General features: G+C 38.6%; 2 protein-coding genes and 2 pseudogenes across 3 annotated transcripts; 2 read left to right on the top strand and 2 right to left on the bottom strand.

The window, feature by feature from the left end:
* Positions 1–9,055, top strand: part of LOC148202300 (exosome complex component RRP41 homolog) — a 13,699-nt pseudogene extending 4,644 nt beyond the window's left edge.
* Positions 9,056–31,847: 22,792 nt separating this feature from the next.
* LOC148202299 (exosome complex component RRP41 homolog) lies at positions 31,848–45,738 on the top strand. Of its 2 annotated transcripts, XM_088110407.1 has the most exons (12): positions 31,848–32,087; positions 41,498–41,563; positions 42,397–42,443; positions 42,529–42,589; positions 42,758–42,793; positions 42,884–42,951; positions 43,710–43,788; positions 43,874–43,910; positions 44,030–44,146; positions 44,271–44,356; positions 45,325–45,414; positions 45,515–45,738. In XM_088110407.1, exons 2-12 carry the CDS (start codon positions 41,510–41,512, stop codon positions 45,560–45,562), a joined length of 723 nt encoding a protein of 240 aa, XP_087966533.1. In that variant the 5' UTR covers positions 31,848–32,087; positions 41,498–41,509; the 3' UTR covers positions 45,563–45,738. The 2 variants fall into 2 exon arrangements, 1 of the variants encoding a protein (XP_087966533.1); XR_015785137.1 differs by lacking the exons at positions 41,498–41,563; positions 42,758–42,793; positions 42,884–42,951; ... (4 more) ...; positions 45,325–45,414; positions 45,515–45,738 and having other exon boundaries at positions 42,529–42,591.
* A 1,299-nt stretch (positions 45,739–47,037) lies between these two features.
* Positions 47,038–50,623, bottom strand: LOC148202298 (putative glucose-6-phosphate 1-epimerase). The gene is made up of 8 exons (XM_088108373.1): positions 50,172–50,623; positions 49,913–49,987; positions 49,391–49,447; positions 49,145–49,308; positions 48,852–48,986; positions 48,132–48,231; positions 47,808–47,907; positions 47,038–47,692 (listed from the first exon to the last, which is right to left on the bottom strand). Exons 1-8 carry the CDS (start codon positions 50,280–50,282, stop codon positions 47,484–47,486), a joined length of 951 nt encoding a protein of 316 aa, XP_087964499.1. The 5' UTR covers positions 50,283–50,623; the 3' UTR covers positions 47,038–47,483.
* An 11,042-nt stretch (positions 50,624–61,665) lies between these two features.
* LOC148202297 (uncharacterized) lies at positions 61,666–68,349 on the bottom strand (annotated as a pseudogene).
* Positions 68,350–72,089: the final 3,740 nt, after the last annotated feature.

Here is a 72,089-nt window from a genome sequence, read left to right as displayed (position 1 = left end):
CTTAAAGACAAATGCGTCTTATTGTCATAATGTGGATGCTGCATTTAAAAAAATGGAGGTCTATGTTGAGAGAATAGTTGACGAGATGAAACATGATACTCTTGGAAAGGAATGTAAAACTGTTGTGACTAGAAGTGGTAGAGTGTTAGAGGAGAGAAAAAAAGAGAGAAAGGAGAAAGAAAATGAGAGTGAGAGTGAAAAAGAAACATGTGAGTGGAAGGAAAGAGTTGAGAGAGAGAAAAAGAAAAAAGAAGAAGAGGAGAGGAGAGAAAAAAATGAGAGAGAAGAGAGACAGAAAGAAAAAGAGTATGAAAAGCCACTTCCTTATCCAAAGGGTTATTCAAGGAAGGAGAAAGAAAAGCAGTTGGAAAGATTCATGGAACTGTTTAAGAAGTTGGAGATCACTATACCATTCTCTGAAGCATTGCAACAGATGCCAGCATATGCAAAATTCTTGAAGGAACTTCTCACAAAGAAACACAAGTACATTGAGAAGGAAACTATCAATATACAGGGCAATTGCAGTGCAATCATACAGAAACTACCTCCTAAACTTAAAGACCCAGGAAGCTTCACCATTCCATGCACCATAGGAGATGTGAAAGTTGGAAGAGCATTGATTGATTTGGGAGCTAGCATTAATCTAATGCCGCTATCCATGTGCAGAACAATTCAGGGGCTGGAAATTAAACCAACCAGAATGACTCTTCAATTGGCAGACAGGTCTCTTAAATATCCATATGGAGTGGTTGAAGATGTTCTAGTGAAGGTTGACAAATTTGTATTTCCAGTAGATTTCATTGTGATGGAGATGGAAGGAACTAGTGATGTTCCTATCATTCTTGGGAGACCTTTTATGAAGACTGCTAGAGTTTTGATTGATGTAGAGAATGGTCAGCTTAAACTGAGAGTTGATGATGAAGAAGTCACTTTTGATGTATCCAAGGCTATGACGTATCCAAATGATGACAAAGCATGCTTTCAATTTGATGAACTTGATGAAGTTTGTATGGTTCAAGAAAGAATGGTGCGTAACATTTCTCCATTGGAAAAAACGCTCATTGATGCATGTGAAGATTTGGATGAAGAAGAAGAGAAATTGATTGATGAATGTCTGATGGACTTGAAAACATTGAAAAAGGGTCCAGAGGAAGATCCAATATTCGAAACAATTGATAAGGAAGAAACAATCAAAGCACAGTCTCCAGAATTAAAAAGATTGCCATCACATTTGAAATATGTGTTTTTAGAAGGGGATGGAACAAAGCCAGTCATCATCAGTAACTCTTTATCTTTACAAGAAGAAGAGCAGTTGGTAGAAATTCTGAAAGCTAACAAAGAAGCAATTGGGTGGTCAATATCAGATCTCAAAGGTATTAGCCCAACTTATTGCATGCACAAGATTTTTATGGAAGAAGACTATAAACCAAGTGCTCAACCACAGAGAAGGTTAAATCCTGTTATGAAAGAGGTGGTCAGAAAAGAAGTGTTGAAACTACTAGAAGCTGGTATCATTTATCCAATCTCTGACAGTGAATGGGTGAGTCCAGTACAGGTGGTGCCAAAGAAAGGTGGGATGACAGTAATTTATAATGACAAGAATGAACTTATTCCTACTCGGACAGTTACTGGCTGGCGTATGTGCATTGATTACAGGAAGCTGAATAAAGCTACTAGGAAAGATCATTTTCCTCTTCCCTTCATGGATCAGATGCTAGAAAGATTGTCAGGGCAGGCTTTCTATTGTTTTCTAGATGGATATTCTGGATATAATCAAATTGTGGTAGATCCAAAAGACCAGGAGAAGACGACTTTTACTTGTCCTTTTGGTATCTTTGCATATAGAAAGATGCCTTTTGGATTATGTAATGCTCCAGCTACGTTTCAGAGGTGCATGCAGGCAATCTTTTCTGATCTTTTAGAAAAATGCATTGAAGTATTCATGGATGACTTCTCAGTTTTTGGAAATTCTTTCCAAAGATGTTTAGCTAATTTGAACACTGTCCTCAAAAGATGTGTTCAGACAAATCTGGTTTTGAATTGGGAGAAATGTCATTTCATGGTAACTGAAGGGATTGTACTGGGGCATAAAATCTCTGCTAAAGGAATTGAGGTGGATAAAGCCAAAGTAGAAGTCATTGAGAAACTGCCTCCACCAACAAATGTAAGGGGGATTAGGAGTTTTCTTGGTCATGCTGGGTTCTATAGAAGATTCATCAAAGATTTCTCAAAAATTGCTAAACCATTGAGTAATCTTTTGATGAAGGATGCTCCTTTTGTGATGAATGAAGACTGCCTGAAAGCTTTTGATATATTGAAGCAGAAGCTAGTGTCAGCTCCAGTAATTGTAGCACCAGATTGGAATCAAAATTTTGAATTAATGTGTGATGCAAGTGATTATGCAATAGGAGTTGTCCTTGGTCAGAGGAAAGAACAAAAGTTTCATCCAATTTATTATGCTAGCAAGGTGTTGAATGATGCTCAATTGAATTATGCTACCACAGAGAAAGAGTTTCTTGCCATTGTATATGCTCTAGAGAAATTTAGACCTTATCTTATTGGGTCTAAGGTGATTGTCTATACAGATCATGCAGCTATCAAATATTTGTTGACAAAACCAGATTCTAAGCCACGTCTGATTAGATGGGTATTATTGTTGCAAGAATTTGATGTAGAAATCCGTGATAAGAAAGGAAGTGAGAACTTAATTGCTGATCATTTGTCACGGTTAGTCAACAATGAGGTCACTAGCAAGGAGTCTGAAATCTGGGAATCTTTTTCAGATGAATCACTCATGTATATTCAGCAGAGGCCCTGGTTTGCTGATATGGCAAATTTCAAAGCTGCAAGAGTCATGCCAGAAGACTTAACTTGGCAACAGAGAAAGAAATTTCTGCATGATGCCAAGCAGTTTGTGTGGGATGATCCGTATTTGTTCAAAATTGGAGCAGATAATCTTCTGAGGAGATGTGTTACAAATGAAGAAGCAGAAGGAATTCTCTGGCATTGTCATGATTCACCTTATGGAGGACATTTTAATGGAGAAAGAACAGCAGCAAAAGTCCTTCAATCAGGATTCTATTGGCCAACTTTATTTAAAGATGCTCATAATCATGCTAGGAATTGTGACAAATGTCAAAGAGCAGGGATAATCACTAAACGTCATGAGATGCCTTTACAAGGTATTTTAGAGGTTGAGGTTTTTGATTGTTGGGGCATTGATTTTGTTGGACCCTTCCCTCCATCCTTCAACAATGAATATATTCTGGTAGCAGTGGATTATGTGAGTAAATGGGTGGAAGCATTGGCTTGTCCTAAAAATGATGCTAGCACGGTAATTAAATTCCTGAAGAGGCAGATATTCTCACGATTTGGCACTCCAAGAGTGTTGATTAGTGATGGAGGATCTCATTTTTGCAATTATCAGCTAGAGAAAGTACTTAAACACTATGGAGTGAAGCATAAGGTAGCTGCACCTTATCATCCACAAACCAATGGACAAGCTGAGGTATCTAACAGGGAGATAAAAAGAATCCTGGAAAAAACTGTGACTTCATCAAGGAAGGATTGGTCTCTCAAATTGGATGATGCTCTTTGGGCTTATAGAACAGCAATGAAGACGTCTATGGGATTATCACCATTTCAATTAGTCTATGGGAAAGCATGCCATTTGCCAGTTGAATTGGAGCATAGAGCATTATGGGCTTTGAAATTCTTGAATTTTGATCCTTATGACACTCAATGCACACGCAGACGGCAGATTTTAGAGCTTGAAGAAATGCGCTTACATGCATATGATTCATCCAAGGCTTACAAAGACAAAATGAAATTCTATCATGACAGGAAGTTGGTGAATAGAGTTTTCAATCCAGGACAACAGGTATTATTGTTCAATTCAAGATTGAAGATATTTCCTGGGAAGCTGAAGTCAAAATGGACAGGACCATTTGTGATAAAAGAAGTGCATCCACATGGAGCAATTGAAATATTTAATCCATCTGCTGATGATCCACAGAAAAGCTGGGTGGTAAATGGTCAACGTCTCAAGCCTTATCTAGGGGGAGAGGTGCAACAATTTTCCACAATGATGTTGTTGGTTGATCCTTGAAAGTTGGGTCAGGCTCGGGACGTTAAACAAGCGCTTACTGGGAGGCAACCCAGTATCTTGTAAGTATGTTTTTTTTTGTTTTTAGATTAGGGTTTGATGTACTCTATTGAACATCTGGTTTATTATGATGGTTTGCTATTAACTGTGATTGTTTGATGAGTAATGCTTGATGATGCTTATTGACTGATTGATGTTGAGATGATGTGCACATTAAATGCTTATACAGGTGATTCACAAGCTTTGTGAACAAATGCATAATATCATGATTGTGATTGTGAAATTAAGCAGGATGTGTACGTCAAATGTGAATGAGCTTATATGTGAGGTTTTGAGCTTCAGAGTTGTTATTGTTGAATGCTATTACTTTGAAAGCATGAATGATTTTGCCCAGGTTTTCTATGATTGAATCAATTGCTTGTTTTACATCATGTGATCAAGGCCGTGTTTTTAAAACCCTTTTTATTGGCCAAATTCATAAAGTTAGCCTACTAAAAGAGAACACTTTGTGTTCTATCCTTTCAACCCAAAGCCTTGAACATACACTGAACACCCTTGATTGAAAATCTTTACCTTGAGTTAAGTAGAAGATCTTATGTGGTATTGTTAAATGTTCAAGTTTGGGGTTGTTGGGGAAACATGAAAAAGGAAAAGCATTGAGCTAAGAGCTAAAAAGTAAGAATATGAAAAGAATAAGAAAAAGAAAAGAAAAGAAAAAGAAGTAAAGCTCAATGCAAATGCAAATGCAAAAGCAAAAAGGCAAGTTGGGAATGAATAAGATGATTGTGTTGTTATGATTCTCTTAACTCAAGGATTTTGTGATCCAGAAAAACCAATTTTCTTGTTAGCCCAGCCACGTTATAAGCCATTGAAAAGTCCTTGTGATGATGCATGCTTGTGAATGTTTTTGATTGTGGTAAAATGAAAGGCAAAGTTGATTCATGTGACATTGTGATAGTAGAGTGAATGAGTGAAACACTTTACCTCTTATACACTTGTGTGTTGAGTGAAACACTTTACCTAGTGAGGAAATATTCCATAAGTACATGAACATCCATGCTTAATTGATTGATCATTCATGAAAAATAGCATTTGTTGGAATCTAGATGACTTTGTGAAACACTAAAGCATGTGCACATCTTAATTGAACTCTTGGTCATAAGTTTGAGTGAAGTTGTTACTTATCTTGAAAAGAGAATTTTGAATGAGTGAACCATCATATGAATTGGTTGGAGATGGAGTTACATTTTGTTTGCTTGAGGACAAGCAAAGTTCTAAGTTTGGGGTTGTGATAACAGTTGAAAAACTGTTATTTTCATGCTTAAAATTGATACTAAAAGCAACCTTTAGACTTAGAAACTAGCTTGAAATCATGCCTTTTATCCATATTTTCAGAAATAAGAGAGCTGGACAGGTTTATGCTTGATTTAAGTGTTTTTGTGCAGGTTTTGAGGTGAATTTGGTGAAAGAAGTGAAGAAGGAGAGAGATGACATTAGAAAAGACAAGAAAGAGTGCAAAAGTAGAAGCCGAAGGCACCGCTCAGCGGCAATTTACCGCTGAGCGGCACTCAGGAGGTTGCGGGAGTCACGCTGAGGGGCAAACTGGCCGCTGAGGGGAAGAAACGTGAAGCGCAATCACCGCTGAGCGGTATTTACCGCTGAGCGGCACTTTTATGGACTTGGGCTTTTGTAATCTTTTGTAATTCTAAATTAGTATATAAGGACTTGCACGTCCTAGAATTAGTATCTTTGGCAGAAAGGAGGCAAACACTCTCTCTTCCACCCCTTTGAAGGAGGATCTTGGATGCTCAGGCTACCTCTTCACCTTTATTGGGTTTATTCTTTCATACTTTCATTGTAATTCATCTAGGTTCACCATGAATATGGTGAACTAAACCTTGTATGTTTGTTGGGGAATCAATGTAATCTCTTGAAGCTCTCATATATGGAATTTATGCTTGCATCTTTGAATTGAGATATATGCTTTCTTTCATCATTAGTTAGGGTTTTTCCTCTTTGCTTAATGCTTGCATTGTTTAACTCATTCTAATGCATGATTATTGGTTTTGTCGATACGGGCACGTACGGGGAAGTCTAGATCCGGGGAATTTCTCCCAATATTATATTGGTTGTCGTTAAGCTCCTGCGCTTATGAACTAATCATTAGGAATGCTAGGAATTGTATGAACTCGTGATTAGGGAGAAGCCATCTAGAATGGTACTTTAGAGAGTGGCATTAACAATGATGATTTGAATGTTGAATTCCTAAAATGTATGAGAGTGGATGAGATGAAATTGACCCCCAACAACATATTCATATATTCCATTGAAAGTGTTTATCTTTTGTCTTTGCCATTGATCAAACTTCATGCATACATGTTTATTTTTCGTCTTGCATATTAAAATCCAATTATTTTGTTTGTAAGTCTTAGCTAATCAACAAATCACATAACTAAACTAGGCCGTGAGTCCTTTGGGAAGAACGATACTTGGTCTTACCAAGTTTATTACTTGAACGATTCGGTCATACTTGCCGATTGTGAAACAAGTTTGTGACATCATATTTTGGTGCTTACAAATTTGGCCATCACTGCTCCATGCCTTTGATATAGCTGACTACAGGCTCAGCAATGGGTTATGTATCATAAAACAATGAAAAGCTTAACCCCATGCACCCTTTTACTGCCTTTTCTCATTTTTAATCTTTTTTGCAAGCTTTGACTTTTTTGAGTAATCTTTGGCCAAAACTCACTGAATAGTTTTGAATGGCTTAACCATCAATGTTTGCAGATATAAATGTTATCCTGTTTTGCTTTTCCTTCATAGTTTTAATATGGTTCTCATTGTAAGGTTCTCTTACAGAAGGATAATAGGATCACTTCTTATTTTTTACTACGTGATTTGAAGTTCTCATTCTACAGGAGATCAACTGAAATTTCCCTGGTTATTCGGCAAACCATGGAAGCATCTATATTGACACATCTATTGCCTCGATCTCAGGTTTTATTACACATTAAGAACTTATTTTGTCATGTGCTTTGCTTTCCCCTAGTCCTCCCTAATGTTTTACTTATTAAATTTGCAGATAGATATATATGTCCAAGTTCTCCAAGCAGATGGAGGTAACTAAGACTTGATAATGGGATCTTGTGATTCTCTTCTGTCATTGCCATTTTATTTTCTCTCTTTACTCATTTAATATGTACATTAATTTTGGGTGATGTTGACATGTCTTTTATAGGAACTAGATCTGCTTGTATAAATGCTGCAACTTTGGCCCTTGCCGATGCTGGGATCCCTATGCGTGATCTTGTAACATCCTGCAGTGCCGGATACCTTAACAGCACAAGTCTGCTTGGTATATATCTGTTTTTACTCTAAATTTGAACTGGCTAAATACAAGTGTGGTATGTCTGTTTTGTTTCTGTCTACTTCTGATGCACGGGCTGCCCTAATTATTAAAGGTTTCTGAATGTGTACGGATTTGAACTATGTAGAAGACAGTGCTGGAGGTCCTGATGTAACCCTAGGAATTCTGCCAAAGTTGGATAAAGTAACACTGCTTCAGGTTAATTCATGTCTTGTTATTTTCTCTGTATCTATTGTGTAGTCAACCAGGTAAATTAGTTCAACAGAAAGGAAAACTTTTTATTGCTCTCTCAGTCATTGGTACTCACGTAGTAAAGAGTCTGGTGGTGTTGAAGCTGTAATTCCTCTTCCTTCAAAAACTGTTCTTGTTATTAGAGATTTTGGAGAGAACAGTAGAGTTTTAACCCTTGATTACTCGAGGGAATAGGTGCATGTTCGGAAATCCCCAAAAGAAGCTTATCTAAGCTCGCCTCAGATTTAACAACTTAATAGTTTGCTGTACACATGAATCTTTTTTCAAATATCAGTTGTTTTTTAATCAACAGATACTTCTTACGAAGGTTCCTGATAGAGTGATTTGTTGTTGTACCCTTTGATGGAGTTATGTCATGACAAATCTTCTTTTTAGTCTGAGTTAATGTTTGATCAAGTGTAACTTAATTTTCACTAGTATCATACTTGGTAACTCTTTATTTGGAATTCCAGTTCAGCATCTTTTACTTTTTTAGTTGCAGATCTTTTGTTGATACTTTAAATTTTGACTGAAGAAATATAGTTGATATATTCTTTCCGCCACCTTATTATAGGATGAAATTCATGTATGGTCCACAAAACAGAGAGGGAGGGTAACTTCATTTGGTGGGGCTGGCATAGATATTTTCCAATGACAGTTTATCAGTCAGTTTATTGCTCCCATTCTTAGATTGATATTATGGAGTTAAATTTGTTTCGAACACGTGCCACTATGTAAAGGCTGGTTGAGATTGTGAACCTTCAAAGTTTTAATCAGAAATTTACTACTATCATTATTATGAAAAGCATGCAATGCTTTTCTTTTCTCATCCAGCTTATTTCATTCGTTCACTCCCTGCCATATTCCGTAGTTTAGAATGGAAAAGCTCCTAGTTTAATTTTATTTGCACTAATTTCTGTTGTTACTGTCTATAGATGGATTCTAAACTACCAATTGACATTTTGGAAAATGTTATGCAACTGGCAATCGAAGGCTGCAAAGCAATAGCAAACTACATTCGAGAAGTAAGAACCTGCTGACACTTTTGTGATTATACTAAGAGGAGTCCAAACAAGTTTTACATTAATTTCACTGCTTAAATCCTGTTTCTTTGTTGGCTGGCAGATTTTGCTGGAGAACACAAAGCAACTGGAGTATCGACGAGGTGTATAGTTTTTATAGCAGAAATGATGCTATGATTATTATTACCTGTGGTCACGGTTTTCCAGATTTGTAGGTCCGTTCTTTCAGCATTTGTGCTTTTTTTTGGTTATGGAGGAGAATTCTCTTGTATTTACGTGGAACAATTTTGTTTTTAGCATACGGTGCTGAATAAAACGGAAAATTGTTGTAGAATTCGTTTCTCATTTCTGTCACCTTATCACTATGAATAAAAGGTAGCAAAATTATGATTTATTTTGGGACCACTTTCTGAATTTCCACCAATCCCCCAAAATAAGACGTGTAGAATGGAACTAATGATCTGACACTTCAACGAATGAAGAATTAATGATTGAAGTTAGAATCAAAATAATCAGTGGGTTGGTGGAGTGTGTGTACATGGTGATTGCATCCTCAGAAAAAGCAATGACATCAGTATTGACAATTTAATTGCTAACTAATTTCAATGGTTAGTTTCCTAAATTTCCTTTTTGGGTACGATACAGTTTGATAAAGACAGCTTTGGTGTTAAATGTTTGTATTGCAGTTAAAGTCTTGATATAGCGAGTTAAACTGATTAATTATGTAAATATAAAAAGTAAATAATTTATAGTAATTTCTAAATCCTGGTAAATATAAAGTAGTTTAATTAAGTTAACATTTTTTTATTTCTTTTAAATACGTATGCTAGAGCGGAATACTGAAGTTTTTTTGTAGAGTTGAATACAGTAAGTTTGAAACATCACTAATACAGATTTAGAAGAAAAAAAAGTATTTGAAGTAATAATATTGTATGGAAAAATGTTAATTTTTCTGGGAAAAAAATTTCACAGAAAAAGTTAACCTGAAAGTTAATGATCAAGAGAATTTTAGGATTATTTCTATGGTAAAGGAAAGTGTAAGACCCATGAAAAATATTTACTTTAATAATAATAATTTTATTACTAGTAGTAATAAATTTCTTTGTGAATGGAAAATATATAAGTTTATAAAATGTGGAAAGATTAATAAGAAATTTTGGTAGCTTAATTTGTAAGACCTATGAAAAAATATTTATAATAGTAAATTTTAGCATTTTATTAGTAATAATAATTTTAATGGATAGAAAAATGAAAATTTTTGGATATAAAATTATAGTAATTCTAGAGGGAGAGTTTCAAATTTTTGATAACTTATTTAGGATTTTTTTTAAGAAAAGTGAATAGTGAATAGTAAATAGTAAATAGTAAATAGTGAATAGTGAATAGTTAAAAAAAAATATTAAAATAAATTGTGGAAGAGAACACTCCACGTAGAATTAATCATTCAGAGATAAGAATGGTGAATAAAAAATAATATTTGAATAGTAAAAATGAATAGTAAAAGTGAATAGTAAAAATGAATAGTAAAAATGAATAGTAAAAAAATTTTTTGGCTATAAATAGCCAAGGTGTGAAACCCTGATAAATTAATATATACAAATCCATTCTCTGATCACACTTTTAAATGCACTGTGCCACGTCAAATTCCACTCTTTTCCTCTCTGCATGCACTAATGCCATCTGTCACGTTGGAAGCTTCCAAAAGCTGTAGTGGAAATCAGGTGGCAGTATGTGAGTGCACCATTGTTTGACGAGGAAGAGAAAAACAATTTCTCTGAAAACACTTCTCTTCCTTCCATGCAATCTTCTTCTTCCTCAAGAAATTCTGGCCTTCCATCTTCTCTGCATTCTCCCTGAACTCTTTCATCTTCTCTCTAAGATAACTCACCTTCATCTCCTCCAATCTCATTTCAGACACCGTAGGAAACCTCTCTGCACCGTGAGCATTCTTCTGAACCGAACAGAACTGAGAACTGAACTGGTAAGTTCTCGTCTCTGCACCTTCATCTATTTAGTTCATGCGAACCAATTTCTGGTTGCATGCATGAGTTATAGGTCTGAACCTTATGTCATTTTGGTTTATTAGATTTAGTGAGAATCTTGGAGTGACTCGTTGGGTAGAAAGCCGTGAGAGCACTAGAGAAACCATAAGCATTTGGGAGTTCACTGCTAGACCAGGTAAGGGAAGCTTTAGTAATTTAATTTAATACTGGTTTGATTGTATGAAAGCAATGAAATGTACTGGAATGTCTGAACTGCATGAAACAATTGCTGTTTAAGTGTGCATGAATGAGTATGGTTACACTGGATGTATATTATAAATATCGTTGGAACCTTATGCAGAGAATGAGATGTATGAGTTGTAATGTGATTGATTTTTCTGTATGGTTTGGAATGAAAGTGATTTGAACTGTATGTTGATGATGATATGTTTGAACTGGAAAAATTCTGTATTGATGAGATTGTAATATGAATTTTGTAATGTATGAGATTTATGGTGAAGATGGAATTTTTAAAGTTCAAATCATATGAAATCTGTGAAATTATCGTGTTTGAAAAATCTGGAAATTTTATCTTCTCTGATTGATCATGTACGCTCGTTGTCGAACGGTCTTATACCGTTCGGTTTCCCTGGAAAATCACTTAGAATAAGTGTTCTTTCATTTGGAAAGGACTCTGATTAAGAACGAGCGTTATTGGTGTCAAGAGTTAAGTGTGAGCGTTCGGCTTGGCTTAGCTTGTACCACGATTGAAAATAAATTGAAGTATAGTTAGGACGTTCGGTTTTGTTTACCAGCGTTCGTCATAAGCAGCGCTTAGTATTAGACTGAGCGTTCGTCCAAAGGAACTCTCGGTCTTAGATTGAGCGTTCGTCCTAGTTAGCGTTCGGTCTGATACCGAAAGTCCGTTCAGATGAGCGTTCGTTCTATTTGGTGCTCGGTCATTGACCTAGCGTTCGTCCTAAGGAGGGTTCAGTTTCTACTAAACGCTCGTCCTTATCATTGCTCGTGAGCGAACTTCACAGCATTCGTTCAATTTATTAATTAACGTTCGGTCTTTGACTGGCAGTGGTCGTTTCCGAATTTACTAATGCTCTGATTATTTATTTGAAATCATTTAAACTGTGATGGTCCTTTTTCATTTAACCTCAAGTCTTTATACTTAGAATTTTCCTAAGTATTATTTGGATCTTTTAGACTCAATTTCAATTAAATTAGTCAATTGTCTCAACGTCCGTGGATGAGTAATGGTGCGTTTCTTTTGTTCAGAAACGTGATAGCAGTGTACTGTAATACAATCATCTGAATCTATTAAATGATAAACTTTGTTTAAATTAAGGGAGTGGAACACAGAATGGAAATCTGAATAAGAGGAATGGTTAATACGGTGTGAATGATAGTGTGAATGAATTTTATGGGATTGGATTGTGAATGAGCGTTCCAAGGAGGAACGTCACCATGATGTGAATATGAGAAGTAGTGTAGTATGACCATGGTAAAGCTGCTGATGGCTGTTCATCCTGATATTCCGTGAGTGCTCATCCTCATGTAGAGGGGAGTAGGTCATGCGTGGGAATGGCAGGAGGCCCTAGTCCTACTGAGTACTTTGGACTGATAGGGTTAACCTCGGGTGGCAGCTGTTGAGTGTATCCCAGTTACCACACCACCCGGGTGCAAGAACGCCTGTAGATACATGGCTTCATACAGTCCGGACAGTCGTCAATTATGAGATTTTGAATGAGTTATGACATGATTGAATATATGTATATTGCTGTATAAACTGTATGATTGATTGCGTATGTTAAAATATGTTGATTGTATGAATTAAATTACCTAAGCTTACCCTTGCGTTTTCCTTGTGTTGTCTCCTGTTTCTGTATGTCCGTCTTGTCAATGCAATGATCATCCGTTGTGGATGTGAGCAGATGGTGAGGCACCCCTGGAAACAATGCTGGAAGAAGAAAATTTGGAGGATGCCAACTTGGTAGAAGTTGAAGTTAAAGCTGAGCAGTAGAGTGCTTGTTCCGTAGTGGCTGTTAGGCTTTCTGTACTGAATTTTGGAAGTTCTGTATATAGTTTTGCAGAACTGTTTCATCCAGATTTGATTTTGTATTTTTGATAGATTCTGAACGCTGTAATTGTAGTACGTTCAGTTTTAATTTTTGAGCAGCTGTTGTAAATATTAAAGACTGCACTGTATTTTCTGTAAATGTGATTAGTTCTGATTAATGGTAATTACTATTTATTGGGATGTTACATTTATTGGTATCAGAGCAGTTTTGTTCTTTTAAGGACATGTAGGGTTATGAGTACACTATACTTTCGTTGTGTGCTTATTGTGTGTTGATGAGTTATTATTTTTAACTCTTGAACATAACTAACTTACGTTTTCTCTGATCCACAAAACGAATGGCGCCTAGACTTCCTCCCCCACCTCAGCCAAACGAGGCTGACAATTCTAACAATACCAGAATGTTGGAGACGGTCATTGACAGGCTTCAACAACAGAACACCACTTTGATAGAACAGAACGCTGCCTTAATGAGGCAGAACCAGGAAGCACTGAATAGTTTGGAGGCCTCACGTATCAGCTCTGAAGCAACTCAGAGGCAGTTGATGGACCTGCTGACCTCTACTAGAGGCACACCAGGAGCCTCTTCTTCTAATGCTGCACCTCATGCCGAATGGAGTTTGGAAAGCTTCTTGCAGCACCACCCTGCAAAGTTCAATGGAAAAGGACTTCCTGATGAAGCGGATCAGTGGCTTAGAGACATGGAGCGGATCTATGATGCCAAAAGATGTCCAAATGAAAACCGTTTGGCATTTACAGAATATTTGTTGACAGGAGAAGCTAGCCATTGGTGGTCAAGTGTGAAGATGTTGTTGACCGAAGCCCAAAGTCCAATTTCTTGGGAGGTTTTCAGGACTAAATTCTATGAAGAATATTTTCCAGACAGTGTGCGTTTTGCTAAGGAGGTGGAGTTCCTTCAATTGGTGCAAGGCAGTATGTCCGTCTCAGAATACACCAACAAATTCAAACATCTTGTCCGTTTCAATACCATGGCTACCAGTGAAGAATGGCAATGCAGGAAGTTTGAGAACGGGTTGAGGAGTGATATGAAAGTATTAATATCTTGCCTGTGTATCAGATCTTTCCCTGCTATGGTTGAGAGGGCAAAGGTGCTTGAGAAGAACATTGCTGAGGCCGAAAAACATAAGAAACAACAAGTGAGTAGGGGTCCGGTTTTGTCCAGAGGTGCATCAAATGTGAGAGGGTCCCCATATACTCGTCCCACTCAATCCTCTGGCGGATCACAAGCTTTGGTCACTGTTGGCCAATCTGGACAGCCGAGAAGCTTAACCTGTTATCAGTGTGGAGGACCACACTATCGGTGGGCTTGTCCACAGTTGCCAGGAGGAAAATATTGTACTCGTTGCAGACAGAATGGCCACTTGGAGAACGAGTGCAATATGGGAGGACGTGCGGCAATGAGGCCGCCGAACACTGGGAGAACCCAACAAGGGAGAGGTGGACGTGCACAAGCCACAGGAAGGGTGTACGCAATCACTGGTGCTGAAGCTGCTCGTTCAGGTACACTCATCACCAGCACTTGCATGTTGTATGGAAAGCCTTGCTGTGTACTGTATGACTCGGGGGCAACTCATTCCTTCATCTCGAAGGCGTGTGTTGAGAAACTAGGAATAGTGGAGAGTGAATTACAGTTTGACCTGGTGGTGTCAACCCCAGCGGCTGGTGGGATCAAGACGTCTACAGTTTGTGTAAGATGTCCTATAGAAGTTGAGGGGCGTAGATATAAGGTTAATCTCATTTGTTTACCCCTTCAAGACTTAGAAGTAATTTTGGGGATGGATTGGTTGGCTACCAATCGGATCCTCATTGACTGTGGGAAGAAGGAGTTAGTCTTTCCAGATGAAGAAGAGGAAGAACTGTCAATCACTCTTGGGCAGTTTAAGGAGGATATCATGGAGGGGGCAAGCTGTTTTCTTATCATGACGTATGAAAGCAGTGAGATGGAGCGTTCATCCAATGTTGATAACAGTGGAGAACGAACAGTAGTGGATGAATTTCCAGATGTTTTTCCGGATGAAGTACCTGGTCTACCTCCCATCCGTGAGGTAGAATTCACAATTGATTTGGTAACCACTGCTGCACCTATCTCGGTTCAACCTTACAGAATGGCACCAGCTGAGTTGGTGGAGCTTAAGAAGCAAATTGAAGAGTTAATGGATAAGAAGTTCATCAGGCCAAGTGCTTCACCATGGGGAGCGCCTGTATTGTTGGTCAAGAAGAAGGATGGCAGCTCACGGCTATGCATTGATTATAGACAACTTAATAAGCTGACCATCAAGAACAAGTATCCTCTTCCAAGAATTGATGACCTGCTGGACCAGTTGCATGGTGCGTGTGTATTTTCTAAAATTGATTTACGTTCGGGCTATCATCAAATTAGAGTGAAAGAAGAGGACATTCAGAAGACTGCATTTCGGTCTCGTTATGGCCATTATGAGTATGTGGTGATGCCCTTTGGAGTGACAAACGCACCTGCAATCTTCATGGACTATATGAACAGAATCTTCAGGCCGTACCTTGATAAGTTTGTTGTGGTGTTTATTGATGACATCCTCATATATTCCAAGAACTTTGAAGAACATGAAGACCACTTGAGGATTGTCTTGAGCGTATTGAGGGAGAAAGAGCTGTATGCCAAGCGTTCAAAGTGTGAATTCTGGATGAAGGAGATCCAATTTTTGGGGCACGTTGTTTCTGCTGGTGGTATTGCAGTGGATCCAGCCAAGGTGAAGGCAGTGCTAGATTGGGAGAGTCCACGTTCTGTCACGGAAGTTAGAAGCTTTGTGGGACTTGCGGGCTACTATAGGCGGTTCATTGAGGGATTTTCTAAGATAGTAGCCCCTCTGACTTACCTCACCAGGAAGGATCAGCCGTTTGCTTGGACAGATAGATGTGAGGAGAGCTTCCAGGAATTGAAGAGGAAATTAACAAGCGCTCCTGTGTTGGTCATTCCAGATACGGCCAAACCTTTTGAAGTGTATTGTGATGCATCATATCAAGGTTTGGGCTGTGTGCTGATGCAGGAAAGGAGGGCAGTGGCTTATGCTTCGAGACAGTTGAAAATTCATGAGAAGAATTATCCCACACATGACTTGGAGCTAGCAGCAGTCGTGTTTGCATTGAAAATATGGAGGCACTACCTGTATGGAGCAACGTTTCAGGTGTTTAGTGATCACAAGAGTCTCAAGTACCTCTTTGATCAAAAGGAATTAAATATGAGGCAAAGGAGGTGGCTTGAATTCTTGAAGGATTATGAATTCGAACTGTTGTATCATCCTGGAAAAGCTAATGTGGTGGCTGATGCTTTGAGTAGGAAGGCTGTAAGGATCTCTGCAATGATGGTGAAGGAGCTGAATTTGGTGGAAAGCTTTAGAGATCTAAGGTTGCAGTTCGACTTGGGAACGGACGTTATCAGATGCTGTAATCTTAAAATTTCCAGTGATGTGTTTGATAGAATTCGGATGAAGCAACGTGAGGATGAAGGACTGGTGAAGATCTTGAGCGTGCTTGGTTCGGATCAAGCCAAAGAATTCAATGTTGGAACGGATGGCCTATTGCGTTACATGGATAGGACGTGCATTCCAAATGACAGTGAGCTGAAGCGGATTATAATGGAGGAGGGACATCACAGCCGTCTTAGCATGCATCCTGGCATGACTAAGATGTATCAAGACCTTCGTTTATCCTTCTGGTGGCCTGGAATGAAGAGTGACATTGCACGTTTTGTGTCTTCTTGTTTAACTTGTCAACGTGCAAAGGCTGAACACCAAAGACCAGGAGGATTGCTGCAGCCATTGGAAATTCCAGAATGGAAGTGGGATAGCATCTCCATGGATTTCGTGACTCATCTGCCACGTACAGTCCGAAACCATGATTCAATTTGGGTGATTGTGGATAGATTAACTAAGAGCGCTCACTTCCTAGCTGTTAACTTGAAGATGTCCATGACAAACTTGGCCAAATTATACGTTAAGGAGATTGTTAGATTGCATGGAGTTCCTTCAAGCATTATATCAGATCGAGACACGAGATTCACATCTCGTTTTTGGCAGTCATTGCAAGGAGAATTGGGAAGCAAACTGCAAATGAGTTCTGCTTATCACCCTCAGACTGATGGTCAATCTGAACGAACCATCCAGACTCTTGAAGACTTGTTGAGGACCTGTGTTATAGACCATATGGGAGTATGGGATGAGGTTCTGCCGCTTGTTGAATTCACGTACAACAATAGCTTTCAAGCAAGCATAGGAATGGCACCGTTTGAAGCTCTTTATGGAAGAAAGTGTAGAACTCCTTTGTGTTGGTTCCAAGAAGGTGAAACTGCAGTAACTGGACCTGAATTAATCCAGCAAACAACTGAGAAGGTGAAACTGATACAGGAACGTTTGAAAACATCTCAAAGCCGGCAGAAATCGTATGCTGATAAGAGAAGAAGACCCTTAGAGTTTGCTGCTGGAGATCATGTGTTTCTGAGGTTGAATCCAATCACTGGAGTGGGAAGAGTCCTTCGTCCAAAGAAGCTATCACCTAAGTTCGTAGGGCCATATCAGATTCTGAAGAAGATTGGATCAGTGGCGTATGAGCTGGCTTTACCACCTCAACTGTCCAACCTACATCCAGTCTTTCATGTTTCTCAACTCCGGAAATATATATCTGATCCATCACACGTACTGGAGTTAGAAGACATCCAACTTCGCCCAGACAGGACACTGGAGATGCAACCTGTTTGTGTGGAAGACAGCCGCACCAGACTCTACAAAGGCAAAGATGTTCGTCTCGTAAAAGTGGTGTGGAATGCAAAGACTGGTGACTCAACATGGGAGGTTGAAGAGGCTGTGAGAGAATTATACCCGCACCTATTTCCTGGTAAGCCTTAGAATTTTCGAGGACGAAATTTTTTTTTTTAGTTAGGGGGAATGTGAAACCCTGATAAATTAATATATACAAATCCATTCTCTGATCACACTTTTAAATGCACTGTGCCACGTCAAATTCCACTCTTTTCCTCTCTGCATGCACTAATGCCATCTGTCACGTTGGAAGCTTCCAAAAGCTGTAGTGGAAATCAGGTGGCAGTATGTGAGTGCACCATTGTTTGACGAGGAAGAGAAAAACAATTTCTCTGAAAACACTTCTCTTCCTTCCATGCAATCTTCTTCTTCCTCAAGAAATTCTGGCCTTCCATCTTCTCTGCATTCTCCCTGAACTCTTTCATCTTCTCTCTAAGATAACTCACCTTCATCTCCTCCAATCTCATTTCAGACACCGTAGGAAACCTCTCTGCACCGTGAGCATTCTTCTGAACCGAACAGAACTGAGAACTGAACTGGTAAGTTCTCGTCTCTGCACCTTCATCTATTTAGTTCATGCGAACCAATTTCTGGTTGCATGCATGAGTTATAGGTCTGAACCTTATGTCATTTTGGTTTATTAGATTTAGTGAGAATCTTGGAGTGACTCGTTGGGTAGAAAGCCGTGAGAGCACTAGAGAAACCATAAGCATTTGGGAGTTCACTGCTAGACCAGGTAAGGGAAGCTTTAGTAATTTAATTTAATACTGGTTTGATTGTATGAAAGCAATGAAATGTACTGGAATGTCTGAACTGCATGAAACAATTGCTGTTTAAGTGTGCATGAATGAGTATGGTTACACTGGATGTATATTATAAATATCGTTGGAACCTTATGCAGAGAATGAGATGTATGAGTTGTAATGTGATTGATTTTTCTGTATGGTTTGGAATGAAAATGATTTGAACTGTATGTTGATGATGATATGTTTGAACTGGAAAAATTCTGTATTGATGAGATTGTAATATGAATTTTGTAATGTATGAGATTTATGGTGAAGATGGAATTTTTAAAGTTCAAATCATATGAAATCTGTGAAATTATCGTGTTTGAAAAATCTGGAAATTTTATCTTCTCTGATTGATCATGTACGCTCGTTGTCGAACGGTCTTATACCGTTCGGTTTCCCTGGAAAATCACTTAGAATAAGTGTTCTTTCATTTGGAAAGGACTCTGATTAAGAACGAGCGTTATTGGTGTCAAGAGTTAAGTGTGAGCGTTCGGCTTGGCTTAGCTTGTACCACGATTGAAAATAAATTGAAGTATAGTTAGGACGTTCGGTTTTGTTTACCAGCGTTCGTCATAAGCAGCGCTTAGTATTAGACTGAGCGTTCGTCCAAAGGAACTCTCGGTCTTAGATTGAGCGTTCGTCCTAGTTAGCGTTCGGTCTGATACCGAAAGTCCGTTCAGATGAGCGTTCGTTCTATTTGGTGCTCGGTCATTGACCTAGCGTTCGTCCTAAGGAGGGTTCAGTTTCTACTAAACGCTCGTCCTTATCATTGCTCGTGAGCGAACTTCACAGCATTCGTTCAATTTATTAATTAACGTTCGGTCTTTGACTGGCAGTGGTCGTTTCCGAATTTACTAATGCTCTGATTATTTATTTGAAATCATTTAAACTGTGATGGTCCTTTTTCATTTAACCTTAAGTCTTTATACTTAGAATTTTCCTAAGTATTATTTGGATCTTTTAGACTCAATTTCAATTAAATTAGTCAATTGTCTCAACGTCCGTGGATGAATAATGGTGCGTTTCTTTTGTTCAGAAACGTGATAGCAGTGTACTGTAATACAATCATCTGAATCTATTAAATGATAAACTTTGTTTAAATTAAGGGAGTGGAACACAGAATGGAAATCTGAATAAGAGGAATGGTTAATACGGTGTGAATGATAGTGTGAATGAATTTTATGGGATTGGATTGTGAATGAGCGTTCCAAGGAGGAACGTCACCATGATGTGAATATGAGAAGTAGTGTAGTATGACCATGGTAAAGCTGCTGATGGCTGTTCATCCTGATATTCCGTGAGTGCTCATCCTCATGTAGAGGGGAGTAGGTCATGCGTGGGAATGGCAGGAGGCCCTAGTCCTACTGAGTACTTTGGACTGATAGGGTTAACCTCGGGTGGCAGCTGTTGAGTGTATCCCAGTTACCACACCACCCGGGTGCAAGAACGCCTGTAGATACATGGCTTCATACAGTCCGGACAGTCGTCAATTATGAGATTTTGAATGAGTTATGACATGATTGAATATATGTATATTGCTGTATAAACTGTATGATTGATTGCGTATGTTAAAATATGTTGATTGTATGAATTAAATTACCTAAGCTTACCCTTGCGTTTTCCTTGTGTTGTCTCCTGTTTCTGTATGTCCGTCTTGTCAATGCAATGATCATCCGTTGTGGATGTGAGCAGATGGTGAGGCACCCCTGGAAACAATGCTGGAAGAAGAAAATTTGGAGGATGCCAACTTGGTAGAAGTTGAAGTTAAAGCTGAGCAGTAGAGTGCTTGTTCCGTAGTGGCTGTTAGGCTTTCTGTACTGAATTTTGGAAGTTCTGTATATAGTTTTGCAGAACTGTTTCATCCAGATTTGATTTTGTATTTTTGATAGATTCTGAACGCTGTAATTGTAGTACGTTCAGTTTTAATTTTTGAGCAGCTGTTGTAAATATTAAAGACTGCACTGTATTTTCTGTAAATGTGATTAGTTCTGATTAATGGTAATTACTATTTATTGGGATGTTACACAAGGGGGGGAGGATGAAGATTTGCACCAAAATTCTAGAGAAAATGTGAGAGAAGAGAGTTGGAGGAAATTCTAGTTGAAGAGGGGAAATTCTGGAAGTTTCCGGAGAACGGTTTGAGAAGAGGAAACTAAGTCTGGAATAGAGGTAAGGGGAGCTAACCTTGAGTATCTCCTTTTGTATTATCTTGAGTCTTGAATATGCTATATTTTGCTTTTGTCTGATCTTAAATCTTGAATATGGAGTATTTTGTTTCTGTATGATTTTGAATTTAAATGAGAGTATGCTTTTGTGTTGATATCCAAGTGTGATAGTTGTAAAACGTGATATTGATTATGTTATGCCATTTGTATGTTATTAGTTGTTTATTTTTGTATTTTGGAAGGATTAGAAATTGTCTAACCGGCTCTGCCAGATTCAATTTCTTGTTTCCCCAAACATTTTATTGCTTTCCTTGTTTATTTTTATCGTATTTTGGAAGGATTAGAAGTTGTCTAACCGGCTCTGCCAGATTCAACTTCTTGTTTCCCCAAACGTTTTATTTCTTTACTTATTTTATTGCATTTTGGAAGGATTAGAAGTTGTCTAACCGGCTCTGCCAGATTCAACTTCTTGTTTCCCCAAACTATTTATTGCTTTACTTATTTATTTTATTGCATTTTTGGAAGGATTAGAAGTTGTCTAACCGGCTCTGCCAGATTCAACTTCTTATTTCCCCATACATGTTATTGTTCTTGTTATTTAATTATATTGTATTTTTGGATGGATTAGAAGTTGTCTAACCGGCTCTGCCAGAGATTCAACTTCTTGTTTCCCCATGAATTTTTATATTAGGATTATTTTTATGATTGTCAAATATTGTATTCTTATATGACCATTTACAGTAATATTTTATTATTGTTAATTGTTTATAATTATCTTGTATGAATTTTGTAAGACCCGTAAATTTTGGATGGTGGGGGACATGGTGGGGGCATGGTGGTCACCCACCTCTTTGACTATTGGGAGTGCATTATTGGAGTGCAATGATAGGAATGGGAGAATGAGGGGGGAATGGTCTCAGTAGGTGTGAGAACCTGATAAATTAATACACACTAATTCATTCTCTGATCATCAATTAATGCACTGTGCCACGTCAAAACTCCACTCACCTTCACACTGCATGCGCCTGCCATGTGTCACGGTTAGAGCACTCTGAGAATGTTAGTGGAAGACAAGTGGTGTGTGGAGAATGGGAGTTAGTTTCTGTGAAGGAAGGAAGTGAATTTTCAGGAAAACTCTTCCCATTCTCTGCATGCAATCACCTTCTTCCTTACGAAACTCTAGCCTTTCTTCATCTCTGACTTCTCTCTAAACCGTTCCATCTTCTCTCTAAGATAACTCACTATCAATTCCTCCAATCCTATTTCAGACACCGTAGAAACCTCCTCAGCACTGTGAGCATCATTTTGATCCGAACAGAACTGAGAACTGATCTGGTAAGTTCTCGTCCCTGCACTTGGTCTGTTTTAGTTCATGCGAACCAAATCCTGGTTGCATGCATGGGTTATAGGTTTGAATCTGATGTCCTTTTTGGTATCTCTGATTTAGTGAAAGTCGTGGAGTGATTCATTGGGTAGAAAGCTGTTATTGATCGAGAGAAAACCTTAAGCATTTGGAAGTGCACTGCTAGACCAGGTAAGGGAAGCTTTAGTAATTTAATTTAATACTTGTTTGATTTGTATGAAAGCAATGAAATATATTGGATGTCTGAACTGCATGAAACAATTGATGTTTAAGTATGCGCGAATAAGCATGGTTGCACTGGATGTATATTATTAATGTTGTTTGAACTGTATGCAGAGAATGAAATGTGTGAGGTTGAATATGATTGAATTTCTGTATGGTTTGGAATGAAAGTGTTTTGAACTGTATTGAGGATATGTTTGAACTGGAAAATGGAAAATTCTGTATTGAAGAGATGATGATATGAATTCTGTAATGTATGAGAATTATGTTGGAGATAAATCCTAAGTTATGGTTCGTATGAAAACTGTGAAGTTAATATGAATGAAAAATCTGGAAATCTTATCTTCTCTGATTGATCATGTACGCTCGTTATCGAACGGTCTTATACCGTTCGGTTTCCCTGGAACATCACTTAGAATAAGGATTCTTTCATTTGGAAAGGACTCTGATTAAGAACGAGCGTTATTGGTGTCAAGAGTTAGGTGTGAGCGTTCGGCTTAGCCTAGTGTGTCCAACAATTGAAAATAAAGTGAAGTGTAGTTAGGACGCTCGGTTTTGTTTACCAGCGTTCGTCATAAGCAGCGCTTAGTATTATACTGAGCGTTCGTCCAAATGAACTCTCGATCTTAGATTGAGCGTTCGTCATCGTTAGCGTTCGGTCTGATACCGAACGATCGTTCAAATGCGCGTTCGTTCTATTTGGTGCCCGGTCATTGACCTAGCGTTCGTCCTAAGGAGAGTTCGGTTTATACTGAACGCTCGTCCTTATCATTGCTTCGTGAGCGAACGTCAATAGTGTTCGTTCAATTTATTAATTAACGTTCGGTCTTTGACTGGCAGTGCTCGTTTCCGAATTTATTAATACTCTGATTATTTATTTGGATTCACTTAAATCGTGATGGTCCTTTTCATTTAACCTCAAGTCCTTATACTTAGAATTTTCCTAAGTATTATTCTGATATTTTAAACTCAATCTCAGTTACATTACTCCTTTGTCTTAACGTCCGTGAATGGGTAATGGTTCGTTTCTTTTGTTCAGAAACGTGACATCAGTGTACTGTAATACATTCGTCTGGATCGATTAAACGATAAACATGGTTTAAATTAAGAGAGTGGAACATAGAATGGAAATCTGAATAAGAGGAATGTTTAACAATGTGCGAATGATAGTGTGAATGGAATTATTGGATTGGATTGTGAATGAGCGTTTCAAGGAGGAACGTCTCCATGATGTGAATATGAGAAGTAGTGTAGTATGACCATGGTAAAATCGCTGATGGCTGTTCATCCTGATATTCCGTGATTGCTCATCCTCCTGTAGAGGAGAGTAGTTCATGCGTGGGAATGGCAGGAGGCACTAGTCCTACATAGTACTTTGGGCTGATAAGGGTTAACCTCGGGTGGCAGCTGATGCGAATTCCAGTTACTACATCACCCGGGTGCACGAACGCCTGCGGTTACATGGATCATACAGTCCGGACAGTCTTTAATTATGAGAATTTGCATGAGTTACTGTATGCGTGGATATATGTATCTAATGATGTATGAATGGTATGATTGATTTACTATGTTAAAAATTATGATGATTGTATTGAATTAAATTACCTAAGCTTACCCTTGCAATTTTCCTTGTGTTGTCTACTGTATCTGGATGTCCGTCTTGTCAATGCAATGATCATCCGTTGTGGATGTGAGCAGATGGAGAGGTACTCCTGGAATCAATGCTAGAAGAAGAAAATTTGGAGGATGCCAACTTGGTAGAAGTTGAAGTCAAAGCTGAGCAGTAGAGGCTCGTTCCGTAGTAGATATTAGATTTTTGTGCTGTATTTTGGCAGTTCTGTATATAGTTTTGCAGAATAGATTATTCAGCACTGTCTTTGAATTGATCATGAATTCTGAACGCTGTAATTTGCTGTGCGTGCTGTTTTCTCTTGGAGCAGCTGTTATAAATATTAAGACTGCACTGTATTTACTGTAAATGTGATTAGTTCTGATTAATGGTAATTACTATTTATTGGGATGTTACATTTACATTTGATGGTATCAGAGCAGTTTTGTTCTATTAAAGGACACTGTAGGGTTATGAGTGCACTGTGTTTTTGCTGTGTGCTTATTGCATGTTTAATGAGTTATTATTGTTTTAACTCTTGGACATAACTAATGCTCGTTTGTTTTTCTCTGCATCCAGAGAACAAATGGCACCTAGACTTCCTCCTCCTCCTCAACCGAATGAGTCCGATACGTCCAGCAACACTAGGTTGTTGGAAACCGTGGTGGAAAGACTGCATCAACAGAATACCACGTTACTGGAGCAGAATGCTACCTTGATGCAGCAAAACCAAGCTGCTATGCAAGGTTTGGAGGCCTCGCGTGTTAATTCTGAAAACACGCAAAGGCAATTGATGGAGATACTGGCTGCAACTAGAGGTGCGCCTGGAGCATCTTCTTCTAACGCTGCCCCACCTGCAGCGGAATGGAGTTTGGAGAGTTTCCTCCAACATCATCCGGCTAAATTCAGTGGGAAATGCCTTCCTGATGAGGCAGACCAGTGGCTAAGGGATATGGAGAGGATCTATGATGCGAAGAGGTGTCCAAATGACAATCGGTTGGCATTCACAGAATACTTATTGACTGGTGAAGCTAGTCACTGGTGGACAAGCATGAAAGCTATCCTGGCAGACGCGCATAACCCCATTAATTGGGAGGTTTTTAGAGCAAAATTTTATGAAGAATACTTTCCGGACAGTGTGCGGTTTGCTAAGGAAGTGGAGTTCCTTCAATTGGTGCAAGGTAGTATGTCTGTCTCGGAATATACAAACAAATTCAAACATCTTGTCCGTTTCAATACCATGGCTACAAGTGAAGAATGGCAATGCAGGAAATTTGAAAATGGGCTGAGGAGTGATTTAAAAGTGTTAATATCCTGCTTGTGCATCAGATCTTTTCCTGCCATGGTTGAGAGAGCAAAAGTACTGGAGAAGAATGTTGCTGAGGCCGAGCAACAGAAGAAGCAGCAATTGAATAGGGGGCAGGTTGCATCCAGAAACAATACGAACGTAAGAAGGCCCCCATACGTTCGTCCAACTCAATCATCTGGTGGATCACAGGCCTTAGTCACTGTTGGCCAAACTGGACAGCCAAGGAATTTGACGTGCTATCAGTGTGGAGGACCACATTTGAGATGGGCTTGTCCTCAACTTGCTGGAGGGAAACATTGCAACAAATGTGGGAGGAATGGGCACTCGGATCGGGAGTGCAATATGGGAGGTCGTGCAGTAATGAGACCACCGAATGCTGGAAGAGCTTCACAAGGGAGAGGTGGACGTGCACAAGCCACAGGAAGGGTGTATGCTATTACTGGTGCTGAAGCTGCTCGTTCAGGTACACTCATCACCAGCACTTGCTTACTGTTTGGAAAGCCTTGTGATGTGTTGTATGATTCGGGGGCAACTCATTCCTTCATCTCGAAGGCGTGTGTTGAGAAGTTGGGGCTAGTGGAGAGCGAGTTACAGTTCGATCTGGTGGTGTCAACCCCAGCGGCTGGTGGGATTAAGACATCTACAGTTTGTGTAAGATGTCCTATAGAAGTTGAGGGACGTAGATATAAGGTCAATCTCATTTGCCTACCCCTTCAAGACTTAGAAGTAATTTTGGGGATGGATTGGTTGAATACCAATCGGATCCTCATTGATTGTGGGAAGAAGGAGCTAGTGTTTCCAGATGTAGAAGAAGAAGAACTGTCAATTACTCTTGGACAGTTTAAGGAGGATATCATGGAGGGAGCAAGCTGTTTTCTTATCATGACGTATGGAGACAATGAGATAGAACGTTCATCCAATATTGATAACAGTGGAGGACGAACAGTAGTGGATGAGTTTCCGGATGTCTTTCCGGATGAAGTACCTGGTCTACCTCCCATCCGTGAGGTAGAATTCACAATTGATTTGGTAACCACTGCTGCACCCATCTCGGTTCAGCCATATAGAATGGCACCAGCTGAGTTAGCCGAACTCAAGAAACAGATTGAAGAATTGATGGATAAGAGATTCATCCGTCCAAGTGCTTCACCATGGGGAGCACCTGTGTTGTTGGTTAAGAAGAAGGATGGCAGCTCACGGCTATGCATTGATTATAGGCAACTCAATAAGCTGACCATCAAGAACAAGTATCCACTGCCAAGGATAGACGATCTTCTAGATCAGTTGCATGGTGCGTGTGTGTTTTCTAAGATTGACTTACGTTCGGGCTATCATCAAATTAGAGTGAAAGAGGAGGATATTCAGAAGACTGCATTCCGGTCTAGATATGGTCATTATGAGTATGTGGTGATGCCCTTTGGAGTGACAAACGCACCTGCAATCTTCATGGATTACATGAACAGAATTTTCAGGCCGTACCTTGATAAATTTGTAGTAGTGTTTATTGATGACATCCTCATTTATTCCAAGAGCTTTGAAGAGCATGAAGACCATTTGAGAATTGTCTTGAGCGTGTTGAGGGAGAAAGAGCTGTATGCCAAGCGTTCAAAGTGCGAATTCTGGATGAAGGAGATCCAATTTTTGGGGCACGTTGTTTCTGCTGGTGGTATTGCAGTAGATCCAGCCAAGGTGAAGGCAGTGCTGGATTGGGAGAGTCCACGTTCTGTCACGGAGGTTAGGAGCTTTGTGGGACTCGCGGGCTACTACAGGCGGTTTATTGAAGGATTTTCTAAGATAGTAGCCCCTCTGACTTACCTCACCAGGAAGGACCAGCCGTTTGCTTGGACAGATAAATGTGAGGAGAGCTTTCAGGAATTGAAGAAGAAATTAACAAGCGCTCCTGTGTTGGTCATTCCAGATACAGCCAAACCTTTTGAAGTGTATTGTGATGCATCATATCAAGGTTTGGGCTGTGTACTGATGCAGGAAAGGAGGGCAGTGGCTTATGCTTCCAGGCAGCTGAAAATCCATGAGAAGAATTACCCCACACACGACTTGGAGCTAGCAGCAGTCGTGTTTGCATTAAAGATCTGGAGGCATTATCTGTATGGTGCAACGTTTCAAGTGTTTAGTGATCATAAGAGTCTCAAGTACCTCTTTGATCAAAAGGAATTGAATATGAGGCAAAGGAGGTGGCTTGAATTCTTGAAGGACTATGAATTTGAACTGTTGTATCATCCTGGAAAAGCAAATGTGGTGGCTGATGCCTTGAGTAGGAAGGCCGTAAGAATTTCTGCAATGATGGTGAAGGAGCTGAATTTGGTGGAGAGTTTTAGAGATCTAAGATTACAATTTGATTTAGGAACGAACGCAATAACGTGCTGTAATCTTAGAATTTCCAGTGATGTATTTGACAGAATTTGGATGAAGCAACGTGAGGATGAAGAATTGGTGAAAATCCTGAGCGTGCTTGGTACAGATCAGGCTAAGGGGTTCAATGCTGGAACGGATGGTCTACTAAGATATATGGGGAGAACGTGTGTTCCAAATGACAGTGAGCTGAAGAGAATTATAATGGAGGAGGGACATCACAACCGTCTTAGCATGCATCCTGGCATGACTAAGATGTATCAGGACCTTCGTTTGTCATTCTGGTGGCCTGGTATGAAGAGTGACATTGCACGTTTTGTGTCATCTTGTTTAACCTGTCAAAGAGCCAAGGCTGAACATCAAAGACCAGGAGGATTGCTGCAGCCATTGGAGATTCCAGAATGGAAGTGGGATAGCATCTCCATGGATTTCGTGACTCATCTGCCACGTACAGTCCGAAACCATGATTCAATTTGGGTAATTGTGGATAGATTGACTAAGAGCGCCCATTTCTTGGCTGTTAATTTAAAGATGTCCATGTCAAACTTGGCCAAATTGTACATTAGAGAGATTGTTAGACTGCATGGAGTTCCTTCGAGTATTATATCAGATCGGGACACGAGATTCACATCTCGTTTTTGGCAGTCACTGCAAGGAGAATTGGGAAGCAAACTGCAAATGAGTTCTGCTTATCACCCTCAGACGGATGGCCAATCTGAGCGAACCATTCAGACTCTTGAAGACTTGTTGAGGACTTGCGTTATAGATCATATGGGAGTATGGGATGAAGTTCTGCCGCTTGTTGAATTCACATACAATAACAGCTTTCAAGCAAGCATAGGAATGGCACCGTTTGAAGCTCTTTATGGAAGGAAGTGTAGAACTCCTTTGTGTTGGTTCCAAGAAGGCGAGAATGTGTTAACCGGACCTGATTTGATACAGCAAACAACCGAGAAAGTGAAACTGATCCAGGAACGTTTGAAAACGTCTCAAAGCAGACAGAAATCGTATGCTGATAAGAGAAGAAGACCCTTAGAGTTCTCTGCTGGTGATCACGTTTTTCTAAGGTTGAATCCAATCACTGGTGTGGGAAGAGTTCTTCGTCCAAAGAAGCTATCACCTAAGTACGTTGGACCTTATCAAATTTTAAAGAAGATTGGAGCAGTGGCGTATGAATTGGCTTTACCACCTCAACTGTCCAACCTTCATCCAGTCTTTCATGTTTCTCAACTCCGGAAGTATATAGCTGATCCATCACACGTACTGGAGTTAGAAGACATCCAAATTCGCCCAGACAGGACACTGGAGATGCAACCTGTTTGTGTGGAAGACAGCCGCACCAGACTCTACAAAGGAAAGGATGTTCGTCTCGTGAAAGTGGTGTGGAATGCAAAGACTGGCGATTCAACATGGGAGGTGGAAGAGGCTGTGAAGGAATTGTACCCTCACCTATTCCCTGGTAAGTTTTATAATTTTCGAGGACGAAAATTTTTGTAGTTAGGGGGAATGTGAGAACCTGATAAATTAATACACACTAATTCATTCTCTGATCATCAATTAATGCACTGTGCCACGTCAAAACTCCACTCACCTTCACACTGCATGCGCCTGCCATGTGTCACGGTTAGAGCACTCTGAGAATGTTAGTGGAAGACAAGTGGTGTGTGGAGAATGGGAGTTAGTTTCTGTGAAGGAAGGAAGTGAATTTTCAGGAAAACTCTTCCCATTCTCTGCATGCAATCACCTTCTTCCTTACGAAACTCTAGCCTTTCTTCATCTCTGACTTCTCTCTAAACCGTTCCATCTTCTCTCTAAGATAACTCACTATCAATTCCTCCAATCCTATTTCAGACACCGTAGAAACCTCCTCAGCACTGTGAGCATCATTTTGATCCGAACAGAACTGAGAACTGATCTGGTAAGTTCTCGTCCCTGCACTTGGTCTGTTTTAGTTCATGCGAACCAAATCCTGGTTGCATGCATGGGTTATAGGTTTGAATCTGATGTCCTTTTTGGTATCTCTGATTTAGTGAAAGTCGTGGAGTGATTCATTGGGTAGAAAGCTGTTATTGATCGAGAGAAAACCTTAAGCATTTGGAAGTGCACTGCTAGACCAGGTAAGGGAAGCTTTAGTAATTTAATTTAATACTTGTTTGATTTGTATGAAAGCAATGAAATATATTGGATGTCTGAACTGCATGAAACAATTGATGTTTAAGTATGCGCGAATAAGCATGGTTGCACTGGATGTATATTATTAATGTTGTTTGAACTGTATGCAGAGAATGAAATGTGTGAGGTTGAATATGATTGAATTTCTGTATGGTTTGGAATGAAAGTGTTTTGAACTGTATTGAGGATATGTTTGAACTGGAAAATGGAAAATTCTGTATTGAAGAGATGATGATATGAATTCTGTAATGTATGAGAATTATGTTGGAGATAAATCCTAAGTTATGGTTCGTATGAAAACTGTGAAGTTAATATGAATGAAAAATCTGGAAATCTTATCTTCTCTGATTGATCATGTACGCTCGTTATCGAACGGTCTTATACCGTTCGGTTTCCCTGGAACATCACTTAGAATAAGGATTCTTTCATTTGGAAAGGACTCTGATTAAGAACGAGCGTTATTGGTGTCAAGAGTTAGGTGTGAGCGTTCGGCTTAGCCTAGTGTGTCCAACAATTGAAAATAAAGTGAAGTGTAGTTAGGACGCTCGGTTTTGTTTACCAGCGTTCGTCATAAGCAGCGCTTAGTATTATACTGAGCGTTCGTCCAAATGAACTCTCGATCTTAGATTGAGCGTTCGTCATCGTTAGCGTTCGGTCTGATACCGAACGATCGTTCAAATGCGCGTTCGTTCTATTTGGTGCCCGGTCATTGACCTAGCGTTCGTCCTAAGGAGAGTTCGGTTTATACTGAACGCTCGTCCTTATCATTGCTTCGTGAGCGAACGTCAATAGTGTTCGTTCAATTTATTAATTAACGTTCGGTCTTTGACTGGCAGTGCTCGTTTCCGAATTTATTAATACTCTGATTATTTATTTGGATTCACTTAAATCGTGATGGTCCTTTTCATTTAACCTCAAGTCCTTATACTTAGAATTTTCCTAAGTATTATTCTGATATTTTAAACTCAATCTCAGTTACATTACTCCTTTGTCTTAACGTCCGTGAATGGGTAATGGTTCGTTTCTTTTGTTCAGAAACGTGACATCAGTGTACTGTAATACATTCGTCTGGATCGATTAAACGATAAACATGGTTTAAATTAAGAGAGTGGAACATAGAATGGAAATCTGAATAAGAGGAATGTTTAACAATGTGCGAATGATAGTGTGAATGGAATTATTGGATTGGATTGTGAATGAGCGTTTCAAGGAGGAACGTCTCCATGATGTGAATATGAGAAGTAGTGTAGTATGACCATGGTAAAATCGCTGATGGCTGTTCATCCTGATATTCCGTGATTGCTCATCCTCCTGTAGAGGAGAGTAGTTCATGCGTGGGAATGGCAGGAGGCACTAGTCCTACATAGTACTTTGGGCTGATAAGGGTTAACCTCGGGTGGCAGCTGATGCGAATTCCAGTTACTACATCACCCGGGTGCACGAACGCCTGCGGTTACATGGATCATACAGTCCGGACAGTCTTTAATTATGAGAATTTGCATGAGTTACTGTATGCGTGGATATATGTATCTAATGATGTATGAATGGTATGATTGATTTACTATGTTAAAAATTATGATGATTGTATTGAATTAAATTACCTAAGCTTACCCTTGCAATTTTCCTTGTGTTGTCTACTGTATCTGGATGTCCGTCTTGTCAATGCAATGATCATCCGTTGTGGATGTGAGCAGATGGAGAGGTACTCCTGGAATCAATGCTAGAAGAAGAAAATTTGGAGGATGCCAACTTGGTAGAAGTTGAAGTCAAAGCTGAGCAGTAGAGGCTCGTTCCGTAGTAGATATTAGATTTTTGTGCTGTATTTTGGCAGTTCTGTATATAGTTTTGCAGAATAGATTATTCAGCACTGTCTTTGAATTGATCATGAATTCTGAACGCTGTAATTTGCTGTACGTGCTGTTTTCTCTTGGAGCAGCTGTTATAAATATTAAGACTGCACTGTATTTACTGTAAATGTGATTAGTTCTGATTAATGGTAATTACTATTTATTGGGATGTTACAGTAGGGGCATCTACTCTCGGATGCCATGGCCATGTACTTCTTCTTCATTCACGGTTGCAGCTGCTGGTGTGTTGGACTTCTCTTCTTTGCTTCCAAACTATAATTTCTTGTAAAGGCCGTGAAGCTTTCTTCACGCTGCTGCTGGATGCTTTCGGAAGTCCTCTCCTTTATTCCAAAACTTAGTGCTTTGGTGTATGCTTGGCACAACGGGAGAACAACCCAGAGGAAGGAAATCCTTTCTTCCCTTTTTCAACCGTCCAAGAGCACCCAAGGGAAGCAGTACCAATTTTAGAAGAACTGAGAGGAGGATCTGGGTTGAGCATCTTGTGAGGGTGGAGTTCTTGCACCAAGATCTGGGAGAGGAAGTGGAGAGCTGTTGAAGTTGCTAGGAGATCTTGATCTGCACGTCTAGGAGGAGATTGATCCCAAAACTTACAAGGAAGTCTTCAAGAGGTAAGGGGAGCTTGATTTATTTCCTTGATTTTTGAGTTATTAGTGTTTGATGCAAAACTGGGTAAAATCTGGGAAGAAGGAATGAAAATGGAGGTTTTCTGGGCTTTCTGGACTCTGGTGCGATTCTGCAGAATTTCTGCAGAATGCGCGTTCGTCCAATTTTGGGGAGTCAAAATTGGACGTTCGTCCTAACAGTGCTCGACCAAATAGTGGTCAGCCAACTTCTGAACGTTCGTCCAATTCTGGTGAAATTGGACGTTCGTCCAAATTGTTGAGCGTTCGGTTCCGAACGAACGTCCGCGTTCGTTCGTCATAATATATGGGACGCTCGTCCAAGTGGTATTTAAACAGTGAATTATGAGCGTTCGTCCGTAACTTAGTATTTTGGTGGAGTAATCTTGAACGTTCGGCCTTAGTCTCAAGACGAACGTCCATAGGTTATAAAGAGCGTTCGTTCTTTGAAGATGTCTGATATTATGCGCTCGTCCAAAGTGTCCAATGGTTTAGCGTTCGGCCTAAGTGATGGATCTTAGCGTTGGGCTTTTGGGTTTAACGACCGTTCGGTTTTGGAGTATAAGTGAGCGTTCGGTTTTTGAGTGTAAGTGAGCGCTCGGTTTTTGAGTGTAAATGAGCGCTCGGTTTTTGGGTATAATGAGCGTTCGGTTTTTGGATATAAGTGAGCGTTCGGTTTTAAGTGTTCGGTGTGGATCTTAAACGTTCGTCCTTGAATTTGTAAACGTTCGTCCTTTAATTTGTGAACGTCCTTGGTCTGTGAGCGTTCGTCCTTGGAGCTCGGTTAGGTTTGGTGTTCATCGGCAGCGTTCGGCCTTTTATGAGGATTGATTTCAGAACGTTCGTTCAGATAGTATCGGAGTTGGAAATAACGTTCGGCAATGCATGAATCCGTGGGAGTATTTTGAAGCAATTATTGAGAATTGTGGGTTATTTCCTTGATCCAATATTGGATTAGTTATACATATTATTGAGAATATGTATGACTTCGTGATTGAGCACGTTTATTCTAGTTATACATATTATTGAGAATATGTATGACTTCGTGATTGAGCACGTTTATTCGGTTGGAGGTTGTGACATCCCAAAAATACAGTCATAAACCATATAATTAGAAAATCACAGTTAATAATAAAACAGTAAAGTTTTATTACTAAAAATAAAATCGAACGAACGAAAGCTCAAGGACAAACGTCCTTGAGTACAGTCTTACATCAATAACGAACGAACGCGCAAAGCCGCACGTCCTCACAAGAGTTACAAATTTCAGCCGAACGTATAATTAAAACTTGACCGAACGGTTTACACGGAAATTACCGAACGGTCGTACAAACCAAAAGCAAACAGCTAAGTGATCGAACAACCATTATAGCACACTGCTACACTACTAGCCGAACCTCTTACTGCTCGGTCTTCACTTCAATTAGGAGCACTTTTGGACGAACGCTCAATTCGGAGCACTTTTGGACGAACGCTCAGTTCAAAACCGAGCGCCATTTTGAGCGAGCGTTCGGTATCAGACCGAACACCAATTAGGACGAGCGCTCATCATAAAAACCGAGCACCCTAAAGGACGAACGCTCAATCAGAGTATTTTGACACGAGGACGCTCGTCCTCCACTAGATTACTATTTAAATGAGAGAATCAACATTTTACTGTTACTTACTGGAAAACCGAACGGTCAATGACCGTGCAGTAGGAACGTACATATTTATGGGAAATTCTCTTACAATCCATTCTCATTCCAGTTCATATCATCATTAACTTTCACAGTTAATACGACTCATATCATGTAAATTCATATATTTCATTTCACCAAATTAGCGAACGTTCATGCATCTCAAGCACATTAACATCATGCATTATACTCATCCAGCAAATAACGATCGTTCAAACATTTCATACGTATCATACATCATGCATTAATTTCATGCAGTAAATTAACGAACGCTCATACAAGGCACACCACATGAATTAAATCAAATAAGCTTCCCTTACTTGGAAAATGAACGAACGTCCACAGATGCGCAAATTACAATTCTCCACTACAATTTCTCCTACCGCCAACGCTTGTTATCCACACAGCTTCACTAACCGAACGTTCTTCTCTGGAAGTCCTTGACGCCGAGCGTCCTTCTACGGTGCTGGAATACAGAATTGGAGGGGATGAAACGGTGGTGTGTCTTAGAGAGAGGGTGCAGAGAGTTTAGAGAGAAGGAGGAGAGAAAGAATTTCTCAGAAATGAAGGAAAGAGGGGGCGTGCAGTGGGAGTGGGGAATAAATTCAGATCTCAGATTTGTTCCCACCCCCTTTCCAGCGCACGTCCAGTCTGGCAGCCAGCGCACGTTCCCACTTTGGCAGACACATTCCCATGCTGCCAGGGCACTCCACCACGCTCCTGTCGGCCATGCTGGACGGTCGTCCACTCTGAGGTTGCCACGTGTTTTCCACTACCATCGGACGCACGTTCACACCCTGGCATCCGACAGACGCTGCTGTCTCCACGTGTGTCGCTGAGGTGGCGCGCTCTCAGACTGCCACGTTTTTTTTTTTTTTCTGAGGCCTGACATTCCCCCCAACTACAAAAATTTTCGTCCTCGAAAATTAAGACGTGCTCTCAAAGAGATGGGGATAAAACCTGAGATCGAGGCAATAGATGTGTCAATATAGATGCTTCCATGGTTTGCCGAATAACCAGGGAAATTTCAGTTGATCTCCTGTAGAATGAGAACTTCAAATCACGTAGTAAAAAATAAGAAGTGATCCTATTATCCTTCTGTAAGAGAACCTTACAATGAGAACCATATTAAAACTATGAAGGAAAAGCAAAACAGGATAACATTTATATCTGCAAACATTGATGGTTAAGCCATTCAAAACTATTCAGTGAGTTTTGGCCAAAGATTACTCAAAAAGTCAAAGCTTGCAAAAAAGATTAAAAATGAGAAAAGGCAGTAAAAGGGTGCATGGGGTTAAGCTTTTCATTGTTTTATGATACATAACCCATTGTTGAGCCTGTAGTCAGCTATATCAAAGGCATGGAGCAGCCAGCCCCAAAAACACTACAATACGTTAGTGGATAGCAAGATAGTTGTTACATAGAAAATTATGAATGCAAGATTAAAAAAAAATTATACTGTATCACATGAACAAATGCAATATATATATATATATATATATATATATATATATATATATATATATATATATATATATATATATATTACTAATTAATAATCAAAATTTATACTCTAAAAGTCTAAACATGCATTACCACCATTGCTATTAAATTCTTACCTCAGTAAAAAGATCAAAAAGTCCAATTTACAAATTACAAGGCACTCTTAAGATAGATTCTACTAATGCAACATTCACTATCATCCCAGTAGTCTATGCTCCAATACCATTTTGATAAGTATAAAACTACGAATATATAAAAAATAAGTGAAAGGTCAAAAAGAATAGGAAGTTAAACAAAAGCAAGTAAATGAGCAAAACCTGTCACCCTTTGATTTCCTCATGCGATCTCCAGTGCTAAAATTAGCCATGCTGTACTCACACCGAACCTATAGACATACATTGCACATAAGCAACAATTAAGTTTTTGTTACAATTCATATAAATACAGACAACATAACTTAGAAAAAAAAAAAACTACCAGAGCATGGTTGGTTATTTGGCTTCTATTTTGCACCTGAAATGCAGAGAAGTTACTAAAGAAAAATAGCAAATCATCTAAAGCTCAACTACAACATCAAAGTTTTTTAAATGTCTAAACCAACTAACACTGAAAAAGGATAGTTAACAATCCTTAAATTACATAGACAAATTTTCATTAGCAAGGTAAATAATTAAACAGTACCTCTCTAGGGCCATAGACGGCAGTAATAACTTTTGTATTACCCATCTCAAACATGGCAGAACTGTTTTCAAAATAAAAAAACTTTATGGTCAAATGCTTCAAATGATATCACAACTTAATTTTCTAAAAAGCTAAAATTCATTTACCCATCTGCTTTGGATACAGCACCAATTTCTGCACCAATTTGTCGCATCTACAATATACCATAAAGAGAGGAGAAAAAGTTAAAGGCAAAAGATCAGTAGAGAAAGAAATATAAAATCATAGATTTAGATCCTCTGCAGTGAAGGAATAACACTTTAGAGGATAAACTGCAGTGATAGTCATTGAGATTTTAATAACTTCATAGTTTCTTATACATGTACATATATTTTATCACACTCTTAAATACTAAATTTTTAATAAATAGTAATAACTTCACCTTATCCTCTAAAGTGCATCTCCTCATTTTAAATAGTCGAATCCCAAAATCATGTCCAAATCACAGCTGTTAAATAGGACTGAATTCCATAGGCCAGACCTTAAAATGCTGCTTTCAATTAGCTCATTTTGTCATAGGACCAAGTTCATATATCTCACTAAAAAAGGTTGGTTAGACATCCTTAGGGTTAGAACCCTCCATTTTCTTACTTTTATCATTTGGCAAACTACAACATTTGTAGCTTTTAAGTGATATGATGGAATCGTACTTGACGTAGTCCTCTTTTTGTATTTTTTTACTTTTTATAGTTTAGCTCTTAAGGAGCATGGGTTACTATAAATACCCAGCTCCTCTATTGTATTGTCACTTTTGAACTGAATGAGAATTATATTTCTGAAATCAGAATAATTCTCTCTTAAAAGTCATAGGCTAGAGAGTCCAAAGACTTCCTCTCGCCACCTTCCAAGCACACTCTATTTTTCCATTTCTCCAAAATTCCACGGTGCTACTCATTCCTCCACGCCACCTCTCCTTCGCTGCCACCTCGCATGCGTCAGCGTTTTTCAATTCCTTCTTCAGCCACGCGTCCGCTCCCTCGTTCCACATCATTTGCTTTTCTTCTCACACATCATCAGACACGCACAGCCACATTCTCTCTTTCGTGAGAGCTTTTTCTCCATCTCGCAGAACCACATCTCGTTCTTCCACTCAAGAGTTTCCTCGTCGCCAGCCATTCTTCATCACAAATCCATCTCTTCTCCTCCGTAAGTATCAGATTCACAAGTTTCTTCATCTTTCTTTCACTGTCACCAAATCATCTGCACATTTGTCTAGGGTTTCTTCATCCTTCATCATTTTCTCTGATTTTAGCCGATTAAAATTACTTTTGATTCGTTCCAAACCTTTTCCACCGTTCAATCTTCATTTTGAACCGATTAATCGGTTCATATTGGGTTTCCTTCCATTTCTAGGGTTTCTATCGAGTTTAACCCTCTGTTTTTGTCATTTTCCGTTGTGTATTCTTCGTCGGAGAAGCTTCGAGGAGGTCCGGTTTGTATTCGCGCAGCTTCAATCAACCTCTCCTCGGGCGTTCGTCCATCATGGTAGGTTTTAATGTTTATCAGAACTAAGGTTATTGACTGCTTCTAATCTGTTTATATGCTTTTTCGCAGTTCAAAATGTGCCCTTACACATTTCCATTACCCATGGCATGGCTCATCTATGTATAACCCATATGCAGAATTATCTGCAGATCTTATATATACTAATTAACATAAAGCTTCAGTAATTCATGACTATGTAAGAATTCATGTAGAATATTATTATTTATTAATACTCCGCATTTCATACGCTTCATGAGTATTCTTGAAAGATCTAAAGGAGCCTTTTTTGGAATGAATATTAAGTGAAGAAAAAAGGAGGAAAAAAAAAGCCCAAGAAAAAAATAATAGCTGTACCTCCATGGGTCTGCGACCATCCAGTCGAAGTCCTTCTGGCCTGACGTATTCCATCCTCAAGTCAATCTATGGCAGAGACAAAAGGGAGACAAAGATGAGACATAAGCAGCTGGATTTTGTTTTTATTTGCTTTATATTCTTGGCTTCCAAAAAAAATGATATTTTCTACTAAAGTTATTAAAACAAAATGGTGAGATTTTGATGAATCTGAGCCATTTAAAAGTTTGTGTTGGCTCAAGTAGTTTGTGGGTCATGCAGTGAGATGAGTGAGAGAGCAGTTCGAATTAATAACACTGCTCAATTGAAAACATACCGAACAAACTCCAGTTGCTCTGTAAAGATTAGGATGAAAACAAGGTTACAAAAAATCAAGCAATCTGAACTTTGAATGAATATCATATAGACAACAACAAACATTTACCCAATAAGTGGGGCACTAGGTAAATAATATTGCAGAAATAAATATTAGAAATAAGCAAACAACAAAATAACAACGAATTTGAAGAAAATAAATCTAGTCGTGTCCCTACCCTTTTAAACATTTAAGTTTGCTCTTAATCTTACTGCAAGCAAAGAAAAAGAGGAAAGTACACCACGGACAGAAAGATATTGTAAAGGGGTGGTTCTCGAAGCAAATTCAATCTGCATACTGTTATTATTTTTATTTTATTCTAGCACTCCCCGAATTTCAACAAATTTCTAAAGGAGAATGAGCAGGCTTTTAGTTTAATAGTTACAGAAGAAAGATTTGGGTCAATTATATATGAGAAGGACAGTGTTCCCTTCCCACTTAATAAACTAACAACAAAGAGCAATGATTTTAGTGACTCGGTTATGCTATAGATCAATTTTATGGTTGAGTGGTATGCAAGTTCAAGATGTAGGATTTTTAAGAAGAGTTTTTGTGAGATCGATACAAAGGGCAAGGAAGGGTTATAAGTTTGATTGAGAGAACGATATAGTATAGGAGTAATTGGTTATCAAGATGTTCAATGTTTGAAGCTTATACAAAGCTGTCGTAAACTCCATTTTTCTTGGTTGTAAATGTTGAATTGATTAAATTAGAAAAGCATAGCAACTTTTACGAGTTTAACAGAAAATAGGGATTGGGTGGTGAGTGGTGACACTGCAAGGCACTACACATGACAACGCAAACATTGAAAGGGTTTGAACTTTGATGACCAGAGAGAGAGAAAAGGAAAAGTACCTGACTGACGGCGAGATTTGCCGGTGGCTGTTACGCTCTGTGTGGCGACGGCGAGAACGGAAGTTGGTCCGCGCACTGCAAACGAGCCTAGTCTAGGCAGGGTTCCGCTGTTCGGTGTTTAAATAGGTCACTAAATAGGTTTAATAGGTCCTATTTTTTTTCTTCGGGGAGTGCTATTGCTTGATTTTTTGTAACCTTGTTTACATCCTAATCTTTACAGAGCAACTGGAGTTTGTTCGGTAGATTGTAACGTCACAGGGACCGTCGACTGCCCCCACAGATCACCACTAGGCTTTCTAGTGTGCTTTGTCCTCACTCGCACACTTTCCGGGAAAACTTCCCAGAAGGTCACCCATCCTAGAATTACTCTAGGCTAAGCACGCTTAACCATGGAGTTCTTATGAGTCGGGCAACCGAAAAGCAAATGCATTTGGTGATATGAGTAGTCAAATCAATTCCTTTAAGCTATCCTTCAATGGTATAGTCCCATACCTATATAGTCTCCAGATCCCTCTCATTCCGGTGTATGTTCGATTCATCCATGTACCCCTTCCACCGGAAGCCTTGCCAGGAGCCGCTCCTTGTCTGTGCCCCCTGCACCATGCTACCTGCACCGGCGTCACTCCTCGCACTCTCATCAGTGCCCGGGTGTCACATGCTGACATCCCAAAATATATAACAATGTATATATGTAGAATGCAGCGATTATAATAATAGAAAGCAGTTAAGAGTACACAATAGATAGAATTAAGGAGTACAGTTATCCAAGTCTGGCTGGGAAACTTTAAAACTTAAGTACAAGTTCATAATTCTCCAAAACACAGATCATGCTAAAATGAAGGCTAGAAGTCTTTCAAAATAAAGAGTTGTTTAGCTAGTAGAAATCCTAAGCACTAGGGGCTGGGTTTTCCTCAACTTCCAAAGCTTGCTCCAAAGGTACATCATCACCTACTGCTCACATCCAAAGGATTGGATGATCATCGCAAGGGGAAAGGCAAACACATGCAACACATACAATTCATTTTCAATCAATCTAGCAGTTACCAGAATATCCATACACATATAAACACCTTAGTCATCATAAACATAAGCATTCATTTCATAAAACTCATCAAGACAAGCATCCTATCATGTTAAGACTCTAGACACGTCCCTTTGACCATTCTGCAGAATTCTGCAGAATTATGCAGAATTCTGCATAATGGTAATAGAACCTCCCTTTGACCATTTCTAACCACTTTTCTCAACTTCTTAGACTCTTAATTATCGTTTTAGACTTAATTAAACTTGTCCAACTGATTCTAAGCATTCCTACTACCATTTTTAAGTGATTAAAGTTCACTTTCAGCTCCAAAACACTAACTTCAACAACTTAGGGACCCAAATTTGATTCTACTACTTGGAACATGTTTCCGACCACTCTTATGTTTCTAACAAGTCACAATGGACTTGTCTAGGCTGCCCAAACAGTCCAGGAACACTGCAGCCTTCATTTACTCAAAATCCCTACCTCACTTCCTCTAAAATGGCCTAAAATTGACCCTAAAGACACTTTATTTCCTTTCTAACAGCACTACCACAGAATTTTCACGCTAAAACAGTTCCAACATACACAATTCCATCATTCTAAGTCATTCCAAACAGTTTATAGACATCAATCACCAAATACACATAACACACACTTCCATACATGCATTTCAAGTCTAGCTAGAACCAAGTTCATGCTTCCACCACAAACCACTACAAATTTTATCATGCATTCACTCCACACAGTAAAATCAAAAGTAGAACTAGCTCCCCTTACCTCTAGTGTAGACAACCAAGCTCAAGTAGGAACCCTAGACCACTTGCTTGCACTCTCAAAATGTTAGAATCACCTATAAATCATCAATTGATGATAGAAAACGAATCTTAGAACCCAATAGAAGCTAGATTACGGAAGAAAACGAAATGGGTTGCATGCAACAAGTTCAATCACATGCTTACAACCCTAGGGCACATGAGAAAGGGGGTTTTCTTACCGGTTCTGATTAGAGAAATTGATCGACTAAGAGCAAGACCCGCTACTTTGTGATCGTTGGGGCAGCACCTAATCGAGAATTTAATGGTTCAGTGTGAAGAAGGGAAAGGGAGAAGATATAGGGGGAGGAGAGAGCTTGCAGGAAGAGGAATGGTTTCTCAGACAAGAGGAATGAGTTAAAAATCAATGTTTCAAAACTAATGTAATTTTATTTTAAAGTACTCAACCTCTCATCTTTTCCACTTGTCATCCCCTTTTTGCTGACTCAAATCCAAGTCCTTACACAGATTCTGCAAAATCTCACCATTTTGTTTCAATAACTTTAGTAGAAAATATCATTCTTTTTTTGGAAGCCAAGAATATAAAGCAAAATAAAACAAAATCCAGCTGCTTATGTCTCATCTTTGTCTCCTTTTTGTCTCTGCCATAGATTGACCTGAGGATGGAATACGTCAGCCCAGAAGGACTTCGACTGGATGGTCGTAGACCCATGGAGGTACAGCTATTATTTTTTTCTTGGGCTTTTTTTTTCCTCCTTTTTTCTTCACTTAATATTCATTCCAAAAAAGGTTCCTTTAGATCTTTCAAGAATACTCATGAAGCGTATGAAATGCGGAGTATTAATAAATAATAATATCCTACATGAATTCTTACATAGTCATGAATTACTGAAGCTTTATGTTAATTAGTATATATAAGATCTGTAGATAGTTCTGCATATGGGTTATACATAGATGAGCCATGCCATGGGTAATGGAAATGTGTAAGGTCACATTTTGAACTGCAAAAAAACATATAAACAGATTAGAAGCAGTCAATAACCTTAGTTCTGATAAACATTAAAACCTATCACTTAAAAGCTACAAATGTTGTAGTTTGCCAAATGATAAAAGTAAGAAAATGGAGGGTTCTAACCCTAAGGATGTCTAACCAACCTTTTTTAGTGAGATATATGAACTTGGTCCTATGACAAAATGAGTTAATTAAAAGCAGCATTTTAAGGTCTGGCCTATGGAATTCAGTCCTATTTAACAGCTGTGATTTGGACATGATTTTGGGATTCGACTATTTAAAATGAGGAGATGCACTTTAGAGGATAAGGTGAAGTTATTACTATTTATTAAAAATTTAGTATTTAAGAGTGCGATAAAATATATGTACATGTATAAGAAACTATGAAGTTATTAAAATCTCAATGACTATTACTGCAGTTTATCCTCTAAAGTGTTATTCCTTCACTGCAGAGGATCTAAATCTATGATTTTATATTTCTTTCTCTACTGATCTTTTGCCTTTAACTTTTTCTCCTCTCTTTATGGTATATTGTAGATGCGACAAATTCGTGCAGAAATTGGTGCTGTATCCAAAGCAGATGGGTAAATGAATTTTAGCTTTTTAGAAAATTAAGTTGTGATATCATTTGAAGCATTTGACCATAAAGTTTTTTTATTTTGAAAACAGTTCTGCCATGTTTGAGATGGGTAATACAAAAGTTATTGCTGCCGTCTATGGCCCTAGAGAGGTACTGTTTAATTATTTACCTTGCTAATGAAAATTTGTCTATGTAATTTAAGGATTGTTAACTATCCTTTTTCAGTGTTAGTTGGTTTAGACATTTAAAAAACTTTGATGTTGTAGTTGAGCTTTAGATGATTTGCTGTTTTTCTTTAGTAACTTCTCTGCATTTCAGGTGCAAAATAGAAGCCAAATAACCAACCATGCTCTGGTAGTTTTTTTTTTCTAAGTTATGTTGTCTGTATTTATATGAATTGTAACAAAAACTTAATTGTTGCTTATGTGCAATGTATGTCTATAGGTTCGGTGTGAGTACAGCATGGCTAATTTTAGCACTGGAGATCGCATGAGGAAATCAAAGGGTGACAGGTTTTGCTCATTTACTTGCTTTTGTTTAACTTCCTATTCTTTTTTACCTTTCACTTATTTTTTATATATTCGTAGTTTTATACTTATCAAAATGGTATTGGAGCATAGACTACTAGGATGATAATGAATGTTGCATTAGTAGAATCTATCTTAAGAGTGCCTTATAATTTGTAAATTGGACTTTTTGATCTTTTTACTGAGGTAAGAATTTAATAGCAATGGTAGTAATGCATGTTTAGACTTTTAGAGTATAAATTTTGATTATTAATTAGTAATATATATATATATATATATATATATATATATATATATATATTGCATTTGTTCATGTGATACAGTATAATTTTTTTTTTAATCTTGCATTCATAATTTTCTATGTAACAACTATCTTGCTATCCACTAACGTATTGTAGTGTTTTTGGGGCTGGCTGCTCCATGCCTTTGATATAGCTGACTACAGGCTCAGCAATGGGTTATGTATCTTAAAACAATGAAAAGCTTAACCCCATGCACCCTTTTACTGCCTTTTCTCATTTTTAATCTTTTTTGCAAGCTTTGACTTTTTTGAGTAATCTTTGGCCAAAACTCACTGAATAGTTTTGAATGGCTTAACCATCAATGTTTGCAGATATAAATGTTATCCTGTTTTGCTTTTCCTTCATAGTTTTAATATGGTTCTCATTGTAAGGTTCTCTTACAGAAGGATAATAGGATCACTTCTTATTTTTACTACGTGATTTGAAGTTCTCATTCTACAGGAGATCAACTGAAATTTCCCTGGTTATTCGGCAAACCATGGAAGCATCTATATTGACACATCTATTGCCTCGATCTCAGGTTTTATTACACATTAAGAACTTATTTTGTCATATGCTTTGCTTTCCCCTAGTCCTCCCTAATGTTTTACTTATTAAATTTGCAGATAGATATATATGTCCAAGTTCTCCAAGCAGATGGAGGTAACTAAGACTTGATAATGGGATCTTGTGATTCTCTTCTGTCATTGCCATTTTATTTTCTCTCTTTACTCATTTAATATGTACATTAATTTTGGGTGATGTTGACATGTCTTTTATAGGAACTAGATCTGCTTGTATAAATGCTGCAACTTTGGCCCTTGCCGATGCTGGGATCCCTATGCGTGATCTTGTAACATCCTGCAGTGCCGGATACCTTAACAGCACAAGTCTGCTTGGTATATATCTGTTTTTACTCTAAATTTGAACTGGCTAAATACAAGTGTGGTATGTCTGTTTTGTTTCTGTCTACTTCTGATGCACGGGCTGCCCTAATTATTAAAGGTTTCTGAATGTGTACAGATTTGAACTATGTAGAAGACAGTGCTGGAGGTCCTGATGTAACCCTAGGAATTCTGCCAAAGTTGGATAAAGTAACACTGCTTCAGGTTAATTCATGTCTTGTTATTTTCTCTGTATATATTGTGTAGTCAACCAGGTAAATTAGTTCAACAGAAAGGAAAACTTTTTATTGCTCTCTCAGTCATTGGTACTCACGTAGTAAAGAGTCTGGTGGTGTTGAAGCTGTAATTCCTCTTCCTTCAAAAACTGTTCTTGTTATTAGAGATTTTGGAGAGAACAGTAGAGTTTTAACCCTTGATTACTCGAGGGAATAGGTGCATGTTCGGAAATCCCCAAAAGAAGCTTATCTAAGCTCGCCTCAGATTTAACAACTTAATAGTTTGCTGTACACATGAATCTTTTTTCAAATATCAGTTGTTTTTTAATCAACAGATACTTCTTACGAAGGTTCCTGATAGAGTGATTTGTTGTTGTACCCTTTGATGGAGTTATGTCATGACAAATCTTCTTTTTAGTCTGAGTTAATGTTTGATCAAGTGTAACTTAATTTTCACTAGTATCATACTTGGTAACTCTTTATTTGGAATTCCAGTTCAGCATCTTTTACTTTTTTAGTTGCAGATCTTTTGTTGATACTTTAAATTTTGACTGAAGAAATATAGTTGATATATTCTTTCCGCCACCTTATTATAGGATGAAATTCATGTATGGTCCACAAAACAGAGAGGGAGGGTAACTTCATTTGGTGGGGCTGGCATAGATTTTTTCCAATGACAGTTTATCAGTCAGTTTATTGCTCCCATTCTTAGATTGATATTATGGAGTTAAATTTGTTTCGAACACGTGCCACTATGTAAAGGCTGGTTGAGATTGTGAACCTTCAAAGTTTTAATCAGAAATTTACTACTATCATTATTATGAAAAGCATGCAATGCTTTTCTTTTCTCATCCAGCTTATTTCATTCGTTCACTCCCTGCCATATTCCGTAGTTTAGAATGGAAAAGCTCCTAGTTTAATTTTATTTGCACTAATTTCTGTTGTTACTGTCTATAGATGGATTCTAAACTACCAATTGACATTTTGGAAAATGTTATGCAACTGGCAATCGAAGGATGCAAAGCAATAGCAAACTACATTCGAGAAGTAAGAACCTGCTGACACTTTTGTGATTATACTAAGAGGAGTCCAAACAAGTTTTACATTAATTTCACTGCTTAAATCCTGTTTCTTTGTTGGCTGGCAGATTTTGCTGGAGAACACAAAGCAACTGGAGTATCGACGAGGTGTATAGTTTTTATAGCAGAAATGATGCTATGATTATTATTACCTGTGGTCACGGTTTTCCAGATTTGTAGGTCCGTTCTTTCAGCATTTGTGCTTTTTTTTGGTTATGGAGGAGAATTCTCTTGTATTTACGTGGAACAATTTTGTTTTTAGCATACGGTGCTGAATAAAACGGAAAATTGTTGTAGAATTCGTTTCTCATTTCTGTCACCTTATCACTATGAATAAAAGGTAGCAAAATTATGATTTATTTTGGGACCACTTTCTGAATTTCCACCAATCCCCCAAAATAAGACGTGTAGAATGGAACTAATGATCTGACACTTCAACGAATGAAGAATTAATGATTGAAGTTAGAATCAAAATAATCAGTGGGTTGGTTGAGTGTGTGTACATGGTGATTGCATCCTCAGAAAAAGCAATGACATCAGTATTGACAATTTAATTGCTAACTAATTTCAATGGTTAGTTTCCTAAATTTCCTTTTTGGGTACGATACAGTTTGATAAAGACAGCTTTGGTGTTAAATGTTTGTATTGCAGTTAAAGTCTTGATATAGCGAGTTAAACTGATTAATTATGTAAATATAAAAAGTAAATAATTTATAGTAATTTCTAAATCCTGGTAAATATAAAGTAGTTTAATTAAGTTAACATTTTTTTATTTCTTTTAAATACGTATGCTAGAGTGGAATACTGAAGTTTTTTGGTAGAGTTGAATACAGTAAGTTTGAAACATCACTAATACAGATTTAGAAGAAAAAAAAATATTTGAAGTAATAATATTGTATGGAAAAATGTTAATTTTTCTGGGAAAAAAATTTCACAGAAAAAGTTAACCTGAAAGTTAATGATCAAGAGAATTTTAGGATTATTTCTATGGTAAAGGAAAGTATTTTGGTGGTTGAGTTTGTTTTCAACTAATACCAGACTTCATTAAAAAATATATTATAATACTAACTATTTATAAAAATAAGTTTGAAGTTATGAGAATTATGACTGAAGAGTGATATAACGAGAATATAATTGAACAAAAAAATTTTACCTCTTAAAAGAAACCACTGGTAAATGATGAAAAAATTAAGATAATTATAAGTGCAGATGAACATATGAAGCTCAGTTGGAAAAAAGTAAATACCGATTCATAGTTTGAATAACCAACCGCAATGTCTCGAATCTCAGCAACTTCAACCTTTTAATGCACAGCCCATCGGTCCCATTTGTACAAAGCAGGAGAAGTGCTATTGCTTTTTGACGCACCACTTTTGACCCACTTTATTGAATACAGACATGAATTCAATTACATCACAGTCAACATCAGAATTCTTGACAATGTCATTCAATTATAAACATCATTTATAATAAAAATATTGACTTCTAGATTACTTTAAAAGCCATTTATAGCATAATTCAGCCAACTAACCATGAAATAAAAACAGTGATAGTATACAAAATTTATGTGAAGGTTATTGAATTATGGACGTATCACTGTAAAATGGAAAATGCCAAAAAAAGATGCATGATCACATTGTCCACTAATCACTCGTTTTATCTCTGTCATGAGAGGCAGATCATAGCCGTAACCATCCAATATAAGCAAATTGGAACACCAAAGCTAAATTATCCATGCCGTGGAACATATCATCAAATCCATGGAGAGAATAAACTCGGCACCAACTCAACAAATCTAATGCTTAAAGAAGGAGCATCCATAGCAGAACAGAAGGAACCAACTGACTAATGACCTGGTAACACTTGAAAGCCATTCTCACAAAAAACATAGGCCTCTATAAAGCACTATTTCTAGCCTAAGATCATAACAACATAAAACCTGACACTCCTACTGAACAGCACTATTTCTACAACTAGATGCTGCTACATTGCTGGATGTAGTAGCAGCATTAACTCAGACCCATTTTGTACAATTCCTCAAAGACCACTTCTGTCAAGACCAAGACGCTCACTGCAAAAACTTGATGGCACAACTGATAGCTGCAGCCGACCGGTCCATTCCTCTCCCGGCTTCAAGCTCACCGGTTTCTCTATCACCGCCCCGTCAACACAAAGCATCTGTTTGTACTCTTCATCACCAAAATCTACCATGGATTTTGATTTCTTTTCCCATGGATTCCACACAGCTAAACACACCATAAAAGTTAAGATGAAAAGGACTGATTTTATATTTTCTACAACTCGAAACCTTATCTACGTTTGTATTTTGTTTGTGGAAAAAATTTGCTACTTAGAGCTTACCAACATCAGGGAGACCTTCCTTCCTTATAACAAATGTTCGCTTCTTCTCATGATCTAGCACTGCAATTATGTTTGGAGAGCTAAGATAAACTCGATCCGCCTGCCATGAAGGAAGTATGGATATTAAAAACATCTTCATTAGCCTTCATTGTGTCAAAACCAAAAGACTTTAGTAGTGGATACTGTGTGTGATTGACAAAACTGCAGCATAGGCCAGGAATATAGTGCTCTATTTATCTCAACCTGAAGTATTAGCTTAAATTGCAGCATGGAACTATAAATGTCTACATTTTGTTAACATCAATATAACCTAGAAGGGTTTACCTCAGATTCAAATGTTATTGCATCTTGTTCAGTAAATCGTTCTTTTTTGAAAAGGTTGTCTAGGTAGTCCAGTGTCTCCAGACCTTCAATCCTTATCTCACTATAAAAATTGTTAATGTGACGTTAATAATGATTGTCAATCTTAAAATAAAATTTCCTGTTCTAAAACAATCAAAAGAGAGGTAGTTCAAGTAAAAATATGTAAACAAGAATCTATATAGGTGGTAACAAGCATTGCAAACAGTAGTTTGCTTCAAATGCTTACAAATTCTATAGGCTGTGTAAGAACTTTGTACTTTCATTACGACTGATCACTTGTTTACATATTTCCCGATAACTGACATGAATAAAACTCATAATTCCAGTATTCGGAGAAGAATCCACCTAATATATAGAGTATCCATGCTAGTTTCAAATGATTAGAGTGTAAGTTGTTATTAGTTTCTAAAGAAGAGAAACAGTCCTCTAAGATCTGCTTGAATGTTAAAATCCCACAATTTAAAGCATTCAGCAAATGCAGAAACTACACGTTTCAGAACAAAAACCAAATATATTTGTCTACTATAAATATTGAACAAGGAAGTACCATTAGTGCTAATAAAACTCCCATCAAGTGTTCAGCAATCAATTTACTATGGAAAAGAAAAATGATGGTTGGACATCATCCCACACACTCAGAAAAGGGAATGCAGACCAAGTACAACAAAGAATTATCCATACCTAATGTCAGAAACCAATAAGTATGTGTGATCCGCGAATGAGAAACTAAATGGCTTGCCATTTATATTCCTGACTCTAGATATCAAAGTCAGGTCCCCATCTGCTGCAAGAGACACCCGAAGACGGAATTCAAAACTGGTACAATTATTAAACAATCGTTAGATTACTACTGCTTGAAATTTACTGCCAAACACAGGAAAAAGTAATATCGAGTGCATATATGCCAGATTCAAATTATCAAACACATGGAGAGTGGATATCCCTGTTATACTGTCACATCATGCTATTCATACCTGTGTGGCCAGCACTTCATATCTTCTTCAGATGATTTTAGCACCAGGTCAATGAAGGATTTCCCACTGGAGTCATTCCCAGGAAGAGGAGGAGGGTTTTCATCAATTGCCCACATTCTATTTCTTGCAAAACCATGCTGCTCCAGCGATCCACAGTTTCCAAACTGTGAAACAAATTCAGCTCAAGATATGTAAGTATGCATGTTACAAGTTATATAAAATGAACGTAAAAAGGAATAAGCTTGCCTGTGGAAAACACATGGGAATTCCTCCTCGAATTGCTTTTGGAGCCTTGAAAATTGCCTACAGATAATGGAAAAGGAAACAAAACAGTTAGTTATTACTACTTGCCTCTTTAAAAAGTATAATTGATTAAAGTTCTGTGTTCCTACAAAAGCATCAGTTAAGAAGTTGGTTTTGCCGTCAAAGTTTTTCATTATACCAGTATTCAACCCTAGTGGTTCCAAAGGACAAAAGCACTACAATGCACCATTCTTCCCTGTTTTTCTCTTGCATCGATGTGATTGATGGACAGCATAGAATACTATGATTCATCAAAATCCAAACTCTTCTTAAATTTATTGATTATTTGGGCAAATGCCCTTCACATGCCAGTTGCAATATAATGCAGATTATCCCAAAATGAAAATTTTCAGAAAGCAAGATTATGAAATATTGACATGTTTTCCTTATCAGCGCTGACAACTAACAAAATTCATATAATTTAAAATGTACAAATTGATTTTCAATCAAAATTGAAAGACATACCTTGCTGCTTGTGAATAGAAGTTCTTCCCCGTGCTCATTCCGCCATGAAGTGACCTGCGCTCCATGTAAGCTTACCTAATTTCGAGAAAAAACAGTTAATCTAAGTAATCGTAGTAATTAAATTACTCAAACTACAAATATCTTTACAGACCAAGTTATCCACATCAAGAATTCGCATTGGATGTCATAGTAAATTTTAAAATCATAACTTTACCAAATGTTAAAACCGACACCAATTTTGCAATGAACAATTTCTCACCAGTGCCGAAGAACCCCTTGGGGTCCGAAGCAGAACTTGATCAATTCCATTCCAGTCCTTTGTAATTTCAGTTGCTGCTCTATAGTCCCATACGGCTGCAGAATGCCCCATTCAAATTAATGCAGATCCTAAATTTCTTCAGCAAAATCCTATTAAGCTTCTCAAATTCGGAACATGCAAATGCCAGAGGATTGAAGGGGTCTCCACCTCACACCTATACCGTAACAAACACGTGAATTAGCCTCCTCGTCAGTTAAATCCAAAATCCCAACACCCAATTTCACTCAAAATTTCTTCTCACTGGTATGATTCAGATCTACGGAACAATAAACCTATTTAAACAAGAATCTGGAATGTGTGATAGAATTCCACGAAAACTCCAGAAAGCCAAGAGCAGAAACATTACACTGAACATTTAGCAATTGAATACCAATCTTCCTGGTACACATCCAAACATGTCCTTAAAACTTGTCAGATTCACAGCAGAAAAAGACAATTAAACACTGAAAAAACATAATAACTATCAGTAAATAAATAAATCACGCACGCATACATACATAATGTGAGAACCTGATAAATTAATACACACTAATTCATTCTCTGATCACTATTTTTAATGCACCGTGACACGTCAAAATGCACTCACACTTCCACTGCATGCGCCTGCCATGTGTCACGGTTTGAGCATTCTGAGAATGGTTAGTGGGAGACAAGTGGCGTGTGGAGGTTGGGGAGTTTATTCTGCAATGGGAAGAGAAAAATAATTCTGAAAAACTCTCCCTCTTCCTCCTGCATGCTTCATCTTCTTCTCAGAATTTCTGCTTCCAAATTCTCTACCCTCTCTCTAAATCGTTTTCATCTTTTCTCTAAGATAACTCACTATCAAACCTCTGATCTCATTTCAGACACCATAGAAACCTTCCCTGCACTGTGAACCTCATTCTGATCCGAACAGAATTGAGAACTGAACTGGTAAGTTCTCGTCTTTTCACCTTCGTCCATTTAGTTCCTGCAAACCAAAATTCTGGTTGCATGTATGAGTTAGAAGTCTGATCTGTTTACGGTTTTGGTGTGTTAGATTAAGTTGAAGTGGTTGAGTGAATTTCTGATAGAAAGCCGTGAGAGCACGAGAGAAACTCTAAGCCTTTGGAAGTGCACTGCTAGATCAGGTAAGGGAAGCTTATATGTTTAATTGATACTGTATGTTATATGTTCTGATTTGCATGTATGAAAAAATCTGAAGTTTTAGCTGTTATGGAAGTTTTCTGATATCTGATATGATTTCTGGTTTTTGGTTGATCTGTTATGAACAAACACTACTCGTATGTATTATATGATGTTGATTTTGATTTAATTGCATGATTGATCTGATTATGTGTGAATGGAGTATGGTTATTGTATAGTTGGAATGATTAAAATGTTGAAATCTGTATGATGATGATGTTTACAGTGAATTAAATCTGGAATGAAAATTATGAAGTTTATAAAATTGGAAATCTGGAAATTTCTGTTAAGATTGAAAAATCTGAAATTTCAAATCATCCCTTCTGATAAATGATGCTCGTCACTGTACGGTCTTAGACCGTTCGGTTTTCAGTAAAGTAACTTAGATTGGGATTCTTTCATTTGGAAGGAATTCTGCTCATGAACGAGCGTCCCAAAGTGAATGTCTGAGCGTTCGTCTAGCTCAGCAGTATTTAAATATTTAAAACTTTATGAATAAGTAACGCTCGGTCTTATACCGAAGTGTTCGTCCTAAATAGCGTTCGGCCTGCTGTTGAACGTTCGTCTTTGATAGCGTTCGTCCTTATGTCGAGCGTTCGTCCTTTATATTGTTCAGCCTTATGTCGAGCGATTCGTCATTCATAGCGTTCGGCCTTATGTCGAACGTCCGTTCTTAATAATGCGTTCGGTCTTGTCACGAGCGTCCATTCTAAATCTCGCTTGGTCTCATACCTCGCGTTCGTACTAATTGAATAATTATTTGATAAAATAGCGTTCGTTCTAAAGTATTAGACATTCATTCTCCGTACGTCCGTTAAATCTCTGGCCTTAGTTTTCATTATGCAACCATCTTCAAATATGATTCTAAGTATTCTTGACACTCCATTGTGTATTAAATCTGGTCCATATTTTTATCACAAATATTTTCTAAGCACCAGTACACTTCAAGTCGAGTCAGTTCATCTAACTGGCCAAATAGAAAATTCTGTTTGTTGTATATTTCCCTGAGTATCCAGTAACTTTATTTGGACGTTCGTCCTACTTCTTCAATGGATTGAGCGTTCGTTATTTTTGACTCCTGAACCTAATGATGTAAACGATGATGGAATATGATAAGTTAAAGTGTGAACACTATGAGAACTGAATTTATGATGTTGGATTTTTGGACGAGCGTTCCAGGGAGGAACGTCTCATATATATATATGTTGAAAGATTGAATTGGTAAAGTATGACTATGGTTAGCTAATGCTGGCTTGGTCCATCCTGATATTCCGTGATGCTCATCTTCACGTAGAAGGGAGTAGTCATGTGTGGGAATGGCAGGAGGTCTTTCGTATCCCTCACTTAGCAGGGGCGAAGGATTAACCTCGAGTGGCAGCTGTTGAGGGTATCCCAGTTACTACATCACTCGGGTGCAAGGACGCCTGTAGCTACACGGTTCATACAGTCCGGACGGTCTGTCTTATATATCTTTCTATTTTAAATTACATGAACAAGTTACTTGATGTGTGTGTGAATCGAATTACGAACTGTATGTGTGTTATATTAATTAAACAGTATAAGCTTACCCTTGCATTTCATTTGTGTTGTCTACTGTCCATGTATCTCCGTCTTGTCAAAATGCAATGATCATCCGTTGTGGATGTGAGCAGATGGTGATGCATCCCTTGAAGTCATGCTGGAAGAAGAAAATTTGGAGGATGCAAATCTGGTGGAAGTTGAAGTTAAAGCCGAGCCTTAGAGCGCTCCTTAGTTTAGTACTGTATATATATATTAGTTTATTTTGGAACGTTCGGTTGTCATTTTTGTAAAACCGTTCGTTATTAGTGCTCGTTATTTTTGAGCTGAAATTTGTACTCTGGAACCTTAAGTTGTTCTGTTTTATTTTCTCTGTAATGGAATACGCTCGTTAATTGTACATCAGCCGTTAGGCTTTGAACCTTGGTTTCCTGTTAATATTAAGACTGTTTACTGTTCACTGTTAATTGTAATTAATTCTGAATTATGGTATTACTATATTTTGGGATGTTACATTAGTGGTATCAGAGCAGTTTTGTTCTTCTAAGGACACTGTAGGGTTATGAGTGCACTGTGTTTTTGCTGTGTGCTTATTGCATGTTTAATGAGTTATTATTGTTTTAACTCTTGGACATAACTAATGCTCGTTTGTTTTTCTCTGCATCCAGAGAACAAATGGCACCTAGACTTCCTCCTCCTCCTCAACCGAATGAGTCCGATACGTCCAGCAACACTAGGTTGTTGGAAACCGTGGTTGAAAGACTACATCAACAGAATACCACGTTACTGGAGCAGAACGCTACCTTGATGCAGCAAAATCAAGCTGCTATGCAAGGTTTGGAGGCATCGCGTGTTAATTCTGAAAACACGCAAAGGCAATTGATGGAGATACTGGCTGCAACTAGAGGTGTGCCTGGAGCATCTTCTTCTAATGCTGCCCCGCCTGCAGCTGAATGGAGTTTGGAGAGTTTCCTCCAACATCATCCGGCTAAATTCAGTGGGAAATGCCTTCCTGATGAGGCGGACCAGTGGCTAAGGGATATGGAGAGGATCTTCAATGCTAAGAGGTGTCCGGATGAGAACCGTTTAGCGTACACTGAGTACTTGTTGACGGGAGAAGCAAGCCACTGGTGGGCTAGTGCTAGAGCCATTTTAACGGACACTCACCAGTAGATTACCTGGGAAGTGTTCAGAAACAAATTCTATGAAGAGTACTTTCCTGACAGTGTCCGTTTTGCAAAGGAGGTTGAATTTTTACAGCTGGTTCAGGGGGGAATGTCAGTTTCTGAATATACGAACAAGTTCAAACACTTGATTCGTTTCAATACGATGGCCGCCAGTGAGGAGTGGCAGTGCAGAAAATTTGAGAACGGTCTACGCAGTGATCTAAAGGTTGTAATTTCTAGTTTGTGTATCAGAACGTTCCCTGCTATGGTTGAGAGGGCCAAGGTGTTGGAGAAGAACTTGGCAGAGGCGGAACGACACAAGAAGCAACAACAAGTTAGTAGGGGACCAATTGTGTCCAGGGGAGGTTCTGTTCAAAGGAGACTACCTTACTCTCGTCCGAATCAATCAGCCAATAAGAGTGGTTCTCAAGCATTGATTCCTGTCGGCCAAACTGGACAAGGAAATGTAACTTGCTTTCAATGTGGGGGGCCGCATTATCGTTCGTCCTGCCCTCAACTAGTGGGAGGAAAATACTGCAACCGATGTGGACGAAATGGACACTTGGGGAACGAGTGTAACGTGAGTGGAAGAGCAGTGATGAGACCACCAAACGCTGGAAGAAATCAGCCCAGGGGGGGACGAGCACAAGCAGTAGGTCGTGTGTACGCTATCACTGGAGCGGAGGCAGCAAGCGCAGGTAATCTTATAACTGGTGAATGCTTGCTGTTTGGAATGCCTTGTCATGTACTGTTTGATTCTGGGGCGACGCACTCCTTCATCTCGAAGGCGTGTGTTGAAAAGCTGGGAATAGTGGAGAGGGATATGCAGTTTGACTTGGTGGTATCAACACCAGCGGCTGGAGAGATTAGGACATCTACCGTATGCATTAGATGTCCTATTGTGGTTGAGGGGCATAATTATAAGGTGAACTTAATCTGTTTACCTTTGAAGGACTTGGAAATAATTCTAGGAATGGATTGGTTGGCTACCAACCATATTATTATAGACTGTGGGAAGAAGGAGTTAGTTTTTCCAAGTGAAGAAGAGGAAGAACTGTCAATCACTGTTGGGCAGTTTAGGGAGGACATCATGGAGGGGGCAAGCTGTTTTCTTATCATGACGTATGAAAGCAGTGAGATGGAGCGTTCATCCAATGTTGATAACAGTGGAGAACGAACAGTAGTGGATGAATTTCCAGATGTTTTTCCGGATGAAGTACCTGGTCTACCTCCCATCCGTGAGGTAGAATTCACAATTGATTTGGTAACCACTGCTGCACCCATCTCGGTTCAACCTTACAGAATGGCACCAGCTGAGTTGGTGGAGCTTAAGAAGCAAATTGAAGAGTTAATGGATAAGAAGTTCATCAGGCCAAGTGCTTCACCATGGGGAGCGCCTGTATTGTTGGTCAAGAAGAAGGATGGCAGCTCACGGCTATGCATTGATTATAGACAACTTAATAAGCTGACCATCAAGAACAAGTATCCTCTTCCAAGGATTGATGACCTGCTGGACCAGTTGCATGGTGCGTGTGTATTTTCTAAAATTGATTTACGTTCGGGCTATCATCAAATTAGAGTGAAAGAAGAGGACATTCAGAAGACTGCATTTCGGTCTCGTTATGGCCATTATGAGTATGTGGTGATGCCCTTTGGAGTGACAAACGCACCTGCAATCTTCATGGACTATATGAACAGAATCTTCAGGCCGTACCTTGATAAGTTTGTTGTGGTGTTTATTGATGACATCCTCATTTATTCCAAGAGCTTTGAAGAACATGAAGACCACTTGAGGATTGTCTTGAGCGTATTGAGGGAGAAAGAGCTGTATGCCACGCGTTCAAAGTGTGAATTCTGGATGAAGGAGATCCAATTTTTGGGGCACGTTGTTTCTGCTGGTGGTATTGCAGTGGATCCAGCCAAGGTGAAGGCAGTGCTAGATTGGGAGAGTCCACGTTCTGTCACGGAAGTTAGAAGCTTTGTGGGACTTGCGGGCTACTATAGGCGGTTCATTGAGGGATTTTCTAAGATAGTAGCCCCTCTGACTTACCTTACCAGGAAGGACCAGCCGTTTGCTTGGACAGATAAATGTGAGGAGAGCTTCCAGGAATTGAAGAGGAAATTGACAAGCGCTCCTGTGTTGGTCATTCCAGATACAGCCAAACCTTTTGAAGTGTATTGTGATGCATCCTATCAAGGTTTGGGCTGTGTACTGATGCAGGAAAGAAGGGCAGTGGCATACGCTTCCAGGCAGTTAAAAATCCATGAGAAGAATTACCCCACACACGACTTGGAGCTAGCAGCAGTCGTGTTTGCATTAAAAATCTGGAGACATTATCTGTATGGTGCAACGTTTCAAGTGTTTAGTGATCACAAGAGTCTCAAGTACCTCTTTGATCAAAAGGAATTAAATATGAGGCAAAGGAGGTGGCTTGAATTCTTGAAGGATTATGAATTCGAACTGTTGTATCATCCTGGAAAAGCTAATGTGGTGGCTGATGCATTGAGTAGGAAAGCCGTAAGAGTTTCTGCAATGATGGTGAAGGAACTGAAATTGGTGGAGAGTTTTAGAGATCTAGGATTACAATTTGATTTAGGAGCGAACGTTATAAAGTGCTGTAATCTTAGAATTTCCAGTGATGTGTTTGACAGAATTTGGATGAAGCAACGTGAGGATGAAGAATTGGTGAAAATTTTTAGCGTGCTTGGTACAGATCAGGCCAAGGAGTTTAATGCTGGGACGGATGGTATGCTACGTTACCTTGGTAGGACGTGCGTTCCCAATGATGGCGAACTGAAACGGATCATCCTGGAGGAAGCACATCACAGCCGTCTTAGCATGCATCCTGGCATGACTAAGATGTATCAGGACCTTCGTTTGTCATTCTGGTGGCCTGGTATGAAGAGTGACATTGCACGTTTTGTGTCATCTTGTTTAACCTGTCAAAGAGCCAAGGCTGAACATCAAAGACCAGGAGGATTGCTGCAGCCGTTGGAGATTCCAGAATGGAAGTGGGATAGCATCTCCATGGATTTCGTGACTCATCTGCCACGTACAGTCCGAAACCATGATTCAATTTGGGTAATTGTGGATAGATTGACTAAGAGCGCCCATTTCCTGGCTGTTAATTTAAAGATGTCCATGACAAACTTGGCCAAATTGTACATTAGAGAGATTGTTAGACTGCATGGAGTTCCTTCGAGTATTATATCAGATCGGGACACGAGATTCACATCTCGTTTTTGGCAGTCACTGCAAGGAGAATTGGGAAGCAAACTGCAAATGAATTCTGCTTATCACCCTCAGACGGATGGCCAATCTGAGCGAACCATCCAGACTCTTGAAGACTTGTTGAGGACTTGCGTTATAGATCATATGGGAGTGTGGGATGAAGTTCTGCCGCTTGTTGAATTCACATACAATAACAGCTTTCAAGCAAGCATAGGAATGGCACCGTTTGAAGCTCTTTATGGAAGGAAGTGTAGAACTCCTTTGTGTTGGTTCCAAGAAGGCGAGAATGTGTTAACTGGACCTGACTTGATCCAGCAAACAACCGAGAAGGTGAAACTGATCCAGGAACGTTTGAAAACGTCTCAAAGCAGACAGAAATCTTATGCTGATAAGAGAAGAAGACCCTTAGAGTTCTCTGCTGGTGATCACGTTTTTCTGAGATTGAATCCAATCACTGGAGTGGGAAGAGTTCTTCGTCCAAAGAAGCTGTCACCAAAGTACGTAGGACCCTATCAGATTCTGAAGAAGATTGGATCAGTGGCTTATGAACTGGCTTTACCTCCTCAACTGTCCAACCTTCATCCAGTCTTTCACGTTTCACAACTCCGGAAGTATATAGCTGATCCATCACATGTACTGGAGTTAGAAGACATCCAAATTCGCCCAGACCGGACACTGGAGATGCAACCTGTTTGTGTGGAAGACAGCCGCACCAGACTCTACAAAGGCAAAGATGTTCATCTCGTGAAAGTGGTGTGGAATGCCAAGACGGGTGACTCAACATGGGAGGTGGAAGAGGCTGTGAAGAAATTGTATCCTCACCTATTCCCTGGTAAGCTTTAGAATTTTCGAGGACGAAAATTTTTGTAGTTAGGGGGAATGTGAGAACCTGATAAATTAATACACACTAATTCATTCTCTGATCACTATTTTTAATGCACCGTGACACGTCAAAATGCACTCACACTTCCACTGCATGCGCCTGCCATGTGTCACGGTTTGAGCATTCTGAGAATGGTTAGTGGGAGACAAGTGGCGTGTGGAGGTTGGGGAGTTTATTCTGCAATGGGAAGAGAAAAATAATTCTGAAAAACTCTCCCTCTTCCTCCTGCATGCTTCATCTTCTTCTCAGAATTTCTGCTTCCAAATTCTCTACGCTCTCTCTAAATCGTTTTCATCTTTTCTCTAAGATAACTCACTATCAAACCTCTGATCTCATTTCAGACACCATAGAAACCTTCCCTGCACTGTGAACCTCATTCTGATCCGAACAGAATTGAGAACTGAACTGGTAAGTTCTCGTCTTTTCACCTTCGTCCATTTAGTTCCTGCAAACCAAAATTCTGGTTGCATGTATGAGTTAGAAGTCTGATCTGTTTACGGTTTTGGTGTGTTAGATTAAGTTGAAGTGGTTGAGTGAATTTCTGATAGAAAGCCGTGAGAGCACGAGAGAAACTCTAAGCCTTTGGAAGTGCACTGCTAGATCAGGTAAGGGAAGCTTATATGTTTAATTGATACTGTATGTTATATGTTCTGATTTGCATGTATGAAAAAATCTGAAGTTTTAGCTGTTATGGAAGTTTTCTGATATCTGATATGATTTCTGGTTTTTGGTTGATCTGTTATGAACAAACACTACTCGTATGTATTATATGATGTTGATTTTGATTTAATTGCATGATTGATCTGATTATGTGTGAATGGAGTATGGTTATTGTATAGTTGGAATGATTAAAATGTTGAAATCTGTATGATGATGATGTTTACAGTGAATTAAATCTGGAATGAAAATTATGAAGTTTATAAAATTGGAAATCTGGAAATTTCTGTTAAGATTGAAAAATCTGAAATTTCAAATCATCCCTTCTGATAAATGATGCTCGTCACTGTACGGTCTTAGACCGTTCGGTTTTCAGTAAAGTAACTTAGATTGGGATTCTTTCATTTGGAAGGAATTCTGCTCATGAACGAGCGTCCCAAAGTGAATGTCTGAGCGTTCGTCTAGCTCAGCAGTATTTAAATATTTAAAACTTTATGAATAAGTAACGCTCGGTCTTATACCGAAGTGTTCGTCCTAAATAGCGTTCGGCCTGCTGTTGAACGTTCGTCTTTGATAGCGTTCGTCCTTATGTCGAGCGTTCGTCCTTTATATTGTTCAGCCTTATGTCGAGCGATTCGTCATTCATAGCGTTCGGCCTTATGTCGAACGTCCGTTCTTAATAATGCGTTCGGTCTTGTCACGAGCGTCCATTCTAAATCTCGCTTGGTCTCATACCTCGCGTTCGTACTAATTGAATAATTATTTGATAAAATAGCGTTCGTTCTAAAGTATTAGACATTCATTCTCCGTACGTCCGTTAAATCTCTGGCCTTAGTTTTCATTATGCAACCATCTTCAAATATGATTCTAAGTATTCTTGACACTCCATTGTGTATTAAATCTGGTCCATATTTTTATCACAAATATTTTCTAAGCACCAGTACACTTCAAGTCGAGTCAGTTCATCTAACTGGCCAAATAGAAAATTCTGTTTGTTGTATATTTCCCTGAGTATCCAGTAACTTTATTTGGACGTTCGTCCTACTTCTTCAATGGATTGAGCGTTCGTTATTTTTGACTCCTGAACCTAATGATGTAAACGATGATGGAATATGATAAGTTAAAGTGTGAACACTATGAGAACTGAATTTATGATGTTGGATTTTTGGACGAGCGTTCCAGGGAGGAACGTCTCATATATATATATGTTGAAAGATTGAATTGGTAAAGTATGACTATGGTTAGCTAATGCTGGCTTGGTCCATCCTGATATTCCGTGATGCTCATCTTCACGTAGAAGGGAGTAGTCATGTGTGGGAATGGCAGGAGGTCTTTCGTATCCCTCACTTAGCAGGGGCGAAGGATTAACCTCGAGTGGCAGCTGTTGAGGGTATCCCAGTTACTACATCACTCGGGTGCAAGGACGCCTGTAGCTACACGGTTCATACAGTCCGGACGGTCTGTCTTATATATCTTTCTATTTTAAATTACATGAACAAGTTACTTGATGTGTGTGTGAATCGAATTACGAACTGTATGTGTGTTATATTAATTAAACAGTATAAGCTTACCCTTGCATTTCATTTGTGTTGTCTACTGTCCATGTATCTCCGTCTTGTCAAAATGCAATGATCATCCGTTGTGGATGTGAGCAGATGGTGATGCATCCCTTGAAGTCATGCTGGAAGAAGAAAATTTGGAGGATGCAAATCTGGTGGAAGTTGAAGTTAAAGCCGAGCCTTAGAGCGCTCCTTAGTTTAGTACTGTATATATATATTAGTTTATTTTGGAACGTTCGGTTGTCATTTTTGTAAAACCGTTCGTTATTAGTGCTCGTTATTTTTGAGCTGAAATTTGTACTCTGGAACCTTAAGTTGTTCTGTTTTATTTTCTCTGTAATGGAATACGCTCGTTAATTGTACATCAGCCGTTAGGCTTTGAACCTTGGTTTCCTGTTAATATTAAGACTGTTTACTGTTCACTGTTAATTGTAATTAATTCTGAATTATGGTATTACTATATTTTGGGATGTTACACATATACATACACACACATACATATATTACAGCTGTAATAAAATTAAAATTTTCTTTAATATAAGCAGAATACAATAACCATAATTTCTTCAGGAAAATTCAAATTAAGGAAGAAAAACCAAACACTAATAAATCTCAAGAGAATACTGAATAATAAATCTCCCATTAACCAAACACTGGTAATAAGTTTACTTACTTCAACAATCCGGAATCAGGAATTCTAAGTCTAAACCGACACCAGGTCTTGGATGCAGAGAGAAGCAGCAGTAGGAGCCAGAATAATGCATGACCTCTGTGAAATGAGTTAAGAAAATTCACACATCCAATGACACGAGGCAGCACATGCTCATCAAGTACATAGATACATACATGACGAAGAAGAAGCGTTCAAAAAGTTGAAAGGTACCCTTTTCTTAGAAGTATGCATTCAAGACCATACTTGCAATTGAATCAAGAAAGTTCAGAACTTTCAACAACCCCAAGATTTGAAAAACCAAAAAAACTACAGCAAATGGTAGGTGGCAATGTTGTGTGAAGGCGAGATAAAACTTTTACAGAAGCTTAAGATAAGGAGCAAAAACCGGTCTTGTAAATTCTGTGTCTGTTGGCTACTGAAGAGATCTAGTTCTTGGACGTGGAGATACGAAAAGTAAATGTACACATGTACAAACCGTTAAAAAATTTAAACATTTTTTAATGACAATTAAACTACATTAATTTTGTGTACAAGATTTAAAACCAGAATAAAATATACACCATTCCAGTACAGGGTTGAAAGCTACTTTTTCTTTGGACTGTGGTGGACAGAATCAAGAGTCACATACACAACACACATGTCAGGCCTCGGAAATGACGTAGCTTGGTGGAGTCCAGGTGGCAGCTGCAGAACGAGCCACCTCGGCACGCACATGGGCAACAGCATATTCTGGCACCCACTAACGCACATGGAGGTGAGACGCAGTGGAGAACGTGCGTGCAGAGGTAGTGGGATACACGTGTCCGTGTGGGAGTGGACGTCCGTCCAGCGTGGATCAAGAAATCGGTGGTGGAAAACACGTGGCGACCGCTGAGTGGACGACCGTTCAGCATGGGCAGTCAGAAACCAGAGGTGCAGAACGTGCGCCTGCCAGCATGTAACGTGCGTCTGTCATGGGCTGTAAGTGGAATGCGTTGGCAGAGTGGAAAAGTGCGCTGGCGGAGTGGAAAGCAAATCTGAGATTTTTGAATTTATTCTCCACTTCCCCTTCACGCATCCCTTTCCTTCATTTCCGAAAACTCTTTCTCTCCTCCTTCTCTCTGCATTCTCTGTACCTTCTCTCTCTAAGAAGAAACCACCCAGTTCATCTACTCCAACCAGTATTCCAGCACCAGTGAAGGACGCTCGGCGTCAAGGATTTCCAGAGAGAACGTTCGGCTAGTGAAGCTGGTAAGTCTTTCCATTCGTCTTTGACGTTCGTTTCAATGCATGCGAACTCAATTCTGAGTTGTGCGTTCGTCTTTTCTTAAGAGCAGCGTAATTCTGAGTCTGGTGTTGGGGTTCGCTAGTATAGTGGATTAACGAGCGTTGGCTAGTGGAATTTGAGTGGAGAAGCGTCTGTGTGCGTTTGTGAACGTTCGTTCATTTCCAGGTAAGGGAAGCTTATTTGATTTAATTCATGTTGTGTGCTTCGTTTGAACGTTCGTTAATTACTGTATGAATATATTGCATGATGTGCTGTGATTTGAGTTGCATGAACGTTCGTTGTTTACTGAGTGAAAATGAATATGACTAAGTTTACGTATGTTGTATGTGTTGGAACAATCGGTACCGTTATAGAGTTGCGCAGCGGAATAAAATATTCGGAAAGCGTGTTACGGTCACAAATCAAGTTTTGATGGTTCGTTTTAGAAAAACAATTTTCTTAGAGAAAATTAATCAAACAGTTAACATGCGTAAAAGGTAAAGAGTATAGAGAGTAGAAAAATTGATACACTGGATTTTTATCCTGGTTCGAATCAAAAGATTCTACGTCCAGTCGTTAATCACTATAAATAGTGATTAACCTTTTTCACTAAAAATGGTTTCACAGATTACAACAAATAGTGAATAAAGCAGATAAATAAACCTTCCTTCGACGAACGAACAGGAAGAAGAACACTCTGCCAACTCGAAGAGAAACGCTCCGAATATCGACAAACGAAACGCGAGCTTCTCCTATTCACGAGACCAGGCAGAGCACCTTGCTAACTCGAAGAGAGCTTGCTCCGACTATCGACACACGACACACGAGCCTCTCCTGTTCACGAGACCAAGCAAGGGAACTTGAACTATAGCTTCTGAGAACTTCCTGTGACAAACAGTATTCTACAAGAGCTTCTGTTCAACAACGTTACCTTCTGATTTCTCCAAATCAAAATATATAGCCAAGTACACTGAATGCCAAAGGACAGCTCCCAACTGCCATGAATAATCGATTATTGTAAGTGATAATCGATTATTCAAGTCCGTTACAGGTTTTCAAAGATGTGATAATTGATTATATGAAGTGATAATCGATTATTCAAGTATGACTTGTGATAATCGATTATTGCTTAATGATAATCGATTATTGCAGGTTAAAAATACAAGTTTTACAAGGTTTACAAGAATTTCCTACTACATTTAATTTCTACAACTTGCTTTTAACTAATTCTAATATCTTCTTCAACTAAAACTTCTTGTAGCATCATCAAAACAAATTTCTTCAAGATTTACCAATACTCCTTATTGGTAACAATCTCCCCCTTTTTGATGATGATCAAAAATTCAATTTTAAAAGCAAGTTTGGCTTACCTGCAAAACATACAAGCTAACAAACAACAACAAGGTTAGCAATACCTGTAATAATTTATACTTCTCCCCTTGTATTATTCTTCTCCCCCTTTTTTATCAGAAGCAAAAAGATCAAATGTTAAAGGCTCCCCCTAAATATGATCTCCCCTTGTATTATTCTTCTCCACCTTTTTGATCAGAAGCAAAAAGATCAAATGTTAAAGGCTCCCCCTAAATATGATCTCCCCCTCAATTAATCAAAGGATGCATATAATCAAGAGATCATTTTATTTATGAAAATAAAGATTGCATTGGAAGAAGACACATAACAGACTGAATTATAACATAGATGAAATGGCAAGAAAACAACAAAACAGTCTAACAGAGAACCTATATCTAAAACTCAGGACTAGGAGATCTCTCGGGAGGTTGAATGTTGAGATGATGCTCGATGTTAGATAGGCGAACATCAAGATCAAGAAATTGATCAACCATGTACTCATCAACAGATCGTTGCCAATCATAAATCTCCTCAAAGTGAGTCTTTTGTGCAAGACTCATATCCTCCAATTGTTTAGATAACCTTGCAAAATGTTCTTCCATAGAAGTTGAGGAAGAAGAGGGTATGTTGGATGGTCCAGCATCAGATGGAGCAGCAGCACTTACTGGGTCAACCATATGAGTGTCAATGTCATCATCTTCATCTACATCAGGATGATCATCATCTTTGTGAATGAGGACTCTTCCTCTAGTAATGAATCCCATTTGACGAAAGGTTGTATCTCCAATTTCTGATCCCACAGCTTCAATATTTTGAACTAGTTCTCCTTCAATAGGTACACCTTTGAATTCTAAAATCCTAGAGATAAGAAGAGCATAGGGAAGTTGATATGAATGGGATTTCTTGGCTTTTACCATTGTGTCAGTAATGAGAGCAGGCCAGTCGATGTGTATGTGATTTAGAATCCCATACAATAGAAGTAAATCCTGCTCAGAGCATTGAGCATGGTTGGTTGCTCTAGGACATAAAATCCAGACAATCAAGTAGTGGATCATCCTTTCTTCAACTTTAAAACCTCCAACCAGTAATTGCCTTCTATTTGTTTGTCGTTCAGGATGACGTAGGAAGGATTGAAAAGTCATCATCCTGTTGAAATCTTCAAGTCCTAAGTGGACTTTGACAGCATCATCCCAGATGGGAAGTTGAGCAACATTGGTCCATATGTCATCATCTAAAATGATGCGTACTCCCTTGACCTTAGTAGATATTATCCCATCTCGACAGCGCAAGTTGAAGTAGAAGACTCTTATCAGATCAGGATAAATGCAGCCTTTTTGTTCTAACAGATGCGTTAACCCCTGCTCAGCAAAAGTGTTTGGAAATTGAAAGCCGTAGAAGCGGAAAAAGTCAAGACGAATAAACTTTACCGCCATGATCTTCCTTTCTTGCCAAGAATTAACAAAGTCTGCGTGTTTCCCTTGATCTGAAATCCATCCATCTATGTTTGCAAGACGTGGTTGAGAAGAAGAGGAGGCTCCAGCTGTTCTGCGACGATGCCTTCTTGAGTCAGCCATGGAGGAAGAATGGGAAAATGAGATTTTGAGAAGGTGAAGGGAAATGAAGAAGATGTGAGCTCTAGATTTGATTTCAGCAGTAATTGGGTGCAAAGGAGTGTCTAATAATCGATTATGGGGGGCTTTTTATAAGAAAAATGGACAAACTAGCCGTTTATGGTCGTTTATGGCCGTTATGGGATGCTCCAACGGCTCTATTTTTGAAACTGTCAGCGTGATAATCGATTATGGCTCGAGATAATCGATTATCAGTTCAATAATTACTGCCCAGAATTGCATGATAATCGATTATGCATAATGATAATCGATTATCTGCTCAAGATTTTCCAGAATTGAATTTGATGCATGAATAATCGATTATAACTTAGTGATAATCGATTATGAAGCGTTAAGTTTACGAAAAATACAAAAATTTGCATAGATTTTGATTCTAAGATATGTCTGACACTCCTAACTCTCTTCTAAGCTCAAAAAATCTATCTCCAGGTTTAACAAGAAAGCATTTCAGCTAGCACAATCAGTTCAAAAACTAATTTTGACAACACAAATTTCAACTTATCAAACACCAACTATGTTTCATGCACTCTCATATCCCAATTTGTTCAACTTCATATATTCAACTATGCATATCAAAACAACATATGCAAAAATTCAATCACAAGAGCTGATTTAGGTGCTATTTTTCAACATTTTTTAAACAAAATAATTTACATCAAAATTATGCAAATTTGATAAGTTCATTTTCTGCATCCAGGCTCTCAATGTATATTATCATAGCTCATTCGTTATGCATTTGAACTTAAAAACAAATCTCCACAGAACCAACTTTGAAATAGAAATGACAATTTAATTTTCACATATCTTAATCATCAAGAATTGCTAATGAAAATCTGTCAGTCAACTCATTTAAATGACTTTTTCATAGTTTTTGATGCTTGACAGAGATTACACCAAAGTAACTTCAAAGTACTCATGAAATTGAATACTAAGCCAGTTAAACACAAATTCAATAGATAAATATCAACAAAGCACTGAAATAACAATGCACATGGCTTTACATGACATGAATGAAATTCAACACATGAATATTTTAAATAAATGAATTCACTTGATCAAAATGTGTAACCAGACATGAACATACCACAGGATGAATGAAACAGCGATCAACATATCATTTTCTCAACCAGGCATGAATATAACAGTAACTAAATAATGGAAGATCAAGTAAATACAGGATGCAACATCACAGTTTAAACAACACTTAGCTCAATTACTTGGTGCTTGAATGAAGGCTTTTGGATACCACTTGATGGAGTTACATCCTGGTTTGTAGCATCACTTCAAAGAGCATAATACCATAGAGCTCTCTTATCCTTTTGAAAACTTAACCTGCAAAGTAAAAACAATAGATTTTTGGTCCCCATAATCTCATTTGGGTCCTTTGAGGTTAGAGACAATTTACTTTATAACAGGAATCCAAGCATATTTTCCATTTGGAACATCAAAATGTTTAATTTTACATTTGTTAGAAGTATGTCCCTTTTTCATACAATAAAAACAACAAACATCATGCACCTTGTTTTTCACAAAAGTCCCTTTCTCAACCCAAACTCTACGAGTTCTCTTAACTTTAGACTTTTTATGAAGATGCATGTTTCCACTTCTAGCATTGCTTCTCTCAAAGTTTGTTTTGGCATGTGACTTAGACTTAGTTGCCTTTGCAAGTAAATTCTCAAGAATGTCAATATCAAACATATGACTTTTACACGATAAACATTCAACAGGTTGTACAAGAACATCAGATTCAAATAACTTAGTTTCTAGATTACTAACTTTGTTTCTCAAAACAACTTCGTCATCTAGTACTTTTTCATACTTCAATTTCAATTCATTATGCTCTTTCTTTAACTTTTTATGAGCAACATCAAGTTTTTCAGATTCATTTAACAAATCAAGAAATGCCTTTTGTAAATCAAATTCATCACTTGACTCTAAGCTAGAATCACTTACTTGGCTTCCTGCATCTTCTGAGTCTGCCATTAAGCACAAATTAGCTTCTTCATCTGAATTGCTTGAACTTGAAGAACTAGAAGCATTGTCTTCCCAAGCTATGTAAGCTTTCTTCTTCTTTGAAAATTTTCTCTCCTTCTTTTCTTCACTTTTCCTATTATTAGGACAATCAATCTTCATATGTCCTCTTTCTCCACATCCATAACATTTAACGCTTGATGGAGATCCTTGATTTTCTTTCCTTTCTCCACGGTATTTGTCTTTTCCCTTTGCTTTCATAAATTTAGCAAACTTCTTAATCATAAGACTCATGTTTTCCTCATCGTTATCGGAATCATCATCCTCAATTCTCTTATAACTTTTTCCTTTTGAAATTTCAGATTTGAAGGCAAGTGTCTTTCTTTTGCCTTGATCCTCTTCTGTAGTTAATCTTTTCAGCTCAAGCTCATGCTCACGAAGCTTTCCAAAGAGAATCGCCGTTGACATTTGAGTGAGGTTTTGAGACTCCTAGATGGCAGTCACCTTTGGTTGCCAAGACCTGTCTAATGATTTCAAAATTTTCACATTCAATTCATCAGTGTCAAAAGTCTTACCTAAACCTGTTAGGTGGTTCACAATGTGAGTGAAACGCTTCTGGACATCAGAAATTGGTTCTCCAGGTTGCATTCTGAACATCTCATACTCCTGGATGAGTGTATTCTTCCTTGCATGTTTCACCTCGTCTGTACCCTCATGTGTGACTCTGAGGACCTCCCACATTTCCTGTGCTGTCTTACATACTGAAATTCTATAAAATTCATCAAGTACAACAGCAGATGAAATAATATTACGAGCCTTAATATCAAATTGGGCTCTTCTATTTTCCTCAGGAGTCCAGTTAAAGTATGGTTTTTCTACTTCTACACCATCAACAGTTCTTTTAGGAATATAGGGACCATTTAGTACAGCTTCCCAGATGCCTCTGTCAACAGACCCCATAAAAATTTCCATTCTGACTTTCCAGAATGCATAGTTATCACCAGTAAAGAGTGGTGGTCTGTTGATGGAAGCACCCTCGGCATATACTTGAGTTTGATGACCGGCCATTTTTGAAAAGATTTGAAAAAATATCAAAGCAAGCTCTGATACCAATTGTTGGAACAATCGGTACCGTTATAGAGTTGCGCAGCGGAATAAAATATTCGGAAAGCGTGTTATGGTCACAAATCAAGTTTTGATGGTTCGTTTTAGAAAAACAATTTTCTTAGAGAAAATTAATCAAACAGTTAACATGCATAAAAGGTAAAGAGTATAGAGAGTAGAAAAATTGATACACTGGATTTTTATCCTGGTTCGAATCAAAAGATTCTACGTCCAGTCGTTAATCACTATAAATAGTGATTAACCTTTTTCACTAAAAATGGTTTCACAGATTACAACAAATAGTGAATAAAGCAGATAAATAAACCTTCCTTCGATGAACGAACAGGAAGAAGAACACTCTGCCAACTCGAAGAGAAACGCTCCGAATATCGACAAACGAAACGCGAGCTTCTCCTATTCACGAGACCAGGCAGAGCACCTTGCTAACTCGAAGAGAGCTTGCTCCGACTATCGACACACGACACACGAGCCTCTCCTGTTCACGAGACCAAGCAAGGGAACTTGAACTATAGCTTCTGAGAACTTCCTCTGACAAACAATATTCTACAAGAGCTTCTGTTCAACAACGTTACCTTCTGATTTCTCCAAATCAAAATATATAGCCAAGTACACTGAATGCCAAAGGACAGCTCCCAACTGCCATGAATAATCGATTATTGTAAGTGATAATCGATTATTCAAGTCCGTTACAGGTTTTCAAAGATGTGATAATCGATTATATGAAGTGATAATCGATTATTCAAGTATGACTTGTGATAATCGATTATTGCTTAATGATAATCGATTATTGCAGGTTAAAAATACAAGTTTTACAAGGTTTACAAGAATTTCCTACTACATTTAATTTCTACAACTTGCTTTTAACTAATTCTAATATCTTCTTCAACTAAAACTTCTTGTAGCATCATCAAAACAAATTTCTTCAAGATTTACCAATACTCCTTATTGGTAACAGTATGAAATACATGAGATTTGGATGATATGAACTATATGAAGATTGTAAATTGTACCATGACATGAACGAATGGAATTTATGAAACTGTATGATGAGAAATGAACTGGAATGTAAATGAATTGAAAAAGAGTTTCCCCTTCATATTGAACGTTCGTATTGAACGGTCTTTGACCGTTCGGTCTCCCTTTTTAATAGTCAAGAATGGGATTCGTTCATTTGGAATGATCCCTGGACGAGGACGAGCGTCCTCATGTTCCACTGCCTTGTTGAGCGTTCGGTCAAACACTGTTGAATCTGGTATTTTTGGATAAACTTCTTTCTTTGGTAATTGTATATGTATATGTAACAGTACACTTTCCGTTCGTAAACACTTCTTCAAAAGTTCCTTAGTAAACCCATCAATTCTGTTACTTTAAGTTATTGAACGTTCGGTCTTACACCTCACGTTCGTACTTAGGAGTGTTCGGTCTTAAACCGAACGCTCGTTCTAAAATAGGTTCGGCTCATAACGAGCGCTCGCTCAAAATGGTATTCGCGCTCGCTCAAATTGGTGCTCGGTCTCACACTGAGTGTTCGTCCAAAATGGCGCTCGGTTTTGAATTGAGCGTTCGTCTAATAAGTACTCCGAATACAGCGTTCGTCCAAAATGGTGCTCGGTCTCACACTGAGCGTTCGTCCAAATGGTGCTCGTTTTTGAATTGAGCGTTCGTCCAAATAGTGCTCCGAATTGAGCGTTCGTCCAAAATGGTGCTCGGTCTCACACTGAGCGTTCGTCCAAATGGTGTTCGGTTTTGAATTGAGCGTTCGTCCTAATGTGCTCTGTTTAAGCTGAGCGTTCGTCCTTAATGGTGCTCGGTTTCACACTGAGCGTTCGTCCAAATAGGGTGTTCGGTTTTATACTGAGCGCTCGTCCTAAAATGGGGCTCGGTCTTATGCTGAGCGCTCGCTCTAAATGGTGTTCGGTTTTATTGAAATAGCGTACGTCCAACTTCAGATTTACCACGTTCGGTTATTGATTCACGAGCGTCCGTTCATTCAATTGTTTCTCAAAGTAAATAACGTTCGTCCAATGAACAGTATAATATGTATTCCCGTACGTCATTGAAGTCCTGCCGTTCGTCCTCGGTCTTATTGGGGACGGAACGTTCGTTTTTGATGGTTTCCCTATGAATGATGAAATTGATTATGGAATGATGAATGATGTACAGTATATGAAATGAAATGAAAGTATGAATATTGAACGAGCGTTCCGGGGAGGAATGGCTCTTGGATGATTATGAGAATTTATAAAGTATGACCGTGGCCAGACTTAGCAGCGATTCGATCCTGATATTCCGTGACTACTCGTCCTCACATAGAGGGGGTATGTGATAACAGTTGAAAAACTGTTATTCTCATGCTTAAAATTGATACTAAAAGCAACCTTTAGACTTAAAAACTAGCTTGAAATCATGCCTTTTATCCATATTTTCAGAAATAAGAGAGCTGGACAGGTTTATGCTTGATTTAAGTGTTTTTGTGCAGGTTTTGAGGTGAATTTGGTGAAAGAAGTGAAGAAGGAGAGAGATGACATTAGAAAAGACAAGAAAGAGTGCAAAAGTAGAAGCCGAAGGCACCGCTCAGCGGCAATTTACCGCTGAGCGGCACTCAGGAGGTTGCGGGAGTCACGCTGAGGGGCAAAATGGCCGCTGAGGGGAAGAAACGAGTCACGCAACCACCGCTGAGCGGTATTTACCGCTGAGCGGCACTTTTATGGACTTGGGCTTTTGTAATCTTTTGTAATTCTAGAATAGTATATAAGGACTTGCACGTCCTAGAGTTAGTATCTTTGGCAGAAACGAGGCAAACACTCTCTCTTCCACCCCTTTGAAGGAGGATCTTGGATGCTCAGGCTACCTCTTCACCTTTATTGGGTTTATTCTTTCATACTTTCATTGTAATTCATCTAGGTTCACCATGAATATGGTGAACTAAACCTTGTATGTTTGTTGGGGAATCAATGTAATCTCTTGAAGCTCTCATATATGGAATTTATGCTTGCATCTTTGAATTAAGATATATGCTTTCTTTCATCATTAGTTAGGGTTTTTCCTCTTTGCTTAATGCTTGCATTGTTTAACTCATTCTAATGCATGATTATTGGTTTTGTCGATACGGGCACGTACGGGGAAGTCTAGATCCGGGGAATTTCTCCCAATATTATATTGGTTGTCGTTAAGCTCCTGCGCTTATGAACTAATCATTAGGAATGCTAGGAATTGTATGAACTCGTGATTAGGGAGAAGCCATCTAGAATGGTACTTTAGAGAGTGGCATTAACAATGATGATTTGAATGTTGAATTCCTAAAATGTATGAGAGTGGATGAGATGAAATTGACCCCCAACAACATATTCATATATTCCATTGAAAGTGTTTATCTTTTGTCTTTGCCATTGATCAAACTTCATGCATACATGTTTATTTTCCGTCTTGCATATTAAAATCCAATTATTTTGTTTGTAAGTCTTAGCTAATCAACAAATCACATAACTAAACTAGGCCGTGAGTCCTTTGGGAAGAACGATACTTGGTCTTACCAAGTTTATTACTTGAACGATTCGGTCATACTTGCCGATTGTGAAACAAGTTTGTGACATCATATTTTGGTGCTTACAAATTTGTCCATCAAGTTTTTGGCGCCGTTGCCGGGGACTCGTGGTTTAACTGGTTAATTTATGTGATTATTG

The sequence above is a fragment of the Vigna umbellata genome, chromosome 3 (genome assembly GCF_029865625.1).
Source record: "Vigna umbellata cultivar VRB3 chromosome 3, Vumbellata_1.0, whole genome shotgun sequence".
Lineage (NCBI taxonomy): Eukaryota > Viridiplantae > Streptophyta > Magnoliopsida > Fabales > Fabaceae > Vigna > Vigna umbellata.
The sequence above is the reverse complement of the archived record's forward strand: the minus strand, read 5'-3'. Positions and strand labels throughout refer to the sequence as shown.

Excerpts from the sequence above, each read along its gene's own strand:
- LOC148202299 (XM_088110407.1), top strand. The coding sequence starts at position 41,510 with ATGGAATACGTCAGCCCAGAAGGACTTCGACTGGATGGTCGTAGACCC. Across the intron at positions 42,590-42,757 it reads CCGTCTATGGCCCTAGAGAG|GTGCAAAATAGAAGCCAAAT; the intron begins GTACTGTTTAAT and ends TCTGCATTTCAG. Across the intron at positions 45,415-45,514 it reads TAGCAAACTACATTCGAGAA|ATTTTGCTGGAGAACACAAA; the intron begins GTAAGAACCTGC and ends GTTGGCTGGCAG.
- LOC148202298 (XM_088108373.1), bottom strand. The coding sequence starts at position 50,282 with ATGGGGCATTCTGCAGCCGTATGGGACTATAGAGCAGCAACTGAAATT. Across the intron at positions 48,987-49,144 it reads ATGAAGTGCTGGCCACACAG|TTTTGAATTCCGTCTTCGGG; the intron begins GTATGAATAGCA and ends TAATTGTACCAG. Across the intron at positions 47,693-47,807 it reads GGAAGGTCTCCCTGATGTTG|CTGTGTGGAATCCATGGGAA; the intron begins GTAAGCTCTAAG and ends TGGTGTGTTTAG.